Source organism: Schistocerca piceifrons, chromosome 9, assembly GCF_021461385.2.
Source record: "Schistocerca piceifrons isolate TAMUIC-IGC-003096 chromosome 9, iqSchPice1.1, whole genome shotgun sequence".
Taxonomy (NCBI): Eukaryota; Metazoa; Arthropoda; class Insecta; order Orthoptera; family Acrididae; genus Schistocerca; species Schistocerca piceifrons.
In genome coordinates, this window is record NC_060146.1 from 128815750 (window position 1) to 128887838 (window position 72089).

Below are 72089 nucleotides of genomic sequence, written 5' to 3' on the forward strand. Positions count from 1 at the left end.
AGTGTCGAGTTATCGAGAGTCCAGTTTTCGGGGTTCTAATGTTGATCATATGTCTCTAAAATGCTTAAAAATCTTTAAAGCTCACTATTTTTCGTCTAAAAATTAGAAAATTTCCCAGTGCCGCCGGATATTTTATACAAGTCAGCGCCCCGGCTAATGGCACCTCCAGTATAGAGGTTTGATAACTTTAGACCGTAAACGCCAGCAGAACTCAAGATCATATATAGGTAAGTGTGGCACACCTGCAAACAGTTGAACAAGTTTCGTTGTGACGTTAAACATCTTTGAGTATCACTTGCTTGTGTTGACGAGGATGTGTTTACATTTTTAATAATATAATTTTACGACAGTGATGTGCAGTAGTTGAACTGACTTAATGTTTGTTGTTAAGTGAGTTGTTAAACAAATTTTTCCTAAGAACATACCATATCGAAATTGCAGGTTACATTTCATATGTGTTCGTAGGGTTCTTTTGACAACTTAGCGTCTCTCTGTATATACATATAAAGTCTTTTTCGTCTCGGTTCTTTGTTTTTCTGCGGTACCATGTGTTTGAAACATTATCGTTTTCATCATTAAATTGCGGATATTGTATAAATTCATCGGCTCACTCTATCTCTTTTGTGCGTAAAAATGGATTATAGCTGCGTAACTGTAGTTTACAAAATGGTTCAAATGGCTCTGAGCACTATGGGACTTAAACATCTGTGGTCATCAGTCTCCTAGAACTTAGAACTACTTAAACCTAACTAACCTAAGGACATCACACACATCCATGCCTAAGACAGGATTCGAACATGCGACCGTAGCGGTCACGCGGTTCCAGACTGAAGCGCCTAGAACTGCACGGCCGGCTGTAGTTTGCATTTGGGAATTATATAGAGCACCCAGTAATTACGATGTCTAATTTTTCAGTAAAAAAATCTCCCATCGGTTGTTAGCAAATTCCCTTCTGTTCTCGTTTTTTGCTGCTCGGTGCATTCTACGGGTTTATAGCAGATAGTTAGGTTCCATGGTAAATATCAGTTCTTATATTGAGAATTTACAGTTCTTTTTACGGTTTGTTTGTGTGAATCGTTTCCTTTTTTTTATACCACAGATTCATATTTTTATTTCTTGTGTTTATACGTTTTGTTTACATTGCTAGGATAGGGATGCCGGTATCTGTTTCCTGTAGTGTCAAACACAGGACAAATCTTGGGACACAATGAGAAACAAATCTAAACTATAAACAATGGACAAGGATAATATTTTTTTATATGTCTTTAAACAAGAATCGTCTCTCAATAATGAAGGAACTATCTAGGTAACACAACACAGATCAACAGTTCAAAATTAAGCTACAACCCACAGGATACATAACATAGTTTATTATAATAGGGCAAGTGGTGTCTGAGGGTGGGACATGATTAAGGAACTATCCTGACATTTGTCTAAGTGATTTAAGTAAACCCAAATCAGGATGGCTGGAGAGCAAGTCCATTTTCCGAATAACAGGTCGTTCTCGTAACAGCTGTGCTTCATTCCACTGATCTCCGTTGCTCAGTGTTCTTTGATTTACACAATTTATTTCAGATAACTTCTAATATAAAACATAGTTTTGTTCATCACCACCACACACACGAAGGGTATCTGCTGGTGTCCCCTGGATTGTGAAGATGATGCTTTGCCACTTACGCCAGCTCCAGTCCGTTCACAAAGCTGACTTTTGCCCACATATATTGAGTTATGCTCCTCAGTCCACCTTAAAATCTGAGTCAATATGTCTCCATGATGATTGAGATAATGAGTTTGGAAAAATTACAAGAAATTACTGTCATGTAATTTGCATCTTGACACATGATTTCCTTGAGGAAGCAGTAAACCATGATCATGTGTTGAAATGTGACAGCATGTTGTAGTTATCCTGTTTCGTTACTACCCTCTAGTAATTTAGTTGTGTAGTACGAATTACTTATGAAGAAAGTTTTAGCTTCGTTTTTAAACAGATGTATTTTAGTAAATCTTTTCATTTCCTTTTTCAGTTTATTATACAAGGTATATACGAAAAGTTCAATGAATGGTCTCAGAAAATATTAAGAAAACAAGAGTTACAAACAAAATACCTTCCCTTGTCTTCAGAGTAATCACCATTAGCTACAACACACTTCTGACATTGGTTTAAACCTGTCAGAAACTGTCAGCAAACACTTCTTGTGGAATTGCTCCGAGCACCGTGCTCATGCTTTGTTGGATATCCGGATCATTGCAGATGAGACAAGATCTGATGCTACCGATATGACCTGGAGATAAGCGACAGTAAATGACACAGTGTCTGTTATCTTTCTCACCTCCCTCAGAAAGAAATTCGTAATGTATCCATCCCTTGCTGTCGAGAAATGTGATCCACATTGTCGTAATTTGGGGTTTTATCAGCTGACTTGTTTTTTGGGTACAGGTAAGACAGTGAACATCGTGCCTTTGACTGCTGCTTGGTCTGCAGATTGTGCTGGTAGTAGCAGGTCTCATTTCCTGTAATGATGTGGATGTGCAACAACGCATGGCCTCAGTGCTTCAAGCAATTCTACATGAAGCATTTGTTGACGGCTTACATCATCTTTGCAATCAATGTCACAAGTTTGTTGTAGCTAATGGTGATTACTCTGAAGGCCAGTAAAGGTATTTTGTTTGTAACTCTTGTTTCATTTGCCCCTCTGAGACCATTCACTGAACTTCTCAGAAGCACCTACAGTTTTATTTCTTGGTATCATGTTCTGTTTTGAGCTTTTGGTTTCTCTTTCATGGCTAAGCGTAAGTCCAATCGGCCCTTGTTCCGTGATTATGTATAGAGTTATTACTGAGATATGTAGTGATGTTTTTCCTGAAACGTACCATAGATTGGTAGATTTACTCACTTGGTGCAGTAAGCATGCCCAATTTTTTAAACAGCTCTTTACAGTTAGCCTGTCTATAACGTCTAGTTATTTACCGTAATGACCCTTTTCTGCAGTTTAAGAACTGCATCCATGTGCTATTCCTTCAGTCCCCAAAAAATAATTTCATAGGTAAGAAACGAGTGCATGTAGACACCACAAACCGTCAGCTGTTACGAACTGATGGTCAGATTTTAACATGCCACTGACATCCTTTTTTGCCAATACCTCTGTGTATTCATTCCATGTTAGCTGACAACCAGTGTTCATCCTTAAAAACTTTGTGTGTGTCTATGCGATAGAGTGGCTCCCCTTCTTTATGCTGAAGTGTTTACTGTTTGATTTCTTTTTGTTCAACATTAATATATTGCATACTGTCGAACTGTAAACATCCTTGAAGGTTTCACTTTCTTTCTGTAATAGGAGTTCTGATGTTTTATCAATGGCTATGATGTAAAATGGCAAGGGCTAATAGAAATCCTTGGGTGACAGAAGAGATATTGAATTGAATTGATGAAAGGAGAAAATACAAAAATGCAGTAAATGAAGCAGGCAAAAAGGAATACAAACGTCTCAAAAATGAGATCGACAGGAAGTGTAAAATTGCTAAGCAGGGATGGCTGGAGGACAAAGTAAGGATGTAGAGGTGTATATCACTAGGGGTAGGATAGATACTGCTTACAGGAAAATTAAAGAGACCTTTGGAGAAAAGAGAACCACTTGCATGAATATCAAGAGCTCAGATGGAAACCCAGTTCTAAGCAAATAAGGGAAAGCAGAAAGGTGGAAGGAGTATATAGAGGGTCTATACAAGGGCGATGTACTTGAGGACAATATTATGGAAATGGAAGAGGATGTAGATGAAGATGAAATGGGAGATATGATACTGCGTGAAGAATTTGACAGAGCACTGAAAGACCTGAGTTGAAACAAGGGCCCGGAAGCAGACAACATTCCATTAGAACTACTGATGGCCTTGGGAGAGCCAGGCCTAACAAAATTCTACCATCTAGTGAGCACGATGTATGAGACAGGTGAAATACCTTCAGACTTCAATAAGAATGTAATAATTACAATCCCAAAGAAAGCAGGTGTTGACAGATGTGAAAATTACCGAACTATCAGTTTAAGCCATGACTGCAAAATACTAACATGAATTCTTTACAGATGAATGGAAAAAGTGGTAGAAGCCAACCTTGGGGAAGATCAGTTTGGATTCTCTAGAAGTGTTGGAACACGTGAGGCAATACTGACCCTACGACTTATCTTAGAAGAAAGATTAAGGAAAGGCAAACCTACGTTTCTAGCATTTGTAGACTTAGAGAAAGCTTTTGACAATGTTGACTGGAATACTCTCTTTCAATTTCTGAAGGTGGCAGGAGTAAAATACAGGGAGCGAAAGGCAATTTACAATTTGTACAGAAACCAGAAGGCAGAGTTATAAGAGTCGAGGGGCATGAAAGGGAAGCAGTGGTTGGGAGGTGAGTGAGACAGGGTTGTAGCCTATCCCCGATGTTATTCAATCTGTATATTGAGCAAGCAGTAAAGGAAACAAAAGAAAAATTCGGAGTAGGTATTAAAATCCATGGAGAAGAAATAAAAACTTTGAGGTTCGCCGATGACATTGTAATTCTGTCTGAGACAGCAAAGGACTTGGACGAGCAGTTGAACGGAATGGACAGTGTCTTGAAAGGAAGGTATAAGATGAACATCGACAAAAGCAAAACGAGGATAATCGAATGTAGTCGAATTAAGTCAGGTGATGCTGAGGGAATTAGATTAGGAAATGAAACGCTTAAAGTAGTAAATGAGTTTTGCTATTTGGGGAGTAAAATAACTGATGATGGTGGAAGTAGAGAGGATATAACATGTAGACTGGCAATGGCAAGGAAAGGGTTTCTGAAGAACAGTAATTTGTTAACATTGAGTGTAGATGTAAGGGTCAGGAAGTCGTTTCTGAAAGTATTTGTATGGAAGTGAAATGTGGACGATAAATAGTTTAGACAAGAAGAGAGTAGAAGCTTTCAAAATGTGGTGCTACAGAAGAATGCTGAAGATTAGATGGGTAGATCACAGAATTGATGAGGAGGTATTGAATAGAATTGGAGAGAAGAGAAATTTGTGGCACAACTTGACTAGAAGAAGGGATCAGTTGGTAGGGCATATTCTGAGGCATCAGGGGATCACCAATTTGGTATTGGAGGGTAAAAATCGTAGAGGGAGACCAAGAGATGAATACACTAAACAGATTCAGAATGATGTAGGTTGCAGTAGGTACTGGGAGATGAAGAAGCTTGCACAGGTAGAGTAGCATGGAGAGCTACATCAAACCAGTGTCTGGACTGAAGAGCACAACAACAACAACATGATGTTTCTGTCTTCAGCAAATACTTTTTTTCCGTGGTGTTGAAAGTCAGTGATAAATATTAAAAACAGAATTGGACCCAATACTCTATGGTTCTTACAGTAGTGACATTCATTCAGGTCACTTTATAGACATTAACTGAATACTGCATTCAGGAGTTTATTTTAGTTGAAATATACAATATAATTTTCAGAAAACATGCCCTTATATCCACTAATAGAGAATTAAAGTTCAAATATAAAAATTTAACCAAAAATTTTAAAAATAAAAAAAAATAATGCAGTCCAACAGTTTCAGAAAGTTACAGATTACATGACACAAAAGTTATTGCAATATTTCTTAGCTTTTTGTGGTATATTTTTCTGTTTTAATCACTGCCTTGACTCTGTGTGGCATTGAGTCCACCTGATGTTGAAGGTCTTCTGGTTTGATCATTCTGAACCACGAACTGATGATGGCCTCTAGGGTCTGCAGCTCGTCATCTAATGGCTAGCATTGCTTCTTTTGTATTATGGGGTCCTGGGTTTGATTCCTGGCCGGGTTGGGGATTTTCTCTGCCTGGGGACTGGGCGTTTGTGTTGTCCTCATCATTCCATCCTCATTCATGATGGTGGCTAGAATAGATTGTGTACATTTTGGGAATGTGTAAGGGCACTAATGGATGCACAGTTTAACCCCCCACAAACTAAAACATCATTGTCATCATGGGCTCTAGGAGCTCCCTCATGTTACTGGGCTTCTGTTGGGAAACAATGATTTAGTGAAACTGTAAGTTCTCAATTGGATTGAGGTTGGGACTGTTGCCAGGCCAAGGCAGCACATTAATTTGATAGTCACTGAACTATTACGTATTGATTTTCGTGGTATGACATGATGCATTGCCTTGCTGAAAGATGCACTGGTGGTTTTTACCTTCAAACAATTTGCATATAGAGGGAAGCAATTTCAATGCAAAGACTTCGCCATGCTACTTTTTTGTGGTAATGTTGCCCAGTAACACTGCCAGATGTTTCATGCCATGAGTTGCCACGCAGCCCCACTCCATGACACTGATGGTATGCTTCATTATGGCAGTGTTGCACTGAGATAGTAAGTCTTCGCCTGGCCTACAATGTACAAAATGAACTTTCTCTCTTCCAAAGATGCTGATCTTAGTGCCTTCACTCCAAATAAATCTAGTGCAGTCTGCTTGCACCCATTCCCTGTGTGCTAATACCCATTGCACACGTTTCTGCCTCTGCATTTCATTCAGATAAGGCTTCTTCCTTCGAGTCCTTGCTTGCAAACCATTTTCACAAAGTTTCTGTCAGGTAATTGCATCAGAAACTTCAGCCCCTGATGTCTTCAAAAATCCCTTTATGTCTTTTGCGGTTGTCAATGACCTTCCAGAGTAGTAAGACAGCAGATTCTACAAGAGTCTTGATTAGTCAATATTGGTTTTCATGGGGAGCAGTTTTGATTGAACCATTTTCTTGATACCAGTTGCAAATTTTTCTCACACCCAATTTTTTAGCACCTCCACCCAACTTTTTGCCATTTCTGCATATGTATAATCTTCTTCACAGAGTGTTACTGCCTTACTCTGTTTAGTTTGTGACAAATCAAAACATATCAGCAGAGGAGACATCATTTTCAATCTGTAATCCATCTCAACTTAGCTCACATTAAAGAAACCTGGCACTTCAACAACAATCTATTGCTACTACTGGAGTTACAACAATCATCACAATAAAGCAATAACATGCTTCCATTGATTGATATGTTGGAACAAAACACATTGGAAACATCTGCACAAGCAAATGAGACAGTGAAGTTTTTTAACTGTTATCATCCAACTCTATTTATTCACTTTTAATAAAAAGTATAACATGGAAAAATATATCTAAAAATAAAGATGATGTGACTTACCAAATGAAAGTGCTGGCAGGTCAACAGACACACAAACAAACACAAACATACACACAAAATTCAAGCTTTCGCAACAAACTGTTGCCTTATCAGGATATGCGTGTGTGTGCGCGAGTGTATACCCGTCCTTTTTCCCCTAAGGTAAGTCTTTCCGCTCCCGGGATTGGAATGACTCCTTACCCTCTCCCTTAAAACCCACATCCTTTCGTCTTTCGCCCTCCTTCCCTCTTTCCTGATGAGGCAACAGTTTGTTGCGAAAGCTTGAATTTTGTGTGTATGTTTGTGTTTGTTTGTGTGTCTGTCGACCTGCCAGCACTTTCATTTGGTAAGTCACATCATCTTTGTTTTTAGATATATTTTTCCTACGTGGAATGTTTCCCTCTATTATAACCAAAGTATAACATGGCATTCTCTAAAAATGATAAATACTGTGGAGGACATGCCACAAACAAAAAGAAAAGAAAAAGTGTTAATTTCGTACGCCAAAATTTACTTACATCTTGTGATGTTAAAATGCATGAACATTTCAACAAAATGTCCAGAATTAATACCTCTGCTGTATGTTTGTGTGTTTCTTGTCTGACAGTTGTTTTACTGAAATTTTACTATCAGCAGATGTGTGAACTATCTTCACCTTTTTCACCCTGTTTTCCAGCTAACACTGGGCCACTTATTCACTGTTTCTCTTATACCGAGCACTTCTAACTTGTTTAGTAGTATTTTATGATCTAAAGCTTTGGTTGAGTCTAAGAATAAGTGTGTAACACAATTATCCATGTCAGGAGCTTCAGGAATCACTTTTGTAACTCTGTAATGGTAGGTATTGTATTTCTCCCACTTTGGAAACTAAACTTCATTAAAAAGATTGTAATTATTCATGTAACTTAGTCTCTCTTCCATGACTGATTAGTTATTTTTGAGAATCAAGATGGCAGTGAAACTGGTATGTAGATTTCAACATTACCTTTCATTAACAAGGGTGCTTCTGGTTGACTGGGATAATACCTGAACTAAAGGACTCATTTGTTATGTTTGTTAATGGAGCTTGTGTCCTACCTATGCATGCCTGCAAAATAGAGACAGAAAGTTTAACTATGCCTGATGACTTCTTACTTTTTAATTGTTTTTATTGTCTTCTTGACTTCAAGCTCTGTTGTGGGAACATAGTAAGTCACTGTGGGTGCTACACGTGTTTTAGGAAGATTTTGCTGTAGCTTTTCCACAGTACCAGAGAAATAATAATTTACAAAATTTGGTTATTCTTGAATGCTTTCTAATATTCTACCTTCATCTTTGATTTAATTGGATAGACACACATATAAAAATAAGGTTTTTTCGTGTGCAAGCTTTCAGAGCCAGTGGCTCCTTCTCATGACAGAAAGGTTGAACAGGAAGGAAGAGGGATGAAGGAAAAGGACTGGGAGGTTTAGGAAAAGTGGTAGAATTGAGAAAGTCACCCAGAATCTCATGTCAGAGGAGATTTACCAGACAGGATGAGAAGGAAAGGGAATTAGTGGTTGGAAAGTGAGTGAGACAGGTTTGTAGCCTGTATCTGATGTCATTCAATCTGTACCTTGAGCAAGAAGTAAGGAAGCCAAAGAGAAATTTGTAGATGAAATTAAAGTTCAGTGAGGAGAAATAAATACTTTGAGGTTTTCTGACGACGTTGTGTCAGAGACAGCAAAGGAGTTGGGAGACCAGGTAAAGAAATGTTTTGGAAAAAGAAACCTCTAACATAAACATCAACAAAACTAAAACAATGTTAATGGAATGTAATCAAAGTAAATCAGCTGATACAGAAGGAACTAAATTAGGAAATGAGACAATAAAAGCAGTTACGGAGATTTGCTCTTCCAGAGGTTGCCCTCAGTATGCAAGATCCAGGCGGTCGCAGAGGGTGGGCTTACTGGTAGTTGGGAGCTCCAACGTCAGGCGCGTAATGGGCCCCCTTAGGAATATGGCAGCAAGAGAGGTGAAGAAAACCAATGTGCACTCCGTGTGCATACCAGGGGGAGTCATTCCAGATGTGGAAAGGGTCCTTCCGGATGCCATGAAGGGTACAGGGTGCACCCATCTGCAGGTGGTCGCTCATGTCGGCACCAATGATGTGTGTCGCTATGAATCGGAGGAAATCCTCTTCTGGCTTCTGGCGGCTATCTGATTTGGTGAAGACTGCCAGTCTCGTTAGCGGGATGAAAGCAGAGCTCACCATCTGCAGCATCGTCGACAGTACTGACTGCGGACCTTTCGTACAGAGCCGAGTGGAGGGTCTGAATCAGAGGCTCAGATGGTTGTGAGACCGTGTGGGCTGCAGATCCCTTGACTTGCACCATAGGGTGGTGGGGTTTCGGGTTCCGCTGGATAGGTCAGGAGTCCACTACACACAGCAGGTGACTGCACGGGTAGCAGGGGTTGTGTGGCGTGGACTGGGCGTTTTTTTTAGGTTAGATGGCCTGGGGCAAGTACAGAAAGGGCAACAGCTTCAAAGGGTGCGGGGCAAAGTCAGGACATGCAGGGACCAAGCAGCAATCGGTATTGTAATTGTAAACTGTCGAAGCTGTGTTGGTAAAGTACTGGAACTTAAAATGCTGATAGAAAGCACTGAAGCTGAAATCGTTATAGGTACGGAAAGCTGGCTGAAGCCAAAGATAAATTCTGCCGAAATTTTTACAAAGGCACAGACGGTGTTTAGAAAGGATAGATTGCATGCAACTGGTGGTGGCGTGTTTGTCACTGTTAGTAGTAGTTTATCCTGTAGTGAAGTAGAAGTGGATAGTTCCTGTGAATTATTATGGGTTTAGGTTACACTCAACAACCGAGCTAGGTTAATAATTGGCTGCTTTTATCGACCTCCCATCTCAGCAGCATTAGTGGCAGAACAACTTGAGAGAAAATCTGGAATACATTTCACATAAATTTCCTCAGCATGTTATAGTCTTAGGTGGAGATTTCAATTTACCAGATATAGACTGGGACACTCAGATGTTTAGGACGGGTGGTAGGGACAGAGCATCGAGTGACATTATACTGAGTGCACTATCCGAAAATTACCTCAAGCAATTAAACAGAGAACCGACTCGTGGAGATAACATCTTGGACCTACTGATAACAAACAGACCCAAACTTTTCGACTCTGTAAGCGCAGAACAGGGAATCAGTGATCATAAGGCCGTTGCAGCATCCCTGAATATGGAATTAAATAGGAATATAAAAAAAGGGAGGAAGGTTTATCTGTTTAGCAAGAGTAATAGAAGGCAGATTTCAGACTACCTAACAAATCAAAACGAAAATTTCTGTTCCGACACTGACAATGTTGAGTGTTTATGGAAAAAGTTCAAGGCAATCATAAAATGTGTTTTATACAGGTACGTGCCGAGTAAAACTGTTAGGGACGGGAAAAACCCACTGTGGTTCAACAACAAAGTTAGAAAACTACTGCGAAAGGAAAGAGAGCTTCACTGCAAGTTTAAGTGCAGCCAAAAGCTCTCAGACAAACAGAAGTTAAACGATGTCAAAGTTAGCGTAAGGAGGGATATGCGTGAAGCGTTCAGTGAATTTGAAAGTAAAATTCTATGTACCAACTTGATGGAAAATCCTAGGAATTTCTGGTCTTATGTTAAATCAGTAAGTGGCTCAAAACAGCATATCCAGACACTCTGGGATGATGGCATTGAAACAGAGGATGACACACGTAAAGCTGAAATACTAAACATCTTTTTCCAAAGCTGTTACACAGAGGAAGACTGCACTGCATTTCCTTCTCTAAATCCTCACACAAACGGAAAAATGGCTGACATCAAAATAAGTGTCCAAGGAATAGAAAAGCAACTGAAATTACTCAACAGACGAAAGTCCACTGGACCTGATGGGATACCAATTCAATTCTACACAAAGTTCGCAAAAGAACTTGCCCCCCTTCTAACAGCCATGTACCACAAGTCTCTAGAGGAATGGAAGGTTCCAAAGAATTGGAAAAGAGCACAGGTAGTCCCAGTCTTCAAGAAGGGTCGTCGTGCAGATGCGCAAAACTGTAGACCTATATCTGTGACATCGATCTGTTGTAGAATTTTAGAACATGTTTTTTGCTCGCATATCATGTCATTTCTGGAAACCCAGAATCTACTCTGTAGGAATCAACATGGATTCCGGAAACAGCGATCGAGTGAGGCCCAAGTAGCTTTATTTTTTCATGAGACCCAGAAAATATTAGATACAGGCTCTCAGGTAGATGCCATTTTCCTTGACTTCTGGAAGGCATTCGATACAGTTCTGCACTATCGCCTGATAAACAAAGTAAGAGCCTACGGAATATCAGACCAGCTGTGTGGCTGGATTGAAGAGTTTTTAGCAAACAGAACACAGCATGTTGTTCTCAATGGAGAGACGTCTACAGATGTTAAAGTAACCTCTGGCATGCCACAGGGGAGTGTTATGGGACCATTGCTTTTCACAATATACATAAATGACGTAGTAGATAGTGTCGGAAGTTCCATGCGGTTTTGCGCGGATGATGCTGTGGTATACAGAGAAGTTGGAGCATTAGAAAATTGCAGCGAAATTCAGGAAGATCTGCAGCGGATAGGCACTTGGTGCAGGGAGTGACAACTGACCCTTAACACAGGCAAATGTAATGTATTGCGAATGCATAGAAAGAAGGCTCCTTTATTGTATGATTATATGATAGTGGAACAAACACTGGTAGCAGTTACTTCTGTAAAATATCTGGGAGTATGCGTGCATAACGATTTGAAGTGGAATGATCATATAAAATTAATTGTTGGTAAGGCGGGTGCCAGGTTGACATTCATTGGGAGAGTCCTTAGAAAATGTAGTCCATCAACAAAGGAGCTGGCTTACAAAACACTTGTTCGGCCTATACTTGAGTATTGCTCATCAGTGTCGGATCCGTGCCAAGTCGGGTTGACAGAGGAGATAGAGAAGATCCAAAGAAGAGTGGCGCATTTTGTCACAGGGTTATTTGGTAAGCGTGATAGCATTACACAGATGTTTAGCAAACTCAAGTGACAGACTCTGCTAGAGAGGCGCTCTGCATCGCAGTGTAGCTTGCTGTCCAGGTTTCGAGAGGGTGCGTTTCTGGATGGGGTATCGAATATATTGCTTCCCCCTACTTATACCTCCCGAGGAGATCACGAATGTAAAATTAGAGAGATTCGAGCGTGCCCAGAGGCTTTCCGGCAGTCGTTCTTCCTGCGAACCACACACGACTGGAAGAGGAAAGGGAGGTAATTAGACAGTGGCATGTAAAGTGTCCTCTGCCCCACACCGTTGGGTGGCTTGCAGAGTATAAATGCAGATGAAGATGTAGATGTAAGCAGCAAAATAACTGATGATGACTGGAGGTGAGTGGATATAAAATGCCAACTGGCTGTAGTCTGGAAAACATCTTTGAAAAAGAGGAATTTCTTAACATCTAATATAAATTAAAGTTTAGAAAGTATTTTCTGAAGGTATTTCTGTGGGGTGTAGCATTTTATGGAAATGAAACAAGAATTTTAGAAATGTGACACTTCAGAAGATTGCTGAAGACCAGATGGGTAGATGGAGTAAGCAATGAGGAGGTACTGAATGATATTGGAGAAAATAGAAATTTACAGCACAACTTTACTGGAAGAGGGATCAGTTGAAAGGATACATCTGGAAGTATCAAGGAATTATCAGTTTGGTAATGGAGGGACTGTGGGGACTAAAAACTGTTGAGGGAGACCAGTGGATGAACACAGTAAGCAGATTCAAGTGGATGTAGCTTGCAGTAGTTATTTGTGAATGGAGATATTTGTACGGGATGGAGTAGTCTGGAGAGCTGCATCAAACCACTCTTTGGACCGAAGACCACATAATCATCATGTTGTATCTGTAATGTCCTTCGTTTCAGACATGTCCAAATCAGCACACACCATTTTGGTCCTGCAGCAACTATGAATCAAGACACAAAGGACTGCAGTGCGCTTTGGTTTATACCAGTGGGTTAGGTTGAAAATTTGTGCCAGACCGGGATTCGTACTCAGGTCTCCTGCATACCAGGTAGTTGTGCTGACCACTATGCCATCAGGACGTAGTGGTCACCACAACTGCACTGACTACCCTAGCACATCTCACATCGAACCCAAATTCTCAACTTTTGATCCTGCAGCCACTAAAGAATTAAAGACATTAACAAATTTGTGCTTGGTCTGGCACAAATTTTCAACTTGCTCCATTGATATAAATCAATGCCCACTGGCAGCCATGGCTTTAATTCCTTTGTGTCTGAAATGACATTCTGATGTTCTTATTGGCGTCATCCGTCTTTTGTTTGATGAGGCTCGTATATCCTCTGTGCTAATGATGTCATCAGCCTGTTATTGATGTACAGCATTGTTTACTGACTCTCGTTACATATAAGGTAGCTTATAATTGGTATTAGCAGTCCACGATATAATCCTTGTTGGCAGGGCACGTTAATGCCTTTTACTTTTACATGGTAGTTGTGTGATTTTCTGAAACGTCACTCCACGCAGCCGTCAGATGTCCAGCATGGACAGCCACCACCACGGCCCGATGCAGGCGGTGCAGCAGCCACAGGGTGGGGCGGGCAGCCTGGCGACACAGGCGCAGCTCCAGCAGCAGCAACAGGCGCAGCAGCAGCAGGCGCAGCTGCCGTGGGAAGCGCGCCGCCGTGCCCTGCACGCCGCCGTCTGCTGCCTGCTGGCGGAGCTCGGCACTGAGGCCGCCGACCGTGCCGCCCTCGAGTCCCTTGTCGAGGCCGTTCAGTCATTCGTCTGGGAGGTCGGCAACAGCAGCCGGGCATATTGCGAGCTGGCTGGCCGCACACAACCACTGCTGGGTGACGTAGTGGTGGCGCTCGTCAACATAGGCTTCCCGCTCGAGGGCCTCGAGGCGCATGCCCGCCGTCCTGGTCGGTCCGTTCTGTCACCGCCCACACATGCCTCGCAGCATAAGGTAGCTGTCTTGATGTGTAAATCTACATTTACCTCCACATCCATATCCACATACATACTCTGGATATCACGTTAAAATATATGACAGAAAATATTTTCATCATACCACTTATACGTTGTGATCAAAAACTAATGGGAATTTTTGTTTTTCATAAAGAATCTTTACTTATTCATAAGTATCAACTTTGTCCCCTTCAAAGTAATCCCCTACAGATATAACAACACTTGTGCTAGCGCTTTTTCCAACCGTAGAAGCACTTCTGTAACTCACTTTTTGTTATGGAGTTCAACTCCTTCAGTGATTCTGTTTTTTCTCTGTAATGGTGGCAAAACGACATCCTTTCATTGTTCTCTTCAGTTTCAGGAATAGAAAGAAGTTGCAGGGGGCTATGTCCAGCAAATACGGTGGCTGAGGCATTACAACAATTTTGTTTTCTGCCAAAAAACCGTGAACAAGCATTGAGGTGTGATGTAATTTCCACAAGTGGTTTTGCCACAGTTCTGATCATTTTGTTCAGATTGCTTCATGCAAATGCTGCATAACTTCCTGGTAGTATTCCTTATTGACTGTACAACCATTAGGTAGGAACCTATGATGCACTATCCCATTGTAATAAAAGAAAACAGTGAGAAGAACCGCCACATGTGATCAAACTTGTCAAATCTTTTTTTTATTTTGGCTCTTTGGGCAGTTTCCATTGGGATGATTGGGCCTCGGTTTCGACATCATATCCATATACTCATGCTTTGTCACTGATTATAACCTTCTGTACAAGTTCTGGATCATTGATGATTTCATTCAGCAGTACCTGAGCGATGTTTGCATGATGTCGATTTTGGTCAAAATTCAACAGTTTTGCAACAAACTTCGCTGCTACGTGTTTCATGCCCAAAACATCTGAAAAAAATTGCTTGGAATGAGCCAACGGATATTCCAACATCATCAGCAACCTCTCTGATGATCTGGCGATTTTACAGAACCATTTTCATCACTTTTTCCACATTGTCATCAGCAATTGATGTGCTAGGATGTCCAGGGCTGACGTTGCCTTCAACATTTTCTCGACCCTCTGTGCAGTGTTTATACTGCTTGTAAACTCATGTCTTACTCATGGTAGATTTGCCAAAAGCCGCAGTCAAGATTTCAAATGTGGTGCTGCACTTTATTCCATTTTTCAAGTAAAATTTAATGTGAATTCTTTGATGCATCTTTTTCGGAAGCAAGAACTCTCCAAACACTCGAAAACATGTATAATCTTTTCAACTGTCAGCAATACACAAAATAGTCAAAACAGCTGAAAATGCAGACATACATTGGGAACATACACACCAAAAAAATAAAAGTTTTTGAAATCAGATGTAAAAGCCCACAAAATTGAAAAATTGTCATTAGTTCTTGATCTCACCTCTTAAGTGGTTATGGTATATTCCTAGATTAATCACTTAGAGTTGGTTCTTGAAACTTTGTTTAGTAACAAGGCTGCGGTGCGAATGGATGGAGAACTCAGTAAATGGTTTAGCATTAGTATAGCAGTCAGGGCCCCCTCTCTACAATGCTTTTTAATCTGACTCTTGAAGCAGCCATTCAGAAGCTTCAAATAGCTGGTGACATAGACACAAAGTCAACCCAGATATGTGTATATGCTACTGATGTAGCATTATTAACAGAAGAAGAGTTTCACGAGAGAGAACAGTAGGTGAGCTGAAAGAAGCCACCCTACCTAGAGGCCTTGCCTTGGTAAACTATCAGCAGCTGGTTTCAGTTGTGAACTTGCACAGAACTTTGACTATCTGGGACCTGATATTAATAGGACAAATTCCATGCCAACAGAAATAAAACAGTGCCTCCTAAATGGTAATAGATGCTTCCACACATTTAAGGAATTGTTGACCTTAGGTTATTAAATAGGCAACTGAAACTTCAAATTTATAAGGTCATGATCAGGCCAGTTGCAAATTACAGACGTGAAACATTTACACTAACAAGTGCTGATGAGCAGCAGCTCAGGATATGTAGACACAGCATTCTGCACAAGATCTATGGGGCATTTCAGAAAAACAATGATTTCTGGAGTTCTAGAACAAACACAGAGCTGGATCACCTCATACAAGGAGCTCACATTGTAAGAACAATAAGAAGTATGGGAATAGCTTGGCTTGGACATGTCCTTGGGATGGATACTTCACAAACAATTAAAAAGGTTTTTGAATGTAGGCCAGCTGGAAAAAGACAGACACCAAGGCCACAAAAGTGTGGATGGACAATGTGGAAGAAGATGTAAAATCTCTCAGAGGACAGTGGAAAACTGTGCTGGAGAGGGTAAAATGGAAGAAACTTGTTGAAAAGACTAAGACCTGTGCAGGGTTGTAATGCCATGAGAAGAAATAGTTTTGAACTCTGTTACACATCATTCTGAGATCCAATAAAAAAAGAAGAGCAGGGGGTTAATGGTATGAAGGCGATTGTAATGTGATATGAAGTAAACTGTCATTATTTGACACATTGGAGTGTACTTTGTTCTATTGTACCACTTGTAACACTACACTCTGGCACACGATACTCTTTAAAGTCTGTACTATGGTAAGTTGACGGGCTTCACCTTAAGAGAAAGGATTTTTGTATATATTTTGACTGCGTGTACCTGAATGGAGGCAAATCAGACTTGCACCCACTCAGTAATAACAATGATACGTCAAGCAAGTACGAAATGAAACTACACGTCAGGATGGACAAGAAACAACACAGAAGATGCTACCAAATTGTTAATAAAACGGTCGCCAGCCTAATTAGGCATTAACTAAGTTTCTTTCCTGTACAAGTTGATGTACGTTTATGCCAAACAACACGCAATAATACTGCATAATATGGTAAATGTTAGAACTGATAATTTCACTTTCAGTACCAATATGGATAAACCATAAATACATAACATTACACTATAATGTTTACTACAAAACTTCGTACTGTCCATTGATCTGATTAAAATCGGGCATAGGTTACCCTAGAAATAGCACTTTCGAAACACACACACACACACCATGTCAATTTTGATAAATGTAAAACACTGATAAATTTAGGTTTTTTTTGTATTGGCTTTAACTTTACTGGTCAAATCACTTCAGTACACCTCAGAATTCAAATGAATAAAAAAAAGGGGGGGGGGGACCCTGAAACTGTTATGATCACTGTATTGAAATTTTGATTATTGAAATCATGAAGCACTCAAGATTTCCAATATATGAGTTACTACTCTTTTTGTCTTATTTCCTGCTCATTTAACTACCATTATATCTGCCTCAAAATAATTAAACTTCATTACTAAACCAATTTCAACATTATCTTCCAACTTTGTCAGACCTTTGTTATTTACCTATATATTCATTAACAACAAAGTTCTTTAAACATCATTCTAACATAGATAGGTCTGCAGGTAATTATTATTAACATAAACTTTAAATCTTCATTTCGGGACACTCGGATAGCACAACATGTGGAAAGGACCCTGTCTGGGTTAGTAGTGAGGATAATTAACTGATAGGACAGTTCTGGTAAAATTTAAGTTGTTATTGAACAGTATGGAACAAAAGTAACAATGGTCCACACGAATACAGTACTAAAAGTTTCAACCTGTTCATATCGATGCGGCGGTCGGCAGGCGGCGAGATGGCGAGGCACAGAGCACACATACAATCACAGCAATGGCTCTTGATGTATCAGCACTTTGCTTCTTCTTAGCGTCGCAATACTTTTCCATTTAGTGCCTATGGAATTTTGCCATGCTGTATAGGCATCGGAAACGGCAAATCCGAGGCTTAATGAAACCACGTCTTCCAGGAGAGCCTCCTCGATCCAGAACGTGTTGCTCAGATCAATGCCCAACTCCGACTACTACTGCTGAGCCCGTTATGCCGTGCAGCGCCCGTGTGTATTTTCCCGCGCTCGCCTGCCATCCACCTTTTATCGCTCCCCTACAGACAGGGTATTCACCAAAGGTTTTGCATTCTACATATCCTAATACATTGCCTACGTATGGACCAGACACACAATTACAACTTTAACATCTTACAACCGTCTTGACATTTGTTACACTTCAAATATATTACAATATTGCGTGAAATTTGACATAAACATTAATATTCACATCGAAAATTGTTTACATTTCCTTTGACATAATGGCATGAAACAAAAAAGAAATGAAATCAGAACATCGATTACACTAATTTATCGAAATTCAGAAGAAAAAATTATTATATGTACAAAAGTATAGCGTTGGTGTTGTTACACACTTTCTGCTTTGTTATTAGATGTTGGATCTGAGGTTGATCTGTAACGAAGATCGTTGTAATAAATATACAAAGTAGTGCAGACATAATCTCTCTTCACAAGAAATGCTGGTATGGTTCCTGTGGAAATGACGGAGCTGATTTTCTTCCCTATCATTGCCCATATTGACCTTGTGCCTCATCCATGATGATTGGTCATTAATTGGACATTACACCCCCAGCTACTTTCCTTACTTCCATCCTTAAAGCAGTAGTACCTTTTTGATCTCAGTAGCCAGTAAAGTTTTTTTTTCTCTGCTCATTGGGGAAAAAAGTGAAGAAAAAAGGTTTGAGGGCATCAGGGGACACCTCTAGTATCTTAGCTGTGATGGTGAAATGATCTGTAGTTCAGTTTAGCTTTGCTATTTGCATGTTCTGTGGATCATAACTGAGACATCTCTCTGGGATGTGAATGAAACCAGTTACAGTTATACTGCACTTTCTCAGTTAAAATTGTGGCAATGTCAGGTAATTTACTATATGATGGCCTTAAGCTACCCTCATACCTCCCTTCATATATTAATTTATTCTCAACTGTGTGTGTTCTCTCTCTCTCTCTCTCTCTCTCTCTCTCTCTCTCTCTCTCTCTCTCTCTCTCTCACACACACACACACACACACACACACACACACCAAATTATTACACATTCACAATTTATTCAGTGGAGTAGAAGAAACTGTCAAGCAGATACGATTCCAGTTTGTGTTTGTAATTAATTATACTACTACTACTACGACCACCACCACCACCACCACCACCACCACCACCACCACTACTACTAATATTCCTTGGCACTTCAGCCCTTGTAGGGCCTTGGCATCCTGGACAATCACTGCCCACTCTTCTCTGCTGGCTGCCTTGGATCTCCATGTTCTAACTCTCAAGTCCTGCTCCACGTTGTCTAGCCATTTGGTCCTTGGTCTGCCCCTTATATGATGTCCACTGGGTTTTCCTTTGAAAACTTTCTTGACTGTGCTGTTCTCCACCATTCTTTCTACATGTCCCAACCAATGTTACTCTTTCCCCCCTGCGGGCCCAGGAGTTAGAATAGGCCTGAGGTATTCCTGTCTATCGTAAGAGGTGACTAAAAGAAGCCTCACACATTTTGGCTTTTATGTGATGGTCCCCTGTAGGGTTTGACCTCCATTTTTCAAAATTTTTGTGAAGAGCGAGCCAGTTGGGTAAGGGCACTTTACATGGTGCATCGTGTCCATCATGCACTGAGACCTATCACAGCCTTCGTTGACGTAGATCTGCTCATCTGATCATTCTCCAACTGTTGGGTGAGGTCACCCTCCTGGGTGCGTATTTTTCCATCAACTGTGCAGTATCATTTTCTACGCTGACGATGATAATAGACTTGAAACTTCCTGGCAGATTAAAACTGCGCGCCCGACCGAGACTCAAACTCGGGACCTTTGCCTTTCGCGGGCAAGTGCTCTACCAACTGAGCTACCGAAGCACGACTCACGCCCGGTACTCACAGCTTTACTTCTGCCAGTACCTCGTCTCCTACCTTCCAAACTTTACAGAAGCTCTCCTGCGAACCTTGCAGAACTAGCACTCCTGAAAGAAAGGACATTGCGGAGACATGGCTTAGCCACAGCCACAGCCACGTCTCCGCAATGTCCTTTCTTTCAGGAGTGCTAGTTCTGCAAGGTTCGCAGGAGAGCTTCTGTAAAGTTTGGAAGGTAGGAGACGAGGTACTGGCAGAAGTAAAGCTGTGAGTACCGGGCGTGAGTCGTGCTTTGGTAGCTCAGTTGGTAGAGCACTTGCCCGCGAAAGGCAAAGGTCCCGAGTTCGAGTCTTGGCCGGGCACGCAGTTTTAATCTGCCAGGAAGTTTCATATCAGTGCACACTCCGCTGCAGAGTGAAAATCTCATTCGGATGATAATAGACTTGTTTGCACCTGATATCCAGCATGGTAGCCACTTCGTTGTGGTGGAGCCGCCATGTACCCTGTTGGTTGTAGCCCCCTGACCATACATGCATCGCTCTGCTAATGCCTACACTGTTAACTCCCCATGTATGTCCCTGGGGCATTGGGACTCCTGGCAGTGACCATCTTGCCAGGTGGGCTTTGCTGCAGCTGGGTGGCGCCCATGGAGAGGGTTCCTGGTCGGAGTGGGTGGCATCAGGGTGGGTGACACATGATGAAGCTTAGTACATCATTTCTTGGTGGTGGTCAAACACCAGCAGTCTGTAAGCGTTTACAGGCTCAATTCAATGCACAGAAGTACTACCCCAAATCGTTCCCCTCCCTGGCCACACCATGGGAGGAACGTCAGGCTAAGGATGGCAGTGGCTCTTATTTGCCCCGGTACCTGGTATGTTCAAGAGATGATGGGGAATCTTTCATGACGATGAAGTCTCAGTTTTGTGTTGAGCATTAAGTGGACACGTTTGGGGAGGTGGAGGGCTAGTCCAAAATGAGATCTGGGTCAGTCTTGATCAAAACAGCATCCTCTGCCCAGTCACGGGCGCTACACGTTTGTGACAAGCTGGGGAATGTTTCTGTAACCATCACGCCCCATAAGAGTTTAAATATGGTCCAGAGTATCATATTTCACAGTGACCTTCTTTTGCAATCTGACGATGAGCTGCATGCCAATTTAGAGCAGCGAGGTATACATTTTGTTTGGCGTGTCTATCGGGATCCGAGGGATAATCAGGTTGCCACCAGTGCCTTCATCTTGGCATCCGAGGGTGACACATTACCCGAGAAGGTCAAGGTGATGGTCTACCGGTGTGATGTAAAGCCATATATCCCTCCCCCGATGCAGTGCTTTAAGTGCCATAAGTCTTCTTGCTGTACTTCCAGCGTCACATGTCGAAATTGCGGACGCCGATCACATCCCAATACTCCATGTGTCCCACCTCCCAACTGTGTCAACTCCATAGAGCACCATTTGCCTTGCTCACCTGATTGCAGGATTCTCCAGAAAGAAAGGAAAACCATGGAGTACAATACCCTGGACTGACTGACCTACACTGAGGCTAAGAGGAAATTTGAATGCCTACATCCTGTACGTATGACATCATCTTATGCCGCCACTACAGCAGTTCTAGCCTTATCAGCTCTGCCAACCCCAGTCACCTCTCAGAGCCTACCTCAGACTACACCTACCCCCTTGATGGTGGGGGGCACTTCTTTCCCTGTTGCTGCTGCACAACCTACTTTGGGAGCAACGCTCCCCCCCCCCCCCTTTCCCAACAATTGGGGATATCAGTCCCCACTTCTGAGTCAGAGAAGTAAGTTTTCTTCGGCTCCTCTTGCTATGAAGGGGTCCCTTGAGTCACTCCCTTCTCAGGTTTCTGCTAGTGGGAAAGATGACGCCCGCCAATGGCTGAAGAGCCCAAAAGCAGCTGGTCGTAGGGCTTCACGCTCATCCTCAGTCCCGGACACTGGATCAGTGAAGTGCTCCCAGCCATGGAAACCCAAGGAGCAGCAAGAGAAATCCAAAAAGAAAGTCCCCAAGACCAAGGGAATTGTGGTGGCACTCACGTCTGCGGATTGGGTGGAGATTCTGGCGTCCACTGAGGACCTAGATCTCGCCGGACCCTCACACACAATGGATATAGACTGCTCAGGCAAAAAGTCCGTGGAGCAGGTGACCCTGAGGCGTTAACTACCTCATTGAATGTTCCATATCTTTCCCTGTCTCACGACGATGTCATCCTCCAGTGGAACTGTGGCAGTTTTTTCCACTGCCTGTCAGAGCTACAGCGACTGTTAAGCTTTTCACCTGCTTTCTGCATTGCACTCCAGGAAACCTGGTTCCCAGCAATGCGGACCTGCCCTCTGCGGCTATAAGGGATACTACAGGAAACATAGTGACTATAATCGAGTGTCAGGTGAAGTTTGCGTTATGTCCTAAACTCAGTCTGTAGTGAACCTGTGCCCCTTCAAACTCCTCTTAAAGCTGTGGCTGCCAGAATAAGGATGACACAGGAAATAACTGTCTACAATGTATATCTTCCTCCAGATGGTGCAGTATCCCTGAATGTATTAACTGCACTGATTGATCAACTCCCTAAACCTTTCCTACTTTTGGGAGATTTTAATGCCCACAACCCCTTGTGGGGTGGCACCGTGCTTACTGGCCGAGGCACAGATGTTGAAACTTTACTGTCACAGTTCGACCTCTGCGTCTTAAATACTGGGGCCGCCACACATTTCTGTGTGCCTCATGGTAGTTACTCAGTCATTGATTTATCAATATGCAGCCCAGAAGTTCTCCCATCTATCCACTGGAGAGCACATGACGACGTGTGTGGTAGTGGCCCCTTCTACATCGTCCTGTCACTGCCCCGGCATCAGGCCCACGGACGGCTGCACAGATGGACTTTAAACAAGGCGGACTGGGAAACTTTCACGTCTACTGTCACCGTTGAATCTCCTCCACACAGGAACATCGATGTGATGGTTGTACAGGTGGCTACAACAATCGTTTCTGTGGCAGAAAACACAATCCCAGGGTCTTTAAGGTGCCCCTGGCGAAAGGCAGTCCCTTGGTGGTCGCCGGAACTTGATGAGGTAATTAAAGTGTGTTGGCGAGCTCTACAGCGACATAAGCGGCACACTTCCCTAGAGCACCTTATAGCCTTTAAACGGCTCTGAGCCTGCGTTCGCCATTTTATCAAACGACGGAAGCAGGAGCGTTGGGAGAGATACGTTGGGTGCCATACGTCACCTTCCCAAGTCTGGACAAAGATCAAATGTGTCTTTGGGTACCAGACCCCAACAGGTGTTCCTAGTGTTAACATAAATGGCGTGTTATCTACTGATGCAAACGCGATTGCCGAGCACTTTTGCTGAGCGCTATGCTCAAGCCTGTGCATCAGAGCTCCTAAGTGCCCTTGCACATTTCCCCGAGATAGTTCCTTGGCCACATTGGATCCACGGTCATCTTCAACCAGATCTGGTGCAATGGTGTCTTTCCATTGCAGTGACGGGAGAGCACCATAATTCTGGTGCTCAAACCCAGTAAAAACCCGCTTGATATGGATAGCTATTGGCCCATCAGCCTGACCAACATTCTTTGTAAGCTGCTGGAACATACGTTGTGTCGGCGACACCTCAATGCCCACCGCTGCCTGGGCAACACCAATTGGGGTGCAGATCACTCTACGCTCCTGCAGCTCTACAGAGCCCTTGTTCAATCTCACCTTGACTATGGGAGTCTGGCTTACAGTTCTGCGGTGCCCTCAGCATTGCATTTACTCAACCCAGTGCACCACTGTGGTGTTTACCTAGCGACAGGAGCTTTCAGAACGAGTCCGGTGATCAGTGTCCTGGTGGAGTCCAGAGTCCTGCACGCACAACTACTCGCCTTTTACGTTGCACACTTTAGTAGTTTTCTTGCGTATCCGAATTGTTGTTGTTGTTGTTGTGGTCTTCAGTCCTGAGACTGTTTTGATGCAGCTCTCCATGCTACTCTATCCTGTGCAAGCTTCTTCATCTCCCAGTACTTACTGCAACCTACATCCTTCTGAATATGCTTGATGTATTCATCTCTTGGTCTCCCTCTACAATTTTTACCCTCCACACTGCTCTCCAATGCTAAATTTGTGATCTCTTGATGCCTCAGAACATGTCCTACTATCCGGTCCCTTCTTCTTGTCAAGTTGTGCCACAAACTCCTCTTCTCCCCAATTCTATTCAGTACCTCCACATTAGTTGTGTGATCTATCCATCTAATCTTCAGCATTCTTCTGTAGCACCACATTTCGAAAGCTTCTATTCTCTTCTTGTCCAAACTATTTATCGTCCATGTTTCACTTCCATACATGGCTACACTCCATACAAATACTTTCAGAAACGACTTCCTGACACTTAAATCTATACTCGATGTTAACAAATTTCTCTTGTTCAGAAACGCTTTCCTTGCCATTGCCGGTCTACATTTTATATCCTCTGTACTTCGACCATCATCAATTATTTTGCTCCCCAAATAGCAAAACTCCTTTACTATTTTAAGTGTCTCATTTCCTAATCTAATTCCCTCAGCATCACTCGACTTGATTCGACTACATTCCATTATCCTCGTTTTGCTTTTGTTGATGTTCATCTTATATCCTCCTTTCAAAACACTGTCCATTCCATTCAACTGCTCTTCCAAGTCCTTTGCTGTCTCTGACAGAATTACAATGTCATCGGTGAACCTCAAAGTTTTTATTTCTTCTCCATGGATTTTTATACCTACTCCGAATTTTTCTTTTGTCTCCTTTACTGCTTGCTCAATATACAGATTGAATAACATCGGGGAGAGGCTACAACCCTGTCTCACTCCCTTCCCAACTGCTGCTTCCCTTTCATGTCCCTCGACTCTTATAACTGCTATCTGGTTTCTGTACATATTGTAAATTGCCTTTTGCACCCTGTATTTTACCCCTGCCACCTTTAGAATTTGAAAGAGAGTATTCCAGTCAACATTGTCAAAGCTTTCTCTAAGTCTACAAATGCTAGAAACATAGGTTTGCCTTTCCTTAATCTTTCTTCTAAGATAAGTCGTAAGGTGAGTATTGCCTCACGTCTTCCAATATTTCTACGGAATCCAAACTGATCTTCCCCAATGTTGGCTTCTACTAGTTTTTCCATTCGTCTGTAAAGAATTCGCATTAGTATTTTGCAGCTGTGGCTTATTAAACAGATTGTTCGGTAATTTTCACATCTGTCAACACCTGCTTTCTTTGGGATTGGAATTATTATAATCTTCTTGAAGTCTGAGGGTATTTTGCCTGTCTCATACATCTTGCTCACCAGATGGTAGAGTTTTGTCAGGACTGGCTCTCCCGAGGCCGTCAGTAGTTCTAATGAAATGTTCTCTACTCCCGGGGCCTTGTTTCGACTAAGGTCTTTCAGTGCTCTGTCAAACTCTTCACGCAGTATTGTATCTCCCATTTCGTCTTCATCTACATTCTCTCCCATTTCCAGAATATTGTCCTCAAGTACGTCGCCCTTGTATTGTCCCTCTATATTCTCTTTCCACCTTTCTGCTTTCCCTTCTTTGCTTAGAACTGGGTTTCCATCTGAGTTCTTGGTAATCATGCAAGTGGTTCTCTTATCTCCAAAGGTCTCTTTAATTTTCCTGTAGGCAGTATCTATCTTACCACTAGTGAGATAAGCCTCTACATCCTTACATTTGTCCTCTTAGCCATCCCTGCTTAGCCATTTTGCACTTCCTCTCGATCTCATTTTTGAGACGTTTGTATTCCTTTTTGCCTGCTTCAATTACTGCATTTTTATATTTTCTCCTTTCATCAGTTAAATTCAATATTTCTTCTGTTACCCAAGGATTTCTACTAGCCCTCGTCTTTTTACCTACTTGATCCTCTGCTGCCTTCACTACTTCATCCCTCAGAGCTACCCATTCTTCTTCAACCGTATTTCTTTCCCCCATTTCTGTCAATTGTTTCCTTATGCTCTCCCTGAAACTCTGTAAAACCTCTGGTTCTTTCAGTTTATCCAGGTCCCATCTCCTTAAATTCCCACCTTTTTGCAGTTTCTTCAGTTTTAATCTACAGCTCATAACCAATAGATTGTGGTCAGAGTCCACATCTGCCCCTGGAAATGTCTTACAATTTAATACCTGGTTCCTAAATCTCTGTCTTACCATTATATAATCTATCAGATACCTTCTAGTATTTCCAGGATTCTTCCATGTATGCAACCTTCTTTCATGATTCTTGAACCAAGTGTTAGCTAAGATTAAGTTATGCTCTGTGCAAAATTCTACCAGGCGTCTTCCTCTTTCATTTCTTTCCCCCAATCCATACTCACCTACTATGTTTCCTTCTCTCCCTTTTCCTACTCTCGAATTCCAGTCGCCCATGACTATTAAATTTTCACCTCCCTTCACTACCTGAATAATTTCTTTTATCTCATCATAGATTTCATCAATTCTTCATCATCTGCAGAGCTAGTTGGCATATAAACCTGTACTATTGTAGTAGGTGTGGGCTTCGTGTCTATCTTCTCCACAATAATACGTTCACTATGCTGTTTGTAGTAGCTTACCCGCACTCCTATTTTTTATTCATTATTAAACCTACTCCTGCATTACCCCTATTTGATTTTGTATTTATAATCCTGTATTCACCTGACTAAAAGTCTTGTTCCTCCTGCCACCGAACTTCACTAATTCCCACTATATCTAACTTTAACCTATCCATTTCCCCTTTTAAATTTTCTAATCTACCTGCCCGATTAAGAGATCTAACATTCCACGCTCCGATCTGTAGAATGCCACTTTTCTTTCTCCAAATTACTGTCTCCTTTTCCCAACCATGACGGTTTGTCTTCTGCATCGGCAACCCAGGTCATGGCTTACGATTGCGGTTCGCGTCCAGTCCCTTCTGTCCGAACTGGAGTTCTTCCCGTTACCATCTCTCCTCGAGGTCCATTCACGCACACCTTCCATGGAGTACACTTCGGCCGCAGATTCTTTTGGACCTTTTGCATGCCCGTAAGGACTCCGTTAACCCTGCGGTTCTCTGCTATCACTTCCTCTTGATTTTCGACCTGTACCGGGGCCATGAAGTGGTTTACACAGAAGGCTCTATAGCTGATGGTCTCGTAGGCTTTGCCTATGTTCATGGAGGACATATTGAACAGCACTCCTTGCCAGATGGCTACAATGTTTCCACTGCAGAGCTGGCAGCCATATCTCGTGCTCTTGAGCACATCCGCTCATGCCCTGGCGAGCCATTTCTCCTGTGTACTGACTCCTTGAGTAGCCAACAAGCTGTCGACCAGCGCTACCCTCGTCATTCTTTGGTAGCATCCATTCAGGGGTCCACCTATGCCCTGGAACGATCCCATCGTTGAGTGGTTGTTATTTTTATTTATTTTTTTATTTACATATCACGTTTTGTAGGGTGTTTGTGTAGACCCCAGGATACTTAGGAATCCCAGACAATGAACTTGCCGACAGGCTGGCAAAACAGGCTACCACTTTTGGAGAAGGGTATTTCCGAAACTGACCTGCGTTCTGTCTTATGCCGCAGGGTTTTTCGGCTTTAGGAGGCGGAATGACATAACAGTATGCACAACAAAGTGTGTGTCATTAGGGAGACGACAAATGTGTGGAAGTCTTCCATACAGTCCTCTCACAGGGAATCAGTTGTCCTCTGCTAGCTCATTGGCCATACGTGGCTAACGCATGGTTACCTCCTCTGTCACGAGGACCCACCTCGGTGTCGCTGTGGCTCACTAATGGTGGTCGCCACCTCTTGCTGGACTGCCCACTTTTAACTTTCTCAGCTCCCTACCTTCGGTGTTGGGCGACAGTGCCTGAACAGCAGCTTTAGTTTTATGTTTTATTCATGAGGGTGGGTTTTATCAATTGATCTAAGTTTTAGCGCATGTCCTTTATCCCTCTGTGTCCTCCACCCTAGTGCTTTTAGGGTGGAGGTTTTAATGCAGAGTGGCTGGCTTCTCTTTTTTATTCTCATGGGCAGCCAGCCATGGTAATCTGTTCTCTTGTTTTGATCTCTTTTACATGTTTCTTGAATCTCTCTGTGATTTTCTTGTCCGATTTTGTCCATTTTAGTGTTTGTTGCCCTTCTGTCATCTGTGGTTTCTTTCTTTCTTCCAGCTTTGTTTTGTGTGTCTCGTTTGTTTTACTCCCACCCTTGTGGAATTATTTTAATTGGAATGAGGGATTGATGACCTAGCAGTTTGTCCCCCCCCCCCCCCCCCTTCAAACCAACCAACCAACCACTGTCTTCATACTGAAGAGTGATTTGAAGCAGCTCTTCAACTAATCTGTCCTCTGGCAGCCTCTTCACACTCCAGAGACCTCCAGGAAAGACTTCTTAACATTTAAATTTATGTTAGATGTTAACAGATTCCTTTTTTCCTCTTCACGATGGGTGACTGGAAGGTGTCAGTTGTGTTGTTAGTTGGCAAAGCTAACAAATGAGAATGTGAAATGAAGGTGGTAACAGATTGATCTGTAGCATAGCACGAGGTGTACATTCGCCATTGGCAAAATTTTGTCCACATTTAATTTTCACTTGTCGTAATAATAACCTGTCGACCCTGCTTTGTGCTTGTTTGTTATTTCTAATTTCATAAAAAATCTGTTGGAGCCGTAATTTTGATGTAAATGTAATGCAGTTTTATTCATGGATAACCAAAACAGAGAAATATAGGAGATGAGTATTTTGGTTCATATGATGCACATCTACCATACATAATGCATTTCTTCCAGTGAAAAAATATAAATAAGATGCATGCTTAATCTGTTTTTTAACATTGGGGAAAAACTATGTGAGATGACACCTGACGGGATAAGGAACATTCAGCATATTTCAGTAGAAAAGACACTCTCATTCTGTGCTGGAGGACAGAAGTAGTGAAACATTTGTTTTGTCTGTTCTTTGAAGCTTCTGGAGCATCACATCAAATTGATAATGTGGTCACAGCCAGAAGTCTCGCACTCTTAGCAGTATGCAGTGCACAATACAAACTGCACAACAACAAATTGCACAACATACTGCTCCACAGATTTCATTGGAAACGTCTATTGACTTACCCGGATTACTTCTCTGCAATGCCACACTGTCCAGTCTATTTAAATAGTGGTCACCAGTCTTGCTTAGACATGCGAGACAGGTTTAAACGTTGTACTACACCCAAGTCAGTACCGGCAATTGAAAACTGTAGCAGTCCAAAGACATTTAGTCAGAGACCTGAACACTGAATTGGAATTTACTAAGCTGCTGACCCTTTGTACACAGCCCCTGAGTAGATCTGAGCAACTTCTGCTGGTAATCTCCATAATGACAAGACAGGTAATAGGGATGGAGTGACACAAAAACATTCAAATTTCCATGAGGAAGAAGTGTAATTTATTGGCTTCAGTGAAAAACTTGCCAACTCCTCCTCGTTCATCAAAACACCAACTATTGAACTACCTTCTTGACATCACAACTGAGTTTGAGGACTCTGCATACTGAGTTTTTTGAGTACGCTGTACCTACACATGGGAGACACCCTTGCCATTTCTCTCAGCTATCCATATCCGAAGAAATAATTTGTTGATTGTTAAGTCTCCAGACACAGGAATGAGTAACACTGTGATAGGCACCTCTACTCCAGAGGGTTCACTGCTCCCAACATCTGGGTGAACTATTCATTGACACCTTGATTTCACGAGCTCCAGACTGGTCCGTGAAACTGTTTTACATTCAGACCTTTCAGCCAGTCAGAGACGGAACCAGAATGTAGGCATTTTCATTTGCCATAGCCTGTTCCCACTTACAGTACTTCTGTAAAGTCTTGCTTTCTGGCAGGACTTTTAGAAGATTCTCTGCTGTAGGCTTTGCAAAGCATCAGCCAGTGTGGGGAAATTACTCCCTTAAAATCCACTAGTCAGCTCTAATTACCACCCATTTAGCAGGATTAGGTAACGACTGGCCCATTATCTTCAGGCTGAACAGAAACTACTGCCCCCTAGTGGCAGGAAAGTAGTTGAGGTGGGTGAGAGAGAGAGAGAGAGAGAGAGAGAGAGAGAGAGAGAGAGAGAGAGAGAGAGTGAGTGAGTGAGTGTACACACAAGTGGACAGAAAATAATATGCTACAGTGGGGTGGAATACTATTATGTGGGAGCCACAGATCCCTTTTTACTACTGTAGGCACCACGTCCAGAACTGCAGATTGTGTGTACTGCAGAAATTACGCTTCCACATGAGGCATCATACAAGGACAACAACAGATAATGATCACATAATGTTGAATATGCAATAATGCTGCCTTCATAAGGAACACATGCAACATAGTGCTGTCTTCGTGAGAAACAGTTCTGTATTTTGACAGTGGAAATCAGTGTCTCAACTGCTGAGATGCATTGTAGGCCAACAGAGTATTAACAAACTGGTTCTAGCTTAGAAACCATTCACTTCAAGACTGCTATAACTTGTAAGTTCATTACCCACTCAGTAAAAATAGGTAGTATTCTGTTGGGTATTGAGCATGTCAGAATCCAGGGAATTGAGGAAACTGACATAGCAGGTGTGGAAACGTGTCAGGGACACACTGCATCAATGTACTGTCTCTGCCGCTGTCTCCCGTATTGAGTCCAGTCACAACTTGTTGTCAGGAGAGTGGCAGGAAATGCTGGAAAATAAGGATTATTCAATGAAACTAACTGTCTGGCTGTGGCGATCCTTATCCTGTTTGCATTTGGGGTGAAGTGACATCTATCTCCCTCTGTATGGCTCGATGTCCTGTGACCCATAGCTTTCTATCCAGCTGTAAATTAGAGATATGCATTTCAGTACATCACTTTTTAACTAAGTGCGTGTTATGTTCTCACAAGATGGCAGCAATAAATTCGAGTGGGTTTGTGTCTTCTATTTTACCTGACAATTGGGCAAATGTGGTTCACATTTTAAAATTTGGTGAATTTTTTGCACTTCAGCGCAATCTAATAGCTGGAGGTTTCAGTGTGTTGCAGAATGGCTGACATTTCCATTTATAGTTCAGTGGTCAGCCAGTCACATGTGTGTGCTCTACTTTTTAACATCTGCTTCATTATACACTCTGTAAGCCATTTTTAAAGTTTTGTTCATTTAATCACAGACGTATTACAGTACAAAAATATGGGCACTAAAGATTTCAATGTCCTGTTCCGAAACAATTCTGTAATCATCCAGAAATGTATAACACATTTTGCCCCATAGTTCAAAATCATCATACATAAGCTTCAGTAAATGGTACTTTTAAACAAACAAAACAGAATATCCATAAAGTAGCCATCATTCGTCTTCCAGTAACCTCCATTGGCCATAGTACACTTTTTGCAACATTTATAAAGCTGCCAAGAAGTGTTGGCAAAGATTTTTTTGTCAGTTGTACCCAAGGTGGTTAGAGTAAAGAGAGATGGCGTTGTCTGTGCTGAGCATCGGCATCAGTTGAAGCCTGTCCACCATCTCTGTTAAGGCCCTGTGTTAAATTATCCTCATAGCATTAATGCTTTGAATTGACAGCCAGAGTACGTACTTTGAAACAATATACTTTTGTGGATGAATACTCACGATCAGACAGTTGAAAACATAATTTTTTAATGCCAAATCTCACTTGTCGAGTATGGTGTACAGCGTGACAAAAAGCCAAACGTTTTATTCCTGTTTGAAGTGGAGTTGGAGACTCACCAGGATGGTGGAGGCTGGCTTCACTTTTTCTGTGTAAAGGCACCTCGCTATATTCTAACCTCTTTTGTTGGAGCATTTGGATGTCTGGTGGATCTGCCTTTCGCAGAAGCAAGGGAACAACATGGAGTGTACAGAGTAGGACAGGTGTGTCTCACTGATGTTTGAGAAAAGTTATGGGGTGCTGAGGCAAGAAGTACAGTTTGGTGATCAAATTTGCTTTACACAGTCCTGTACAATTCTGGTCGGAAATGTTCTCTTTGTACCAACAACTGTGTGAGAATTTTCTTGATGCCGACAGTTTGACATCCAGGTCAGAATGAAGATGGGTAAAGTTTTCTTGATCACGAATATACTGAGGCTATGCTTCTCTGGATGTGGGAAAGCTGATGAACATAAGCATGTCATTTGTCACTTGGGCTCCCTGCACTATGTCTAACACTTTATGGCGATGGTCTCTAGAGAAGGTGGGTCTATACTGCACGTTTCAATGAAAGCTACACGAGTTTCAAACTGCGCTGCCTTCTTCTTGTCAGTTGATCTGAGTAGCACAAATTGGGGACAGATTGTGGAATATTTCCAAAACAAAAAATTTCTTAGTAGCCTTGTTAGCCAGAGGACAATTTTTCTTTTTACTGTGCTTGTATTGTCTATATTTTTGTCAAGTGAAAATATAAGTGGAACACTATTGATGTATTTTAAAAAAATTACATTCTTTAATATTAAATGTCCTGTGACAACTGCTGATTCTAATAGTTCAATTTAAAGTAGTTGGCATTTGACAGTGAACAGAAAAGGCTGGATTTCTTGCCAGCAACACAGCCTGGGGAGCTGTGCTAGAATTACTGGCTCTCACTGTGTTACCAGTTTCGTTGCACAATGTGTTGCACATGCCAGTTTTCAAGTAGAACCTTTTGTGGGATCAAAAATTTCAGCTGTTTCAAGAAAAGACTTAATTATGAAGCTAGTTAAAATTAATAACAGGTCTGACATCCTTAGAGACCTATAGAGACTTATACTGTGAATTCCAGATTTTTATGTGTTTTTTGTAGGAGGTAGAGATTTTAAAGTGATGGTCTATTACTGCAGAGAGTGGAGCACTGTGGTGGATGCCTACAGACAGTACTTTGGACTTTAAATGTCAGAGGTGAACTAATGTACTATAATTGTTTAATGTAAGTAGTACAGAAACTTGTAGAATAATGTAAATAATGTTTGGATTAAAGGTATCATCGAGAGGCAGAAAAATGAGACTTGCACGAGCGCGCGCGCTCGCGCGCGCAGCGCGCGCGCACGCACGCGCGCGCGCGCGGCGCGCGCGCGCGCACGCACACACACACACACACACACACACACACACACACACACACACACACACACACACACACACACTACATCTACAGAATGATCAGTATCTGTACATGTGAAATTATTTCATTGTAACTTTAATAACACTTACAGTTATTTGTTAAAAATGTTTGTAGCCATTCTAAGTCCCTTTTTATGCGGAATTGATTGTGCTCCTTTTATTTCAAAATCCTGCAGCACATTTTCTGGTTGACTTGCAGGGTGACTGCATCTCTGACACACTAATTAGAACACGTTTTCCTTTCAGATTATTCGACAACCAGAGAGGAAAGTGGAGCAAAACACTTCCCAGGTGAAAATCAAAGCCTGATGACTTGGTGACTTCTTATGGAACTGTTCACCAAACCTATACATTGGCTTTGTCATGTTTTTGTTATTGCGCTTCCATTCATGGACCCCACACACTTGTCACTGAGTGCTCCTTCAAAGTGAAGTCACACGTATCTGTCATTGTTCTTCATCAAGCATGGAAAGGCAAACAACAAACTGTTTAGCACACAGACTTTGTTATCCTCCATCAGGCAGTCATGTGGCAATCACATTACAATTCTTGGAGAAGAACTGTTGCCGTAACAGTGAGCAGAATGGGCTAGGAGGAGACTGAAATCTTAAATGTCGTATCATCTTACACTGTTACATGCATTTGGTTCAGGTTTAAAGGGAGTTTCTGGTCACACTGCACAGTGTACCGAATAAGTGCATGTAGGTGTACAGCAGTGGAGAGGGGAAAAGTGGGAAGGACGTGCATGCTCACTCCCTGTAGCTTAAAAAAAAAAAAAAGATTCATCTGAAAGCTAGCAAAGTTGTCAGTCTTGTTTGCATTCTAGTCGATGACACATTGCCTCTACTATTTGGAGAATTGTTACCTTTACTCCTAAATTGTTTACGTTGTTTAATATGTATAATTTCAGGAGAAGTGTTTAATTTGATGATACCTTCTGTTGTCCTGTAGTACATTACTTTGTTTTTCAGAGCTTGAGCATTCTACAAGCGGGTGTGAAGCTGCCACATCCGGCACACGTCCCTACACACCTGCCGGCATTCCCCGATCCACATGCGTACATAAGGACCCCGACTCACAAGCAGCCCGTGACAGAATATGAGGCTATTCGTGAGAAGGCGGCCACTCAAAAACGGGATGTGGAGAGGGCTCTAACCCGTTTTGTTGCCAAGACGAGTGAGACGCATAGTCTCTTTGTCGGTGTGGAGGATGGGCACGTTTTCCCTCTTATCGCGTGCAAACCTCATCATCCACCATACCTCAAGGCGCTGCTGCCGAGTGACCAGGTGAGTACACAGCCTACCGAAGGCAACGTTATTGGTTCCCCTCATTCTCCGTTCAGTATACAGATACATTTGATTTATTGTGCAGTGATTACAGCACATTAATTAATGAAAAAAATAATTTGGATCACTTTTATTATTATTTTTTTTTTTTTATTAGTGCTGACTGGATTTTAATCAGCCAAGCAGGTCATCTTCAGATCTGTGTTGAGAAAAGTAAAAAAATAAGTGCAACTATATAAAAACTATGTAAATGTAACATTATACATAATAGTGACAATGGTGTAACAAATAAGTTAAACATAGTGAACTTGCAAGTACCTGGTACTGCGAGGTGCAGTTTGTCAGCAGTGATAAAAATTACAGAAATACAGAGGATGCCATGGGGAAGTTTACATAGTCAATCAGGTGATGTGTACATATATCTGTGGCCAGTTCACTGATACAGTGTAAAGGAGGTACTTTGATCATAAAATAAAAGGAATTGTTCACTATGTATAAAACTGCAACTTGAACAATAAACAGTATGGACAAGAAGAGAATTGAAGCTTTTGAAATGTGCTGCTACAGAATAATGCCGGAAATTAGATAGGTAGGTTGAATAACAAAGAAGAGACAGTGAATCGAACTGGAGAGAAAAGAAATTTATGGCACAACATGACTAAACTAAGGTATGAGTCGATAGAATCACCCTCAGGCATCCAGAAACAATCAGTTTGGTAATGGAGGAAATGGGTTGGTAAGGGGGTGGGGGAGGCGGGGGAGTTTGGAGGATGGACGAAAATTGTAAAGGGAGACCAATGCTTGACTGCAATAAGCAGTGTCAAGTGGATTAAGTATGATTAGTGATGCAGAGCTGAAGGGATTATACAAGACACACTAATGTGGCAGCTGAAGCCAGGCTACCCTGACTAGTCTGGCTTCACCTGCCAGGGACTGTGATCGTGTGTGTGTGTGTGTGTGTGTGTGTGTGTGTGTGTGTGTGTGTGTTTGTGTTTGTGTGTTTGACAAAGGCGTTGTTGGCCAAAAGCTTATTCTGTGACTGCAACTCAGCATGTTCATTATTTCTTAATCAGCGTCTTATTTATTTCAGTGTGACTGGAAGAGTGAGCAATCACAAGGGAAAAATTCTTGACACATTCAGATTTAGACTGTCTTGCTTGTAAAGTAAAGCATATACAGTTTATAAAACTAGTGGTGTCTGTGGGAGGGCAATTGTGGCCGAATATTGGTAACTTTAACTACTATTGAAGTTGGTCAGTTGGCACCTGCACCTTGAATCTGTAACAACTCTGTGATTGTATGTATGAACTATCAACTTTTTTTTCAAAACATATGCAGAGTGTGTTCAAGTGGAAATACAGACCACAATAAATTTCAGTAGGCCCTAATACATTTCTGTTTTATTCCAAATAAACTTTCCAAATCTATGCTGGGTAAGCTACTAAGTGAGAACTACTAGGTAACATGTTATCCACTGCAGGAATATTCAATAATTGGTTGAACCATTCAAGACAAGGGCATCCTTGTGGGGTTTTAACGCAAAGTAACTGCCTTTGCATAACTGCTGTGCAGTAGATGTAGTGTGAGTGACGGGCATGCTCTTATAAGTCTCTCTTTGAATATATACAGTTCCAACTATTTATATAAATAGTTTTGATAAGAGGTTGCAGAATGCTGCCTAATATTTTACATTACAGGAAGGTTCTTATTATGTCATTTTCACTGAAACCATGTCCTTTTGGATAAGTGTCAAGCATACGTCAAATCTGTGTTTTGCAAGTAATACCATCTCACTAAGTCATTAATATATAACATGAATATGGCCATGTCATATTTCCTTGAGACACACTTGAAACATAACACTCCATCAGAGGCTATAAAGACTCAGATAGCAGTTTCAAATTTAAACAAACTCATCAAACTGACATGTTTGTAGGTATCCATACTGTGGTCAGGTTGTGATGTCATCAGACTGCTGCCTAAGATTGCGGAGGTGCACCAACATGTATTATGGGAACTAATGGTGGGGAAGATTTTATTTATTTATTTTTATTCATCCAAGGATCGTCTCACAATGGTGCAGGAATTGTAGTGGTAATACAATGAGAATCAATAGCTCAAATTATACAAACACACAGAATACATAAATATGCTTTATAAGGATAGGACAGGTGGTCAGTCATGGCTTCGATGAAGGGAGCAGCCCGGCATTTGCCTGAAGTGATTTAGGAAAATCGTGGAAAATGTAAATCAGGGCAGCTGGACAGAGCACACTCCATCCTCGAGAACATGAGGTCAGTGTCTCAATAGCTGTACTGCCTCACATGGTTGGTTCCTATCGTACTATGTTCTTTGATGTACACAAAACATGCTTAAAAACCTACTAATATAAAACATAGCTTTCTTCTTCATCACTGCACACAGTAATGACACTCACTTTGGTGACTCCTGCTGCTATGCCCAGTGCACAAACTCCTGTCTGTTCAGAAAACTGACTCCAGGCCAGAAAACGTTCAACTGTGCTCCTTGTGTGTCTTCGTGTCCTTCCTTGAATCCACCTGAAAAACTGAGCCAGCATCTCCCTGTGATGAGTGAGATGTGTAACTAAGGAGACAAGATATTACTAACTACACTTTACATCTTAACACATGATTTTCTTGTCAAAGTGATATACTGTGATCATGTGTTGAAATGCGACAGATTGTTTTAGTTAACCCCTTTAATTATTAACCGCTACTGTGAGTCCTCGAAGCAATCTTAATTGTGTAGTGTATTTTTCTACGAAGAACGTTTTAGCTGCCTTTTTAAACAGATGTATTTCAGTAAAGATTTTCATTTTTTTGGCAGATGTACTCCAAACTGCTCATGTTGCTTGGTTATGTAGAGAACTATTAGTGAAACGCTTGATAATATTTTCCCTGACATGCGGCACAGATTGGTAGATATGCTCAACTGGTGCAGTAGGGATGCCCAAGCCCACAACTTTTCTTATTTAAATCCTTATTTTCATCTGTTGAAGTTGTTTTTGTGCTTTTGGATTTATATTGCGTCTCTATACATCCCAGCACAGTAATGATTGGACCTTGATAAAATCATAGTATCGGAGAAACAAATTTGGTGGTCTCTGGTCCGAGTACATGATCTGCTACTGCCAAATTATCTGTGTTTACCATGCAGCAATTGCTCTTGTAGTACTTAAGTGAGGAGTTAACGGTAATTTTTGTATTTCTTATGTAAACTTGGCTGCATGTGTGGTGGATTTTAATTCCTCTCACTATGCGGATGTAGGTCCTTTGGAGTGATCAAATATTCATGCAACTTTCTTGTCGTCTTAAACTCTGTGTCAGTACCATCTCTTCTTAGTATTATGATATATGACTGTTGCATGAATGATAGGAAAATTTTCCTTTTAGCTGGTACTTTTTCACTTGAAACTTCAGATCTTTTAGGATGTAGTGCCCTGATCATGTCTCTGACAGAATGTTTGTGTTTTTTGAAAATAGTTCTTAAATGGTCAAACTTGTCATCCAAATACTGTGATTCACAGTTGCTTTTAGCGTTGTCAATTTGCCCTATACTTAACATATTGAGCAGTCAGCAGGAACAAGAGTTTGAAAATACTGCTAAACATGCAGTGTCCTCAAGGTGAGCTCAATATTGATACATTCTTATTCCATTCCCTTGCTTTCTCTCATTACTAGCCCTCATCCTCCCTCCCTTCGTTTCCCCCCTCACTCACTCCAACCGATATGAGCCCCCATCCCAATCTAGCTCTAGTGCCTGGAAGCTTAGCATTATTTTCTGTCTTGTGTATGCACCTATTGACCACTTTATTGTGTAGTGAGTGGTTATCTTGGCTACTTCTTGTGCCTGTATTCCACCCAGTATTTTCCGTTATCAAATTGGTATTGTAAGTAAACATTTTGTTTAGTAAGAACTGGTGAGATCTGTAGTGAATGCTTTTTAAAAAATCAAGCTATACAGGGCTATTACAAATGATTGAAGCGATTTCATAAATTCACTGTAGCTCCATTCATTGACATATGGTCACGACACACTACAGATACGTAGAAAACTCATAAAGTTTTGTTTGGCTGAAGCCGCACTTCAGGTTTCTGCCGCCAGAGCGCTCGAGAGCGTAGTGAGACAAAATGGCGACAGGAGCCGAGAAAGCGTATGTCGTGCTTGAAATGCACTCACATCAGTCAGTCATAACAGTGCAACGACACTTCAGGACGAAGTTCGACAAAGATTCACCAACTGCTAACTCCATTCGGCGATGGTATGCACAGTTTAAAGCTTCTGGATGCCTCTGTAAAGGGAAATCAACGGGTCGGCCTGCAGTGAGCGAAGAAACGGTTGAACGCGTGCGGGCAAGTTTCACGCGTAGCCTGCGGAAGTCGACGAATAAAGCAAGCAGGGAGCTAAACGTACCACAGCCGACGGTTTGGAAAATCTTACGGAAAAGGCTAAAGCAGAAGCCTTACCGTTTACAATTGCTACAAGCCCTGACACCCCATGACAAAGTCAAACGCTTTGAATTTTCGGCGCGGTTGCAACAGCTCATGGAAGAGGATGCGTTCAGTACGAAACTTGTTTTCAGTGATGAAGCAACATTTTTTCTTAATGGTGAAGTGAACAGACACAATGTGTGAATCTGCAGCAAATTCGCAATTCACCAAAAGTTAACGCGTTTTGTGCAGTCTCACGGTTTAAAATTTACGGCCCCTTTTTCTTCTGCAAAAAAAAACGTTACAGGACACGTGTATCTGGACATGCTGGAAAATTGGCTCATGCCACAACTGGAGACCGACAGCGCCGACTTCATCTTTCAACAGGATGGTGCTCCACCGCACTTCCATCATGATGTTCGGCATTTCTTAAACAGGAGATTGGAAAACCGATGGATCGGTCGTGGTGGAGATCATGATCAGCAATTCATGTCATGGCCCCCACGCTCTCCCGACTTAACCCCATGCGATTTCTTTCTGTGGGGTTATGTGAAAGATTCAGTGTTTAAACCTCCTCTACCAAGAAACGTGCCAGAACTGCGAGCTCGCATCAACGATGCTTTCGAACTCATTGATGGGGACATGCTGCGCCGAGTGTGGGAGGAACTTGATTATCGGCTTGATGTCTGCCGAATCACTAAAGGGGCACATATCGAACATTTGTGAATGCCTAAAAAAACTTTTTGAGTTTTTGTATGTGTGTGCAAAGCATTGTGAAAATCTCTCAAATAATAAAGTTATTGTAGAGCTGTGAAATCGCTTCAATCATTTGTAATAACCCTGTACTTTATCTGTAACATTTATGAAGTCATCATTATTTTCAAAATCTATATAAATTAGCATTGAGTGGATCAGTAAATTTGAACTCAAAATATGTTTTCAGTTGTGTTACAAACAGATGAATGATGTTCGTGAGTCAGCTATGTTGTCCTTTCTTGTTGGGTGTGCAGTATGACCTCTTCCAGTTGCTCAGAACAGCTTGATGTGCAAGGGATCAGTAGGAAATTATAACTGAATGTATGAAGCCTGTTTTACATGAATGACTTTCTGATCACTGTAGTTGTGAATATGTGCCCTGTGCCAGTGTGTAAATCAGCCACCAACCATATGTTGCATGGATGGGTCAGTCGGAATGTCAATGATCAGTTGGCTATGTCAGGTTTAGAATTCTAAAATCCTGAATATGCTGCAGACTGCACATACAGAGAAACAGGCGACTGTAGCATTGTCTGCTAACATTGGAATTTAAACTATTTACAATGTGCTCACTCCTGTTGTAATATTGATTTTGTGCTTTTCTGTCTTGTTAATCTTATTCTCATGAAGCAATTAGTGGTATTGACAAGGGGACATCAAATTGATTCTGTATTTTTAGATTTCCCTAAGGCTTTTGACACTGTTCCTTGCAAGTGACTTCTAATTAAATTGTGTTCTTATGAAGTATCATCTCAGTTGTGTTACTAGATTCGTGATTCCTGTCAGGAAGATCACAGTTCGTAATAATTGACGCAGAGTTGTCGAGTAAAACAGGAATAATATTTGGCATTCCCCAAGGAAGTCTTATAGGCCCTCTGTTCCTGATCTACATAAACAATATAGGAGACAATCTGAGCTGCCTCTTAGATTGTTTACAGATAGACACCATCCTTTACCACTGTGTTAAGTCATCAAATGATTAAAAAACTGCAAAATGGTGGAGACGAGATACCTGTATGGAGCAAAAAGTATCAATTGACTCTAAATCATGAAAAGTGTGAAGTCATCCACATGAGCACTAAAAGGAATGTGCTAAATTTCAGCTGCACAATAAATCACACAAATCTAAAGACTGTAAACTCAACTAAAAAAAAAGGATATTCAAAAAGAAAGAACAGATTTCAAACATTTGTTGTTGTTGTTGTGGTCTTTAGTCCAAACACTGGTTTGATGCAGCTCTCCATGATCTCTGTCGTGTGCAGCCTCTTCCTCTCTGAGTAACTGCACGATTTACTCGAATCTTAGCCGCACTCGAATCTAAGCTGCACCTGAAAAATGAGACTCGAAATCAAGGAAAAAAAATTTTCCCGAATCTAAGCCACACCTGAAATTTGAGACTGAAAATTCAAGGGAGAGAAAAGTTCTAGGTCGCACGTCCCAATCGAAACAAAGTTCATCCATTGTAATACGAGACACAATTTAGGTCGAATGAATGACGATACAGCTACAGTAGTTTGGTTCGAGTCGTAAGCTTAGCGGTTAAGCTTTACCGGGTAGCCATTGCTATGCGTCAGGCACTCCGTCCGTATTTATACGGGTACTCTTCCTTTTTCGCGTGTTTCGTCTGGTTTGAATCGATTGCTTATTTTTCTTTGATCTGATAAGTGCTGTTCTCTTTGTTATAGGTGTTTACGTCACTCTAAGCTGAAAATGCGTTATTGTACTGTGTCATGCATTGTTTGTCGCATTCTGATAATGTGTGTTTACGACCTGTCGCCGCTCGCGGCATTGCTTGCTTTTGTGCGCGCTACTGCTGCTTACGATAAAAAAGAGAGGAATTGTCTCATTAGAAAACAATGGCAAGAGACTGCTATTTGTTGTTACTTATACTGCTGCTTTCTTTGATAATGATTAACAAGAACCAAATAATAGACTGCGTATGATAGATGATGTTCTGAACGAGAGTTTAGCTAAAATTTTTCGCCGTTTGAAAGTCTTTGCAGACGCCTCTTTTGTACAGTACAATCTGCACAGAAATTAGAGTCATCTTAGATTTAAAAATCTAGTCAATTGCCGTGCTTAATTTCTGACTGTATCACTATTAGGCATAAGAATAATACGAACATAAACATGACATGATATGTATATTCTTCCGCGTTTGCTGTTGTCTCACACTAGTTTCGTAGTTTATTAGGCAGACAGGATTTAGATGAGATAGCAACAAACACGAAAGAATACATGGCAAAATGTTTGTATTCGTGTTATTCTTATGGTGAAGAGAATACTGCATGTGATTCACAATTCATAAAAGTTCCTATTAGCAACCATCTCTTCTCACAGGTAGGAAAAAATTCAGAATGTAGAGTTGGTCATATTGACAAACATCCCAAACAGTCTTGCCAGTCGGATTTTCATAGTACATTGAAATGCTGCTACAGTCGAAGATGAACAATACGGGATTTGTAATTACTTCGTTGGATAATGTATGAAAATGCAGTGGTCGAAACTCGAGGCGGAGAAAAAAGCTCGCCTTCCACCTTTTTTTTTTAATTTATTTACTTACTCAGAGATTTTGGCGCCAGTATTTATCTTTGTGCCTGCAAAGCATGCCTGTGTAGTGCTACATATATTCGATGGCAGAAGTTAGTTGTGGCAGCACCTACCAACATTTTTCAGAACTTCCGCTTACTTTGCACTCGATTCTAAGCCGCAGGTGGTTTTTTGAATTACAAAAACCGGAAGAAAAGTGCGGCTTAGATTCGAGTAAATACGATACTACAACCTACATCCATTTGAATCTGCTTACTGTATTCATCTCTTGGTCCCCCTCTATCATTTTTACCCTCCACGCTTCCTTCCAGTACTAAATTGGTGATCTCTTGATGCCTCAGGATGTGTCCTACCAACCGATCCCTTCTTCTAGCCAAGTTGTGCCACAAATTCCTCTTCTCCCCAATTCTGTTCAGTACCTCCTCATTGCATCTAATCTGCAGCATTCTTCTGTAGCACCACATTTCGAAAGCTTCTATTCTCTTCTTGTCTAAACTAGTTATCACCCATGTTTCACTTCCATACATGGCTACACTCCATACAAATACTTTCAGAAAAGACTTCCTGACACTTAAATCTATACTCAATTATAGCAAATTTATCTTCTTCAGAAGTGGTTTTCTTACTATTGCCGGTCTACATTTTATATCCTCCCTACTTCGACCATCATCAGTTATTTTGCTCCCCTAATAGCAAAAGAAATATTGAATTTAATTGATGAAAGGAGAAAATATAAAAATGCAGTAAATGAAGCAGGCAAAAGGGAATACAAACGTCTCAAAAATGAGATCGACAGAAAGTGCAAAATGGCTAAGCAGGGATGGCTAGAGGACAAATGTAAGGATGTAGAGGCTTGTCTCACTAGGGGTAAGATAGATACTGCCTACAGGAAAATTAAAGAGACCTTTGGAGAGAAGAGAACCACTTGTATGATTACCAAGAACTCAGATGGAAACCCAGTTCTAAGCAAAGAAGGGAAGGCAGAAAGGTGGAAGGAGTATATAGAGGGTCTATACAGGGGCGATGTACTTGAGGACAATATTATGGAAATGGAAGAGGATGTAGATGAAATGGGAGATAAGATACTGCGTGAAGAGTTTGACAGAGCACTGAAAGACCTGAGTCGAAACAAGGCCCCGGGAGTAGACAACATTCCATTAGAACTACTGATGGCCTTGGGAGAGCCAGTCATGACAAAACTCTACCATCTGGTGAGCAAGATGTATGAGATAGGCGAAATACCCACAGACTTCAAGAAGAATATAATAATTCCAATACCAAAGAAAGCAGGTGTTGACAGATGTGAAAATTACCGAACTATCAGTTTAATAAGTCACAGCTGCAAAATACTAACGCGAATTCTTTATAGACGAATGGAAAAACTGGTAGAAGCGGACCTCGGGGAAGATCAGTTTGGATTCCGTAGAAATGTTGGAACACGTGAGGCAATACTAACCTTACGACTTATCTTAGAAGAAAGATTAAGAAAAGGCAAACCTACATTTCTAGCATTTGTAGACTTAGAGAAAGCTTTTGACAACGTTAACTGGAATACTCTCTTTCAAATTCTGAAGGTGGCAGGGGTAAAATACAGGGAGCGAAAGGCTATTTACAATTTGTACAGAAACCAGATGGCAGTTATAAGTGTCGAGGGACATGAAAGGGAAGCAGTGGTTGGGAAGGGAGTGAGACAGGGTTGTAGCCTCTCCCCGATGTTATTCAATCTGTATATTGAGCAAGCAGTAAAGGAAACAAAAGAAAAATTCGGAGTAGGTATTAAAATTCATGGAGAAGAAGTAAAAACTTTGAGGTTCGCCGATGACATTGTAATTCTGTCAGAGACAGCAAAGGACTTGGAAGAGCAGTTGATCGGAATGGACAGTGTCTTGAAAGGAGGATATAAGATGGACATCAACAAAAGCAAAACGAGGATAATGGAATGTAGTCAAATTAAATCGGGTGATGCTGAGGGGATTAGATTAGGAAATGAGACACTTAAAGTAGTAAAGGAGTTTTGCTATTTAGGGAGTAAAATAACTGACGATGGTCGAAGTAGAGAGGATATAAAATGTAGACTGGCAATGGCAAGGAAATCGTTTCTGAAGAATAGAAATTTGTTAACATCGAGTATAGATTTAAGTGTCAGGAAGTCGTTTCTGAAAGTATTTGTATGGAGTGTAGCCATGTATGGAAGTGAAACATGGACAATAAATAGTTTGGACAAGAAGAGAATAGAAGCTTTCGAAATGTGGTGCTACAGAAGAATGCTGAAGATAAGGTGGGTAGAACACGTAACTAATGAGGAGGTATTGAATAGGATTGGGGAGAAGAGAAGTTTGTGGCACAACTTGACTAGAAGAAGGGATCGGTTGGTAGGACATGTTTTGAGGCATCAAGGGATCACAAATTTAGCATTGGAGGGCAGCGTGGAGGGTAAAAATCGTAGAGGGAGACCAAGAGATCAATACACTAAGCAGATTCAGAAGGATGTAGGTTGCAGTAGGTACTGGGAGATGAAGAAGCTTGCACAGGATAGAGTAGCATGGAGAGCTGCATCAAACCAGTCTCTGGACTGAAGACCACAACAACAACAACAACAACAATAGCAAAACTCCTTTACTACTTTAAGTGTTTCATTTCCGAATCTAATTCCCTCAGCATCTCCTGCTTTAATTTTCCTACATTCCATTACCCTTGTTTTGCTATTGTTGATGTTCAGTTTATCTCCTGTTTTTAAGACACCGTCCATCCTGTTCATCTTCTCTTCAAAGACCTTTGCTGTCTGTGACAGAAATACAGCAAACCTCAAAGCTTTATTTCTCCTCCCTGGATTTTAATTTCTATTCCAAATTTTTCTTTTGTTTCCTGTACTTCTTACTCAGTATACAGATTGAATAGTATCACGGATAAGCTACAAACCTGTCTCACTCGTTTTCAACCATTGTTTTCCTTACCTGCTACTCGACTCCTATAACTGCCATCTGGTTTCCGTACAAATTGTAAATAGTCTTTCGCTCCCTGTATTTTACCCCTGCCACCTTTAGAATTTGAAAGAGATTATTCTGGTCAACATTGTCAAAAGCTTTCTCTAAGTCTAAAAATGCAATAAACATTGGTTTGCCTTTCCTTAACCCATCCTTTATGAAGAGTCGTAGGGTTAGTATTGCCTCTGGAATCCAAACCGACCTGCCCCGAGGTTGGCTTCTACCAGTTTTCCCATTCGCCTGTAAAGAATTTGTGTCAGTATTTTGCAACCATGACTTGTTAAACTGATAGTCCCATAATTGTCACACCTTTGAACACTTGATTTCTTTGGAATTGGTATTATCATGTTCTTTTTGAAGTCTGAGGGTGTTTCACCTGTTTCATACATCTCGCTCACCAGATGGAAGAGTTTTGCTGTGGCTGGCTCTCCTAAGACTATCAGTGGTGCTATTGGAATGTTGTCTACTCCTGTGGCCTTGTTTCTACTTAGGTCTTTCAATGCACTGTCAAATTCTTCACACAGTATCATATCTGCCTTTCATCTTCATCTACATCTTTTTCCATTTCCATAATACTGCCCTCAAGTACATCTCCCTCATATAGACCCCATATATACTCCTTCCATCTTTCTGCTTTCCCTTCTTTACTTAGGACTGATTTTCTGTCTGAGCTCTTGATATTCAGACAGGTGGTTTTCTTATCTTCAAAGATCTCTTTAATTTTCCTGCAGGCAGCATCGATCTTACCCCTAGTGGTATATGCTTCTACATCTTTACATTTGTCTGCTACCCATTCCTGCTTAGCCATTTTGCACTTCCTATCGATCTCATTTTTGAGACATTTGTACTCCCTTTTGCCTGCTTAATTTACTGTATTTCTCATTTTATCAATCAAATTCATTATCTCTTGTGTTACCCAAGGATTTCTACTCGCACTCGTCTTTTAACCTACTTGATCCTCTGCTGCTTTCAGTATTTCATCTCTGAGAGCTACCCATTCATCTTCTACTGTGTCCCTTTTCCCTGTACTTGTCAATCATTTCCTAATGCTGCCCCTGAAAGTCTCTACAACCTCTGGTTCTTTCAGTTTTTCCGGGTCCCATCTCCTTAAGTTTCTACCATTTGCAGTTTCTTCAGTTTTAATCTACAGTTCTTAACCAATAAATTGTGCTCAGAGCCCACATCTGCCCCTGGAAATGTCTTACAATTTAGAACCTAGTTCCTAAATCTCTGTCTAACCATTGTATAATCAATCTGAAACCTTCCAGTGTCTCCAGGTCTCTTCCATGTATACAAACTTCTTTCATGATTCTTAAACCAAGTGTTAGCTATAATTAAATTATGTTTTGTGCAAAATTTTGTCAGATAGCTTCCTCTCTCATTCCCTTCCTCCAGTCCCTATTCATTTACGACTTTTCCTTCTCTTCCTTTTCCTACTATTGAATTCCAGTCCCCCATGGCTATTAAATTTTCATCTCCCTCAACTGTTTGAAATTTCTTTTATTTCGTCATACATTTCTTCAATCTCTTCTTCAGCTGCAGACCTAGTTGGCATATAAACTTGTACTGCTGTGGTAGGTGTGGGCTACTATAATGCATGCACTATGCTATTCGTAGTAGCTTATCTGTGTTCCTATTTTTTTATTCATTATTAAAGGTGCTCCTGCATTACCCTTCTTTGATTTTGTATTTATAACCTTGTATTCACCTGACCAGAAATCCTTTTCCTCCTGCCACCGAACTTCACTAATACCCACTTCATCCCACAGTTATTCACTTTCCTTTTTAAATTTTTTAACCTACCTGCCCTATTAAGGGATCTCACATTTCACGCTCCAATCCATAGAACACCAGTTTTGTTTCTCCCAATAACTATGTCCTCCTGAGTAGCCCCCGCCCAGAGATAATTTGGAATATCTTATGCAAGAGGACATCACTATCATGTAACCATACAGGAGAGCTGTGTGCCCTCGGGAAAAATTACAGCTGTAGTTTCCCCTTGCTTTCAACTGTTCACAGTACCAGCACAGCAAAGCCATTTTGGTTGATGTTACAAGGCCAGTTCAGTCAGTGAACCAAACTATTGCCCCTGCAACTACTGAATAGGCTGCTGCCCCTCTTCAGAAACCGCACGTTTGTATGCCCTTTCAACAGATATCCCTCCGTTGTGGTTGCACCTACAGCTAACTGTATCACTGAGGCACACAAACCTCTGCACCAACAGCAAGGTCCATGCTTCATGGGAAGGATTCAGACATTTATTACTTCCAAACTACAAAAGATATAAACACAATTCCAACGTTCCTGGAAAGAATTTTTATGCATTCAATTTGAAAACCATGTGCCACATGCAAATATGAAAACAGTGGCTCATTTCCTGCCACACGCGGAGAAACCGGTCTCTTGTTATCGAATTCACAGTTTCAACAATGCGATGTCGCGGACTTTCAAGTGTCAGACATAGGAGGAATAAAAACGTGGTCTTTTACTTAACCCCACAGATAAAAATCACAAGTTGCGAGGTCTGGAGAACTGGTAGACCACTGGTGATGAAGTTCATTTTCTGTTCCTCTTCGTCTAATCCAGCATCTTGGAATGGTGTCATTCAGGTAACATCGGTCTCCAGACCTCACACCTTGTGACTTTTATCTGTGGGATTACGTAAAAGATCGCGTTTTTATCCCCCGTATGCCTGACACTCTTCAAAGGCCATGAGATTGCATTGTTGAAACTCTGAATTCGGTAACGAGGGACCAGCTGCCTGGCAGGAAATGAGCTACCGTATTGATATTTGTCTTGTAACACATGGTGCTCCCATTGAATGCAAAAAAAATTGAGCTTTTCTCTTTCCAGGAACTTTGGAATTGTTTTTCTATCTTTTATAGTTTGGAAACAATTAATGTTTGAAATTTGTTCCTTCTTTGTGAATAGTCTTGTACTTAGAGGTTACAATTATGAATAACTTAAATTGGAGTGATCACATGGATAATTTGTGGAGAAAGCAAACCAAAGATTGCAATTCATTTGCAGAACACTTAGAAAATGTAACAGGTCTACTAAAGAGACTGCTTACACTACACTTGTCTGCCCCCTTCTGGAATACTGCAGCATAGTGTGGGATCCACATAAGATAGTATTGGCGGAGGACATCAAAAAAGTTCAAAGAAGGGCAGGTCCTTTTATATTATTGTGAAACAAGTAAGAGAGTGCCTCAGATATTATACCTGAAATGGGGTGGTGATCATTAAAACAGAGGCATTTTTCACTGTGGCAGGACCTTCTCACCAACTTTATCCTCAAAGTGTGAAAATATTTTGTTGGATCCCAGATTCATAGGGAGAAATTATCATAATAAAATAAATCAGAGCTCACACAGAAAGATTTAAGTGTTCTTTTTCTGACATGCTGTTAAAGACTGAAATGGTAGACAAGTAGCTTAAAGGTGGATTGATGAACCCTCTGTCAAGCACTTAATTGGGAATTGCAGAGTAATCATGTAGCTGTAGCTTTTTACGGTATTGTTTGCTTTGTTTTTCCGACATACTGAAAAAATTGCGTAAGGACTTGATATTTACAAAAACTTTACAGCTTTTACCTGGACGCCAAAAAAAGAAAAATTGTTCTTTCCAGGCATTTGGATTTGAAAGGTTCCACAATAGACAAATTATGATGTGTAAATGAGATGACATATTTAAAGAAACGCAAATGACACCAGAAAAACATGAAGCATGAGAATTAAAGCATCCAGTAGGTAATTTAGATGAAACATGGGTTTTTCACATTACACTGTGAAGAAATGTTGTCACATTGATAGTGTCTGCAGAGTCTCTCCACAACGGCGAGCTCCGCTTGTCTCGCCTTGTGGAGCGCGTAAGGTAGGCAGCATATTCATGTTGCTGTATAAGCTAGGGTCAGGGATTCACTGCTTATGGCTGCAGTTATGTTCGGAAATTGGACTCATCATTGTTACAGTTAAAAGAATGAAATTAATTAATTATATTAATTAAAGTTAAATACACTGTACTCACCAATATCACAGTAGGTGCTGGGAATGTTTTCCTCTTTCTTGAAGCCATATTTCAACACATTTGCATTTATTTGTGAATACTGTACCGATGTTTCATGTGTAATCAATTGCAGATAATCAGTTATCGTCGTCTTCAGTTCATCTACTGTCTTCAGGTTTCTGTGATACACAAATGTTTTATCCATATCCCAAAGGAAATAGTTGGGCAGAGACAGATACAGTGAGCATGGGGGCCAGAGACCTTTCATAATTACTCCGTTTCGAAACATTTCATTTAAAAATCATAGAGACTGGTGTGTCATATGAGCAGCAACATTGTTTTGTTGGAAACATGAATGACTGATCTCATTTTCATTCAGCAGGGTAATAAATGGATGGGAAGAATAGACATTGGAAGTGACGATAGTGTCAAAAAAGATCAGTCCTATAATTTGCTCACATTATGGTAACCTTATTCAACTTTTCTCTGCATGTCATAGCATTTCTCATAAGGTATGTGGATGTTCTGATGACCAAATTAGTTGATTTTGGGAATTAATGGAGCCAGATAGGTGAAACCAAGGTTGATCAGTGAAAAAGGTTTGATCTAAAACACCAGCTCTATGTTCATTAACAAATTACTGAACCCATTCACAATATGCTATTCGTTCTGCATAGTCCATACAACGTAGTTGTTGCACAGTGCTTTGGTTACGGCCTTATGTGTTGTCGTATGAGATTTTAGCCTCTTGCAATAAACTCCTTACCGATTTTGTTGGTCTCCGCAGCACAATATCTGAAATGTCATCAAGCTTTTGTTCTGTTAAAATTGTGCGCCTACAAGTTCATGGTGCATCATGAAATGAACCTTTTGGATGAAATCTGAGAATTAAATCACATACGTTGCCACAATGTGGACACCTCAAAGCTGGAAAACGCAATCTAAATTTCCGCCTCACATGCTCCTCAATGTTTCCTCCTGCACGAAAATCTCTTCCACTAAAAACATTCTGTCTGAAATAGTAAGCATTCTCTCTACACTCAGCTTATGCAAGAACTAGACAATAAGACAACTGACAGCCACAACACTTGTGCGCCACTACTGCCCCCACCCTGCCACTGCAGAACCACGGAACCCGTGTACGCGAGACTTGAATATGCTGCCAACTTTACACACACCGCAAAGCGAGATGTGTGAGGCTCACCCTTGTGGAGAGACTTTGCAGGCGCATGGTACTTGAAGCATTGTCAGACAAATGTGCCACTCACTGTTTTGTAGTGTTATGCACAGCGTTGGAATGTAGACATAAAGTCCGTGACGGTGCTTCATTTGTAATAATTATGGTGTGTATACTGTTACTATGTGCTCCCGCAAATTCTTGGTTGTAAACACAACAGTACTGACACCACGGTCAGGTTTTCTGTTTGCTTTGCTGTGTTATAGGTAATGTAGTTCGAAATGTTGTATAATACCTCTTGTTGACAATGTAGTAATGAGACGTGAATAAATTGTGACAGTAAAGTCATTGATGAAATACTGTTTGACAAACCCCGCACTATTTTGCAGGTGTTTGAATTCGACGAGGAACTGTCGAGCCCTCCTCAGCGACCGCCACGGCAACGCCGCGAAGCTGACGGGGAGGAGGAAGGTGACGAGGAAACTCGCGAGGGTGACGATGCGGCGCGTGCTGGCGATGCGGACACAATCGACAACCCTTACCTGAGACCCGTGAAGCTGCCCCGCCGCAAGAAGCCTGTGGCGTCGACACCGGCGCCTGCGAAAGCGTGACGAGCTGTCAGGAGAGGGAAAGGGAGAGGTGCTGAACCCACCCCGTAGGACAGAATGATACCAGGGGGCACCCTTTCGCTGTTGGTGTAACAGTGGACATTTGTCTGTCTGTACTCAGTGATGAACTATTCTTGTGGAGGTGTAATCCACTTTCAGTAAGCCACTGTATGAAGAGGTGAACTAAATGTGCTGTGTTGTAAATTCTAGACTGCATTGTGGACAGTGAAATAAAGGTAATTCGACTGATTATGGAGGACACAGAATATGGCAGTTTGAATGTCATTGTCTTAACAGGACATAACTTCTTGTCAGAAGTCAAAAGACTTTCCTTATCTTAGTATTAAGGACGATTTGCATTATGTTACTTTTTCTAAATAAATTAAGTTTTTGATATGTGAGGTAAAGTGTTTGGCATGCTGTTACTACTTCCATTCGTACTTCATAGATCTTACTGTAACAAAGAATTTTCGTTGTTTTGGAATAAGTGAAGGCTGTCAAATTAATTTTGTATGTTATATTAACAAGCCTTATTCTGAGCTTAGAAAAGCTACAAATGAAGACAAAGTGATTGTTAAAGCTGTTGCTTCTTTCTTTAGTTACAGTAACTAGCTATTGGTTACCTACTACTGCTTGCTTGACAAATAGCACGTGGCATTAACTTTCTTAAAAGAAGTAATTTTCCTGCGTAGGCTTTTTAACATTTTAAAATAAAAACTTTATTCCATTATTAATGATTTGCCAGTTTTGACCCCTTGGCTTTATCAAGCTAGAAAATGTGCAAGGGGAAGAAATTATCTAATAGACAATAATTAAATGAAGTGTTTATTAAAAAAAAGCCTAAACAAGAAACTGATTTTTTTAAAGAAATTTATAGCAACTGCATACCCATCATGAAAAAGACACTGATAACTGAAAAAACAGAACAGTTATCTAGATGTTGTACGAATAGATAGCCCTATTTGTTATGTATCATGTAGAAAATTTCAGTCCTATTGTCACATTTAAAAATTAGCTAATTATTATAATATTTTCTTTTCAGTTGTAAGGGATCCCCAATTTTTTCCCTTAATGTGTATAATGTAAATTTATTGAAGTAGGAAATTTAAATTAGGGTAAGCATATTTAACTAATGGCAACAGCCTTGCTGCAGTGGATACACTGGTTCCTGTTAGATCATCGAAGTTAAGCACTGTCGGCCGTGGTCGGCACTTGGATGGGTGACCATCCAGGCTGCCATGCGCTGTTGCCATTTTTTGGGGTGCACTCAGCCTCGTGATGCCAATTGAAGAGCTACTCGACCGAATAGTAGCAGCTTCGGTCAAGAATACCATCTTACGACCGGGAGAGCGGTGTGCTGACCCCACATCCCTCCTATCCGCATCCTCCACCGAGGATGACACAGCTGTCAGATGGTCCCGGTAGGCCGCTCGTGGCCAGAAGATGGAGTGAGTATTTCACTAATAATCAGAAGTCTAGGGTCCTGGGTTCAAATTCAGGTACTATTTAAAACACGAGTGAAAGTCATCACAAACATAAGGAGACACCCTAATAATGCAAATGGCCTTGGCAGAGGAGCGGACAATGGGCTGGACACCCTCTTGCTCCAGGGGTTGGAAATTGCCCCTAAAAGGCACAAGAATCGACAGTGATAAGTGGCATGAGGATGCAGAAGGCAATGAAAACATTTGCATTAAAGATACTCAGTGTGTACCGTTTGCACAGTTCAGCTAAAGAATTATTCTCATTGAAACTGACAACAAACCAATGCCAACAACAATAGTTCATGTTTACGTGCCTATGTGGCCATTGAACAGGTATCGCCATGTTAATGGGAAGAACAGAAGATGGTGTTACAGGAGACTATGGGCTCAGCAGTAGTAATGAGAGGAGGTAGACTAACCGATTCTTCATTAAACTTCAGTTGGTAATAGTAAGTACTCTACTCTAAAATTGGACCACGTACTTTGAATAGGCATGGAGACGTGAAGATTTCAGCTGGGTTAATCATGATCAGAGATCCCGAAATCTGGTGTTAGATTGTATCAGGAGCAGATATAGATTCGGTTCATAATTTAGTAATGATGAAGATAAGACTGAAGTTCAAGAGAATTGTCCAGAAGAATTACTCTGGAAAAAAGTGGAATACTGTAGTACTGAGAAATGATGAGGTGCATATGAAGTTCTCTAGGGCTATATGTACTGTGATGTATCACAATAGGCAAGTCAGTAGAAGATGAATGGTCATATCTGAAAATTGCTGTCACAGAAGCTGGTCAGACAAAAATAGATACAAGAAAAGTGGCTATGAAGAAACCTTGAGAAACAGAAAATATTTTAATTGACTGTGAGAAAGGGAAGTAAGAAAGGGAAGTACTTAACTGCTCAGGAAAAGAAAGGAATGCAGCAGTATAAGTCAAATAGGACTGAAATAAATAGGAAGTGCAAGGAAGCCAAGGTGAAATGACAGAAGGAAAAATGTTAATAAATAAAAAAAGAAATTGTCATCAGAAAAACTGAGTCAGTGTGTAGCAAAGTCAAAAAACTTGCGAAGCTAAAAGCACAGTCATCAACATTAAGAGTACAAGGGGAATTCCACTGTTAAAAAACAGGAGAGAGTAGATAGATGGAAAGGGTACATTGAAGACCTGTGTGGAAGGGAGGAACTGTCTGAGGACATGATAGAAGAAGAAACAGGAGTCTGTATTATGGAAGACACAGGGAATCCAGTACTAGAGTCGGAGTTTAAGAGATCTTTGGAAGACTTCCGACCAAATAACATGGAAGGCATAGATAACATTGCTACAGAGTTCCAAAAGTATACAGGGATACTGACAATTAAAGTTGCTTTGTAGAATCTATTAGCCTGGAAATGTACCAACAGACTTTAGGAAGAATATCATCCACAACATCCGGGAGATACTGAGGGCAGATAAGTGTGGGAACTACGGCACAATCAGCGTAACAGATTGTGCATCAAAGATGCTGATAAGAAAAATATGCTGAAGAATGAAATAGAAAATTTAAGATCTGTTACAGATGAGAATAAGGGTGTGAGTTTTGACCTTGCGCATGACAGCAGAAGCAATCCATAAGATTTGTCAACCTAGAAAAAGTGTTCAGCAATGCAAAATGGTTGAAGTTCCCTGAAAAATAAGTGTAAGCTCCAGGGGTAGACAGGTAATACACAGTATGTATAAGAACCAAAAAGGAACAATATGAGGTGGAATCCAAAATTTTTGGGACTGGTGCTGCCATCTGGAAAGTAGGAGTAGGAGATTGTTGTGCAACTAGGTGTCGAGAGTTCCATATCTGATAAGTCAGTGTGCGGAATGGCGTTCAGCTGGGAGGACGTGTTGCGTGTCCACAGTGATTTCCATAATACTCTCTGTTTGGTGTGTGACGATTTTACGATGGATCTGCAAACAGAACAGTGCATGTGTATCAAATTCTGTGCGAATCTCGGGAAAAGTGCTACAGAGGCCCTTGCAATGATTCAACAAGTGTTTGAGGGACAGAGCATGAGCTGTACGCATGTGTTTGAGTGGAATGCTCAGTTCAGGGCCAGCTGTACAGATGTCGAAGATGATGCTCACACTGGAAGGCCCGTTAGCCGCACAATGCCAGACATTGTTGCCAAACTTCAACAATTGGTTCGTGTGGATCGACATCGAACGATTCGAGACCTTGCGGATGAAGTGGATATTGTTTATGGGACATGTCAACGAATGTTGACTGATGAATTGGGCATGCATGTGTCGCCGCAAAATTTTTGCTAGGGATCTTGACTGCCGATCAGAAGGCACAGCGTCTTGAAGTGTGCACGGACCTTCGTCAGACCCCGTCTGATGATCCAACCTTCTTGTCACGGGATATCACGGGCAACAAGAGCCGGATTGATGGTTACGACCCAGAGACAAAGCAACAATCGACCCAGTGGAAGAGCCCGAGCTCTTCAAGACCCAAAAAAGCGAGACAGGTGAAGAGCAACGTGAAGAGATGATCATTGTTTTCTTTGATACCAAGGGAATTGTGAATAAAGAATTCGTCCCACCCAACCAAACATTGAATTCTGCGTACTACTGTGACGTTTCGCGACAGCTCCGTGAAAATTTGCAGCGACGACAGCCCGAACTTTAGCATCAACGGAACTGGCTGCTGCATCACGACAGTGTGCCCTGTTACACGTCCTTGCTCGCCAGGGCCTTTTCGGCAAAAACCAACATGGCGGTTGTACCCCATCCACCGTACCGGCCAGATTTGCCACCTTGTGAATTCGCGCTATTCCCAAAACTGAAACTCAAGTTGAAAGGAAGGCCATCAGTTTGACACTCTAGAGAGGCTTCAAGAAGCGTTATTGGTGGTGATGAACACCTCCAAAGAACAGGACTTCCAGAAAACGTTTGACCAGTGGCAGAAGTGCTGGGACCAGTGTGTTTGTGTGGATGGGAACTACATCGAGGGTGATGGTGACCATAAGTCCAAAGGTAAGGTTTTCAGCAGATGGCAGCATCAGTCCCAAAACTTTTGGATAGCATGTTGTAAGTACAGAAGACCAAGAATAATTTTAGGAAGAGGTTTTTGACAATGTATGTTTGGAGTACAGCATTGTATGGTAGTGAAACACGGACTGTGAAAAACCTGAGAAGAGAATCAAAATGTTTGAGATGTGTTGTTGTAGTACGATGTTGAAAACTGGCGGAGTGATGAGGTGAGAAAGGAGCAAGTACTCCATGGAACATATGGAAAACACTGACAAGAAGAAGGAACAGGATGAAAGCACATATGTTAAGATATCAGTGAGCAACTTTCATGGTATTAGATGGAGTAGTAAAGGGCAAAAGCTGAATGGGAAGACAGAGACTAGAATACATCCAACATCCAGCAGATAATTGAGAATGTTAGGTGCGAGCATACTCTGAAATGGAGAGATTGGCCCAGGAGGGCCACCCCCTTCTTCTTTTCACACTTTGGTTGTAGTGAGAAAAAGAAAGTGAGAGGTGGGTGACTTTTAGGTGTGCACAAAATATCCACTGACTTTCCCATTTCATTGAGTTGTTGAAAAGATGACTGGTAAGTAATTTATTGAATATCTACATATTTCAAAATGCAAACAAATTGAATGAAACTACATGCTATTAGGGGTAGCCATTTACTACATTAACAAGCCTGAACTTTGACCGACCTTACATTTTAAAGTTTCATTAGTTTTCTTGAGGAACACAGAGCAAGCAGTTTCTTCATATGTAACACTTTAATATGCCACTTTTTTCTGTTAAGCACAATTTCTAGACAGCCTTATGAGTGATAGATGTGAGGAGGTCCACTGAACTTTTTGTAAAATAGCAGTACTTTTGAGTACAGTTGTACTGTCAGCAGACCAGTTGTACCAATTTTGTTCATAATGTGTTAAGAGAAGATATTAATCTAATAAATGGAACATTTACATCCTTTTTTGTGTTCCAACTTTTAGGTCCTTTTGCCAATTTTTTAAACCACCAGTCCTAATTTTCTGCAAATTGGCTCTGGCAACACTGCTTTCCTCCATCTCATCACTCAGTCATAATGTAATTATTGTAGCTCTTCCTTTAACACACAGCTTCCTCCAGCATCAGGGAGAACCACCAATATGTTAACACCTTTCATTAGTGGATGTTCATCCTCGGTTCTCAATGAAACTCTTCAAATTTATGAATGATACAGTTCTACGAACGTGTTGAGATCTACCAATAAGATGTTTTGTTGAATGATACTGCCTCCTTAAGAAACTTCCTTTGTTGGCAGAGGTGTACTTCAATACAGTCAAAAATTTTATCAACCGACTGCTGCTTCAAAATATTTAAATTCTTTTCAGATAGTATTTTGATGCACCATTACTGCTGCCAACATCAGAACACTTTGGACTTGAGTAGAATGGAGATGAAAACAAATTGTTGGGTGACAGTGTACATGAATGTGGCTCTGTAAACTTTCCTGGTGTAATAATTGGTTGTATTCGTATCGAGTCTCCAGCCGGAAGATCTCATCATCTGGACACAATATTTCAGTGGTCTACCTGGCCACCATCTTCAGGTGAGTAGGCCGTTGCACTAACTCGCTGGAACTGAAATCAAAAATGCCGTGGCAGCTCCTTTATACATCAACTGTGGGTCCACTGCACTTGCGCGAATATAACTGCACCTTAGCGACAGGCACAATGATGCACCAGTCGGCTGGCAATATTATAAACAGAGATAATGGATATCCTTTAAGTAAGAGTTGGGACCCTGTTCTGTTTGAGATTAAAAAACAATGATCCTTGTCTCAGTCTTCAAAAATTGTAAATAGTGTTTGATATCGATTTATCATTTCCATGAGCTTTCACCACTGGTGCGCTGTTGTGCCTGTCGCTAGAGGGCAGTTACGCAGTGGACCCACGGTTGGTGTATAAAGGAGCAGCCACGACGTGTTTGATTTAAGTTCTGGTGTGAGAGAGCAGATGGCCTACTAACCTGAAGATGGTGGCCAGGTGGCTGCCAAAATATTGTGTCCAGATGATGAGATGTTCCGGCTGGAGACCCAATATAAATACAGCCAGTGTACATGAATGGTTCAGTGTTGGATTTTCTAGGGCATGCTCAAAAGTAATGCCTCCCAATTTTTTATTCTGTTTTCAATATTGGTTCAGGTATTACTGGTCATGCACATTACTTGATCAATTTTATCACTTTGCTGATGGAAATTGTAACCCTCTGCTACTAGAGGTCTCCTAATTGCAGTGCATTGCATGGCGATGTGTAACATAACTGTATTGGTGTGTGAGAAACACTCAGAAAACTGAAAGCAGAAGTTCGAGGAGTTCGTCTACACGTGGAGCATCTTCTCCTTCAGCATGATAATGGCAGACCACACACGAGTGCTGCGGCATCTGCAACAATCTGGCGCCTTGGGTTCACTGTCACGATCATCCTCCATACAGTCCCGATCTGGCCAAATCTGATTTTCGTCTGTTTCCAATACTTCAAAGACACCTTCGAGAACTACACCTTGATACTGATGAAGCCTTGCAAGCCGAGGTGAAGCTGTGACACTGTCAACAAAGACTTACATTCTACAGTGACGGTATCAACAAACAGGTCTCTTGTTGGGAGAATTGTGTTCGTAGCCAGGGTGCTGGGAGAATTGTGTTCGTAGCCAGGGTGACTATGTTGAGAAATAAGTATGTAGATGTGAAGAATAAAGGTACAGAATATTAACAAAATTTGTTATCTCTAAAAAGCTTTCAGAGTTTTCACATAAATTCAGAGGCATTACTTTTCAACACACCCTCACATTTACTTGTATACGCATGGCTAGAAGGCCGACAAAGTCACCGGATGCACATTCTTCGATGAAAGACCTTAATTATGTGGAATGATTAAATTCACTGTTGAGGCACTGATAAAGACAGCTGAGCTCACTGATATCTTCAAAAGACTGATACATGAGAAAAAAAGTGTTAAAAAAAAAAAAAAAAACCACTTCTCATATTCACACACTGCATAATTACTGTTGTGGCTGTGCTCTCTCTCGTAATGTTTTGTGGTTCCTGGTAGGATGTGGATGGCCGGCTTCCTCTCACTACAACACAAAATGCACACGTGGTTAAAATACACTTTATTACAGGAACCAGTTGAGTATTTAACTTCAGTGATGTCCAGTCTGAAGTTCTGTGGTTAACAGCAATCAAATAACATGTACTACTTCTTGAATCTTGTCTGTTTTCATATTACAACTGTATACAATGACTAATGTTCCCTGACAACTAGCTAAGGTGAGAGGTGATGACTATCACTGTGGAAAACTAGAGCACAACACGATGGAGAACTGAGTCGTGATGCAATGTACTAAGATTGAGACAGCTCAGTTGGTGGTGGTGGCCTATACGGATGCTGCCCAGGGTTTGTTATCAAAGTGTAGCCTGGGGGTGTGTCTTGGTCTTCTCTTGCCATAGGTGCACCTAGTTCAGTTCCTAGTGCCGACCGGTGTGATGGCGAAGGCGTACACCATCACAATTACGTATAAAAACTTTTTCAGTGTCATAGCTAATGACCATCTGGCTTAAGGGTTACTGGCAATGATAAATGAACTTGAAAATGAAAAAGATCATCATCTATTACCCAATATCTATACATCTTAAGGTGTGTGGCAGAGGGTACTCGCACACCACTGTCACTTCCTCCCTTCCCTGTTCCAATCGCAAATGGTATGCAGGAAGAACAGAACTTGGTGATTATCTGTGTAACCTTTAATTTCTTCCTCCATGTTATTTTTGTGAGAGATATGTAGGAAGAAAGAAAGTATTTGTTCACTCTTCTAAGAATGTGTGTTCTCAAAATTTTAGCAGTAGGCCACACACAACCATCTCTTCTGGTGTCTTCTGCCTCTGTAGTTCAATGTGGATCTCCATGAGGCATTCATACTTGCTAAACAACCCTGCTTTTATTTGGATTGACCTAATTCCTGTGTCAGTCCTGTATGGCATGAACCTCAGATTGATGAGTGTTATGTGATTGTGCCACTTAAATTGTTTTGTACATGTATTCTCAGATGTTAATGGATGCAGCTGCTTCCAGTGATTGTTCAGCAATGTGTAACCATACAGTAATAGGGATTTCTGCCTACTTGCATGCAACATGTTCCATTTGTACATGCTGGAGATGAAAGTATACTGCAGAATAACTGGCTACATAGAGATGGATATGGCAGCTGAGGAGCTGTCAGCATTATGGAGTGAAAACTTGAAACATTATTATCAGCCGACTTACTTTACAGCTTCGAGGCACTTTCGAGGACAAAGTGGAATCACCTGTTAAAACTGTCATCCCGTATTGAAGGTAGGCTGAAGACAAGAAACGTAGTCCACGTTCCATAGTGGCAAGTGACCAGATAAGATTTAATTATGGAAACTTCATCTGTATCTTCACTGTCTTCATAGGAACTATACCCGCAGCTTATGATTGTGACATTGACTGGAGATCTTAATTACCTTTTCCTTGGGTGCTCAATGTGCCAACAAAATAGTGTCACTAATCAGTTGGAGCTGTGAAACTAACTTGTGCACTTCCCATAATTTTCAAGACTTTGCTCAAAACTAACAACATTGTTGCATATTGACTTTCATTCAAGTGTTCGACAGAAAGGTGTGTAGTGGAGTCTTTTATGCCCGAAGAATGGATTTCAGTGCTACACTGCCTGACAAAAAGAAAAGTGAAGCACTCTGACGGGGACGAAGAAACAAAATAAGAGGTTGGGAGGGTATGTATGTTATTTCAGTGATTAAAAAATTGAGTCAAATTTACAAAGAACTTGGCAATATGAGGCAACATATCAGTATGTTGTTGCTCCCCCTCTGGTCTGGATGTGTGCACTGATTCAGTTGGGATGGGTGTCATAAAGCTGCTGCAAGCTCTCGTGAAGGAAGCTGGCCTAAGATTGTTCTAACCGATCTGAACCGTGAAAGTTTACTTTCAAAATCTTTTCTTAAAGAATTTACTTTACTTACTGGCGATTCATCAAGAACATTGACACATTTAATCACACTAGGTGAGCGTGGAAGAGATGCCGAGGACTAACTGATGGAAAATTACCTTTAACAAATGTAAATTTATTCCTAAAAGCTTTTTCAAAACAGATTTAAAACTATAAGCAGAAAAGCATCCTCCAAATATCAAGTTACAATTATTCAGAGGCAGAATAAAAATTTTTTTGTTACAGTAGGAGCCCTCGGGCTGAGAAGCTTCCGCTCCCTTTCAACACGTCCGTAGTCACGACCGCTCACAACGACCTCTGAAAAACTACCCTGGTGCAAATCTGCAACACACCAGCGTACTTTAAACTAAAAATTTTAACAACTCGCACTAATACATTAACTATGCACCCATTAAGAGGGATGGAAATGGTACAAACACTCACACTAAGAAATTATTTTCCACCAAAAGTGCAATTTGTTTTTAAAAGGGCTCTTATGGTGGAAGGGTGCAAACTTTATAAAAATGACTATTTAAATAAAACCCATGAAATCAGACTTACATAAAGTGTACAACATGCTCTACATTACACATATACTGCCTCGCAAGGTGATAAGCAAGATAAAAACATATTTCAGGAATTCGGCCTTTACCTTAATTCTATAAATTCGTTAACACCGAATCTGACAAACATGACAGAGGCAGCTATTAACGTATGGCAGAGTGACAGACAGACAGACAGAAACTGCTGAACAAATGCGGATGAGAGACTGACCAAGAAAACAAGTAGAATTTAACAAGTAACTGAAACAACATATCATGAAGCACTTAACTTCCGCGATTTCTGGCGAAGACCTGGCACAGCACCCCCCAAAATGCTCTCCCGAACCGTCTGCTGCCAGCCGCTTCAATGGACGCAGGAAGGTGTGCCGATCTCTCGTCTCATGGCGTCACAGCTCGCCCCGGCCAGACCGACGTCGTGAGTCGATGCCTGTTGCTCTCGTGTCGGCCGCGAAGCCACTACGCCTCGCTATACAGTATGGCCACTGGACTCATGTGGCGACCTCACATGTGCCAATGCTCCAGGTGGACAAGTCATCGTGTCCCAGTGCGCGACCGACCGACCAACCGATCGATCCAACCGCCAATGCCCATTGCCTGAGCCAACTCGAGCAGACTGGCGGCCTAACACGTACTAGCACTCTGGATGACAGACAGACACTAACTGCCTCACCAATGCGGACGAGAGACAGATGCAGACTAACTTGGCTGACCAACTAACCAGACTCGGCGACACAGACTGACCAACTACTGAGCTCATAGCGCCCCTTAAATGCATGTGAACAGGCAACTTTTCCCCTTTTGCACCAGAGGGAGACACCAAAGCTGCAGTTGCCACAGCGGCGCCACTGCCAGAAACGGAAGGCGACTGCTTTACACTATGCGCTGCGGCGCACTCTTCAAAACAACAAATTTTACTACGGCTCACGGTCCTCAATATGCTGGCACTGGGACGGAGTTCACATTCAACCTGGTCCCACACTTGTTTTATTGAGGACAGATACAGTGATCTGAATGGCCGTGGCAGTACCTCAACATCATGCAAGAATATTCGTAGAGACATGGGCCACGTGTAGACAAGTATTGTCCTGTCTAGAAATGGCCCCACGATACTGTCACATGAGATGTAACGCATGAGGATAAGGGATTTTTGTGACATACCTTTGTGTTGTCAGAGTTCCCTCAGTCACTACTACCCATGAAATGAAGTCATATGCGATGGCTCCCCAGACTGTGACACCGCTCTGCCTCTCCAAAACATTGGAACAATGAGACCACTTCCCAGACCACCACCGTACTCGCCAACAGTGGTCATTTGGGGTAGTGCAAAACCACAATTCATTGCTGAACACACTGTTATCCCGTTCATCGGTAATCTGTGCTTCCACTCCAAATGCAGCCGTTTGTGTTATGGTGCTAACAGCAATCTACGTGTGAGACCACTACTGATAGTCTCAGAACAATGGCAGGTGTTAGTGCGAAATATTGCAGAGTGTGCACTACTTATTCTCAGATGCCAGGTGCAGGAGAAGGGCTTACAATGTGCTCAGTGCAAACACGGTGATCCTCTCTTGAGGCGGTCAGCCAGAACCTCGATGACGAGTGTACCTGGCCACACATTGGCAAGTAGTCCAACATTGGAGCTCTGTCGTATCCAAGTGCCCAACAAATCTGGATCGAGCATGATTCAACCAAATGGAGACCCATAGTGAGGCCACTCTCAAAATTTGGCGGGTGCTAATAACACAGTCTCACATGAACATGCACCATCTATGTCACTATTCAACATCTGACCCTGTTCACACCCCTTGTATACTGTATGAGACCTGGTAACAAGACAAAACCTGAACAACACTAATGCTCTCTTGAGGATGTTCTACCTGTCACAGAGAATTGCGACATTAGTCATCTACAATACTGCCGATGGTACGTACATATATGAAGTGACACTGACATCTGATCGTGTCTTCTGGATAGTTTTTTGTTTTTTGTCAGGCTTTGTAAATCATTTTTTCATTGTCAATTGAACATATTGTAGTTTTGCAGTGATACGTGTTTTTGTCTGTAAGAGTGTGAGGTGGCCGAATAGATTACATTTCCAAAGGCCAAAATAAAATAAATATGTGTAGGTATTCCTACCCACTTCCACTGGAACATACTTGAGCATCTGACAGTCACTCTACAGATTCTGTACTGAACAAGCTGGGAATGCTGCTATGGCATCCACATTCACCTGATTTCACAATCTCTGCTGTGAAATGGGAGGCATTGCTCAGAGCATAAATGTTTTTAGTTTACTTTTAAATTTATACACACTAGCTGCCAGACATTTATGTTTGTAGGTAAGTAATCCAAAAGTTTTGGTATGAACATCAATGCATCTTTTTCCAAAGTGTGCTGATCGGCAATGAAGTTAATCAAGCTAAGAACTCTTTATTTGCTTTATTTGCTACAGTGATTGTAGAATGGCTCCAAAGTATCCCAACAACTTGCAACCTAATGCCCTGCATTACTGAGGTAGTTCCTGGGTTTGATCAGCTCCGCAAGGTCTGGTCAACTCTGAACTGGGCACGGACGATGTGCTGACTCAAACGGGGACTGCTGTCTTCGTCAGCATGTGACTGTGGTGCACCTAAGCAAACAATCCAACACATCAGAGACCAATGCAGTGGCAGAGTGTTCAGTGGAGACTTTGAAGAATTTGTCATGGCATCCCAAAAATCCATTGTATATATACAAGGACTAGATGTTTGTCTGTGAATATATGCACTGTAGAATAATGTGATCCAGTACTAAAATGTACTTAAATGCCATACACTAAATAAATGATTGTAGGTCATATTTTTTAAGAAGAAAGAAAAGCTTATAACATCCAAAAATGTAAACCTTTTGTCTAAAGAAAGCTATATGGAGAGTTATGCTTGGAGCATATCTCTGTACAGGTAGGAAACATGGGGTGAGGGAGACAGAAGAGAATCAATTAGAAGCCTGTGAAATGTGGTGCAATAGTAGGCAGCTGCAGATCAGTTGAGTTGAACTATAAAGAACAGTTGTAGTAATATTCATCTGGAGATCACTTTTACAAGAGTACTGGGTATGTCCTGGTACTACATTCTAAGAACAACAAAATCAAACAGTGGAAACTCCATGTTACAATATTGCTGTTGTTAAGAATAATAAAAGGAACAAAATTCATATACTTACGAGTAGGCACTTGCGCCTTTCTGGAATGTGTAATACAGATGTTTCGCTCACTACAGAATTCCCATTTACCATGGATAACCATCAACTCTTTGTGATACAATAAGCTTTTTTGTGTGACCTATAAAACACAGTTCTTGTGACGTGATGTGTGGAAACTGACCAGCTCATTTACATAAAAACAGCAGTCAAGTCTTGCCCCCCACCCCTTTCTGGATAAATTTCTGCTGACATCCATGTTCATATATACAAGCATTTATATACTTAAAGAACTTCACTGTTCATTCATTTCTCACTCCCAGTGCATGCACTATTTCTTAAGACAACACTACACACAATGTCGAAACCAAAGTGGCATTATTTGATTTCCATTTTATTTAGCTCAACTTCCCATTTTCTAACATGAAAAGCAGAGTCAGTATTCTCTGTAATGAGTAAGAGCTTTGATAGTAAGCTTTTCCAGGAGAAGAAAGAAGGAAAAAAAAAGAACAGGTAGGCCTAATGTGAAAGTATTGTATGAAATAATAGCTGTATTATTATTATTATTATTATTATTATTATTACTACTACTACTACTACTACTACTGCTACTGCTACTGCTACTACTACTATTAACTTTATAGTATAATATAATATGCCCACATCTCGTGGTCGTGCGGTAGCGTTCTCACTTCCCACCCCCGGGTTCGATTCCCGGCGGGGTCAGGGATTTTCTCTGCCTCGTGATGGCTGGGTGTTGTGTGCTGTCCTTAGGTTAGTTAGGTTTAAGTAGTTCTAAGTTCTAGGGGACTGATGACCATAGATGTTAAGGGGATACGGAATCACCTATCCCCGCAATGTTAATATATGCCTACTATAGGGAACATTTTCTCACAAACTACTGGAGACAGAGAGGTAAAAATTTTACTGTATGTGCATTCATATGTTACAACAATACTGAAACAACAGTTTATTGTCAAAGTATTTTCTTACAGAGATATTGTACATTTATTTTTAAGTAAATTTTTTCCATCGCTTTTTACTAGACTATCACCCCTAAGTCTTTTGTAAATCAAGTAATTAAAAAATCGTTGTTTCAGTATGTAATAGGGACCTATGTCACTACGTCATAAAAATTTCAGACTTCTAGGTTGACCAGTACCTGAGATAATGTTCCTAGATGAAGTAAAAAGTAAACTTACGGGAAACGGAGAAAGAAGATTAAAACATTCCTGATCCGTAGCTAATACCCCCTTCACAGTCTTCATAATCATCTTCAAGTCTTCTTTTGGCACCCCTCTGCACCTGTCTTGCTTTTTTCACTAATGTCTTGATTATATTATCAGCATGCCTTAGTCTGTGCTGATCTAAAAAGAACATAGCACGTACCGTACGGGAACCAACACACATACCCAACTTTTGAAGGACCTGGCATTTAGTTATATTTCCAAGATTGAAGGTTGCCACAGCATCATACACACCAAAATGTAGTGTATTAATTCCGACAAACACTGTTTTTGGGAGACGATGCCATATCACACTATTCAAGCACTCGTTGGGGTTCTGCGTTTTTCCGTGAAGACATTTCATCAGAAGACTTCTGTCAGCCAGATCTCTGAAAATGGGCTTTATTTCTGCCATGATGGCTGATGGTAGACTGTGGTGGTGAATGTATTTCTCTCCTGTTGTTAGTCCCCTATTGTATTTACACCAGCTGTTTTCACCTTTGGGGCACAAACCATGTTGTGGATGCTCATCCGTGGATGCGGTGTGGAAATATAAAGCCCATATAGCTCTCCTCATTTCTTCAAGATTGCCTGTATTTTGCCTGATTGCAAGGCCATAGCAGTTCTGAATGTGGTCTATTATGGAATCAGTCAATCTTCCTCTGCCATCCAAGGTTTTCCCATCATCTAGTTTTTTCCCTTTCATAACTGATTTTAACCTTCTCAGCCTGGCACCCATTCTCTTCTGCACATGTCCTATACATTCAAGTTTGCTTATATTTACACTGTTCCCATATAGTTTGCTTTCCAAAACTTCTTTGAATGCTTTAGAGTCACCATCTCCCAGATATTTGACATAGCGAACATTATACCACTGTGAAGAGCGATGAAAAATTTTCTTCACCCCAGCAACCTCCATGCCACCACTACTACCACAATAATTAGCAATACAGTCATCACTGTGTTCATTTTTCAGCCTGCCTGTGCACCTACAGTATTTAGACATTATTGCAACATCAATAACCTTGCCAGTATCAACACTAGTTGCTGTTAAAACACCATTGTTGGAGGTGTGGCCCCTTTTCTGCCACGTGCCATCAAACGCCACTGTGAGGTCACGACTGCCGTCATTTTCTTCCACTGCTTCTTCCACAGCAACCTGCATTGACTTCTGTGCTACATCTTCAACTGCAGATCCTAGTACATAATTGTAAGCTTCAAACTTTGAAGGTGCACTTGGAAGATTTAGAACACCACACAGCATATCACCAGCTGCTTTGCCCTTACCAATTGCTCGCAATCCATAAACTAACCTAATATTTACACTATAAAGTTCAGTTTTCTTGTATCCATTATTTACAGTTACTGAAACCGAACTTGGAAACTTACAGCTGTATTTACAAACACTGCATATTAAATTAAACTGGGCAGCCAGGCCAACATGGGATTCTACTTTCAGAGAAACGTTTCCATGACATTTTTTGCAGCACAAACTGTTTTCAAGAGCTTCACACAATATATTCGTATCAATGAGTTCAAAAACTTCATTCCCTCTATCAAGTAAATTATATTTCTCTTCCAAATCTCTTAGTTTTTTATGAGAAGCACTGTTTTCATTTGGTGTAAGTTCGTTCGGCAAATCAGTAATAAGTGGATTCACATTTTCCAACAGTGATGATGATGAACTGCTTTGCTTTGCTAATGAATCATTATTTCTTTTCTTTTGCCAGTTCACACGCTTTTTAAATACTTTTGCTTTAGCTCTAGGCATTTTCACTGCGAAAAATGAAGCACTAAATACGAAATAACTCAACAACAACTACTTTCTTATATCACACTGTTTACAAAACAGTCCCGCCACAAAGTCAAAGAGTAACTTGAGGAAACCAGAGAGAAACATTTTCGGGCAACTAGTGTATAAATAGTCGCTGGAAACCGGGATATTTGAATTCATGGCCTTTTAAAGGTACTGCCAAAAAGTTCATGGTCAGCCACGAGAGACGTGTATAACTAAAGCGCAATACCCGATCTCACAAATATATAAAAATAAAATAGTTATAATTGTAGTAGAGCTATGTATGATACGTCATTTTAAAGAGGAAACATGGCAGAATATAATACGCCAATAAAAAAAAAATCGACTTTTTAACCCAAAATCCGATTCCGTATCCCCTTAAGTCCCATAGTGCTCAGAGCCATTTGAACCATATAATATAATGATTTCTGATTGTAGTATATTTGTCTATCTTTTATGTATTTACGCATATTCAAAATATGAAAAAGACTATTGATTACAAATTTAGATTGAAATACTAGTGACTTGCTAATTTTTAAATGTTAATTGAGATTTGGTTATACACTTCGGGTTCTTTAAGCTCAATAAAGGAGCATTTAATTTCTGGAAAAAAAAAAAGAACAACAGCGTGATGTAATTTAATGTGGTGGCAGTATACATACATTAATTGGTGTCCATATCAGCACAATTACAAGACAAGAGTTGCATCAATAGTGGTAGATAAAACTTTTTATAATTCAAGCTCAAGCCACAAGAAAGAAGATGGTGGATAGCAATTTTACAAGTCGCACACATTACTCTTTGGAAATTATTGTAATCAGCGATTCTCAAGAAATAGGTTCCCAATTTATTATTTACTTGATATTGCAGTTTGTGTTACATTTTTTTTTTTTTTTTTTTTACGAAACCCATACACTGTGTCATCAAGTAGTCCTTCATTGCATAGAATGTATTACTGGACAGGTACTTTCAACTGTCTTTTTAAGTAAGTTTGTTTAGTAATCTATTTAATCTCCTGAGCAATTTATTGCACAGTTTTATTCTTTGGTAGAAAATATTGTTTTGAGTTATATCTTTATTCTTTCTTGATAGATATAAGTTCAGTCTAGATCTTACTTCATAGTCATAGACACACTTGTTCATGCAGTTATTGTCAAGGCGACTCGTCTACATCTTCATCTATATGACTACTCTGCAATTCACAATTAAGTTCCTGAAACATGGTTCACTGAACCACCTTCAAACATTGTGCAATAGGGATGAACACTTACATTCTTCTGTGAGCTCTGATATCTCTTATTTTATGATGATGATCATTTCTCCCTATGTAAGTGGATGACAAAATATTTTTACATTCAGAGGAGAAAGTTGTTGATTGAAGTTTCATGGGAGGACCCTGCCACAGAAAAAAATGCCTTTGTTTTAATGATTGTCACCCCAGTTTGTGTACCATATACATGCCATGCTCTCACCTAGTTTGCAATAGTACAAAACGAGCTGTTGTTCTTCGGACTTTTACTATGTTATCCATCAATCCTATCTTAAACAGATGCCACACAGCGCAGAAATACTCCAGAGGAGAAAGGACAAGCATAATGTACGCAGATTCTTTAGTGCATTTTCTAAGTGTTCGTCCAATACATTGCTGTTTCTGGTTCATTTTCCCCACTACGTTATCTATGTGATCATTCCAATTTACATTATTCATGATTATAATCCATAAGCATTTAGTTGAATATGTTTGGTGAGCACAACTGAGGGGTAAATGTACTCACATGATGTGGTTAAAATCCCCAGTGTTTTGAGTAGATCTTTTGGTTATTAGTTTTATGGACATTTTCAGTAGTTTGAAATTTTTTATATTTTATGCATTTCTTACACAGAGAAGAATTCCGAAGAATCGATTATCCATCTGAGCAGAATGTAGCTGTAAGACACTGTTGCACACTAAATGAAGATGCCCTGCAGCAATTCAACAAGAAAAAAAGCCTAGTCAAGAAAGTAATTAATAAAAGATATATAAAGTTTCAGCATACAATAGAACACAAGTCATTACTGAAGCTGTAGTTGAATGCATGTTAGAAATGCTGTAGAACAAAGCCTGGCTATGGATGGACCTACATGCAGTAGATCATGAAAGTAGGATTCAGCAGTTACGATACACCTAAATGAAAAGGACAACTGATGTATTGTAGGAATGTAGAACCTAAGATATAATGGTCCAAAAAACAACTTTTAACCAATGCATACCAACTGTGAGGTCTCCACCGATGTCCTGGGACAGTTGTTTGTCATTAAAATAGGTTCTTTCCTCTATCCCTCACCAACAGTGGCATTCCTCTTTTTCTTTTAAAGATAAAAAAGAAGGTTGGACAGCCCAGATAGCTGAGAGTGCTAATGTGCCCACTTCCCGGACAAGTGGAGGCAAGTCAGCCCCAGAATGACTCTGCCTCGTGGATTAATGATAAGGGCTGGTAAGCCCGCCAGCATGGACATAGTTTTTAGGCAGTTTTCCACATCGCACTAGACTTGACCATGATATCTATGCTAGATGCAGACAGATGGGTATGCTGATTTCTTCCTCGAGGGGATAGTGGCATCAGGGAAGACTTCCAGCCATCAAAGGCCACCAACACTGCCAAAACCGATATATGAGCATCGCCCAGAAAGCCATGCACCACATATTTGTTCTTCAACAAATATTTATTGAACACAATGAAACATACATACAAGAAAGAGTGATAAACACCACTCTTCTACATGACCTACTTTTTCCACGCATTCTCCTTCCCATTCAATGGCCTTCTTCCAATGAGACACAAGGACTTATATGCCCTGTGGGTATCACTCCTTGAATGAACCCACCGTGCACACACTTATAAGCGATCAAGAGCATGGATGACTGCATCCACACTTCCTTTGATGACAGTTTCAGCACCAACTGCCGAGTCGTTATGCGTCGGTCCTCTCGAATGAGTACATCAGCAAGTTCCATCTTGTCAGATGTGACAGCCGTGGATGGCCCCCCGAACACTGCAAATCTTGGAGCTCTGCCAAATCACCTTCTCGTAATGACCTCACCCTCTTTGCTCTGTGGACTAACAGTGCTACTGTTGAATGCGGATGCCCCATAAACTACACAGAAACATCAATATTTTAAACATAGCTGCACAACAGCAACGGTTTCACGTAATAAAATTATAAACAGCCGACCACTTGCAATGGATAAAGAAATTCTTTACCTAGTTTTCGACAAATATAAATTTGTCCTCTTCAGAAGGTGAGCTTTGCAAGATCCATGAGCTATTTTATATTAACGTGACAAACCCTAATTCTAGGGCTATATTTTATTTTTGACACATGGATCTATGCCGATAATTGTAAAAACGGCGATGGTACATTAGTCCTTACTAATGTAAAATTGTTACCTTCTGAAAAAGACAAATTGATATTTGTCGAAACCTAGGTAAAGAATTTCTTTATCCATTGCAACTGGTCGGCTGTTTATAATTTTACTACACAGAAACGTTTGTGAATGTTCCCAACAGTTTCTTTGTCCGCAGTGAATAATTTGGCGACGACACCCTGCTTGTAATGTACAACACTTACGGACGCCATTTTGAAATACTGCTGTAAGTATTTACCCCGCGCGCTCCGTAAACTTCAAAGAACGCGTACTTAAAAAAAAATTCGAATTCGTACCATTGTTGTTGACCAAGAAAACAATGTGGTGCATTACTTTCTGGCAGACGCTCTTACAACAACGCCGATCTCGTGGAGAAACGGGAAAAGGCAAAAAAGAAAGGAAGAAGGAGAAGAAACACGCACGTTTCTATAATTTCCCTTAGATTTCATAATGAAGGTTTTGTATCCCTTAAGTAACGCATTCGAGTACATGCCTGACATTTGTTAAAATTCCAGAGACGATGATAACCGTAACGTGAGAAATGTTGACTACACTCATCCAGGAATAACCTCTACTCTTCCTGCTTCCCGATTCGGCACTCCTCACAGTTTTAATAACCTTTTCGTACTCCAGCTAACAGGATCGTGGCAATTAAAGCAACTCCTGGTGCCCACAGTAATTGGGCAAAGCAATTAGCATCCTGTTGCGCGTTTTAATAATGAATGATCCCGTATGCCGCGTCCGTTGAACTGCGCGGCAGTTCGGTGCCGGAAGTTAAATATTTCCCAGTGTGTCCCATAGTTTCTGACGAGAAATGATTCATTCAAGGTACATAGACTAGATTCATTTGGCTGTTCATCATTTTGTCTGAATCCCTACGAAGAGGCGCACTTTCGGAATGGGGAACGAATGAGGGTGTACAGCAACAAAATAAATCGAATCATAGAAATTAACTGCATACACTGTATTGCTAATAAATTCGTACTATAGGCTCCTACTACTTAAAGCTATTCACCGTTATACCAGCTAAACTTAATCAGTTAAATTAAAAGAAAGTTGCTACCGTAGTTTGCGAAAAATTGCTCACTACGTTTACAATCACCCCTTTTCCGAAAGACGAAAACCGAATTTCGGAGCCGGCCGCGGTGATCTCGCGGTTCTAGGCGCGCAGTCCGGAACCACTCGACTGCTACGGTCGCAGGTTCGAATCCTGCCTCGGGCATGGATGTGTGTGATGTCCTTGGGTTAGTTAGGTTTAAGTAGTTCTAAGTTCTAGGGGACTGATGACCACAGATGTTAAGTCCCATAGTGCTCAGAGCCATTTGAACCGAATTTCGGAAACCATTTTTCTCTGTCGTGTTTACGTGTTATCGTCTGAAGCGGATTTCTTAGCCCTGTTATCTATGCCGCCTGAAAAAACAACTGTCAATAGCTTCAGATTTAATCAGCACAACCGCTATTTCTCTTCAATTAGATGAGGTGTAAGCAGCTTCAGTCTATTATTTCAACTTCACTGTACAAAAAGCCGCTCCGTCCATATTAGCCGAAAATTTTTAAAAACAAGACGAAACCTGACGGTTCAAGCACTTTCAAAACCTGTTGCGTTTACATGGCAGCGGA

At 41.0% G+C, this 72089-nt stretch overlaps 1 protein-coding gene across 2 annotated transcripts; it reads left to right on the top strand.

The window, feature by feature from the left end:
* Positions 1–262: 262 nt before the first annotated feature.
* On the top strand, positions 263–51335 carry LOC124717167 (transcription initiation factor TFIID subunit 8-like). Of its 2 annotated transcripts, none has more exons than XM_047243937.1 (4): positions 263–390; positions 13704–14145; positions 33966–34280; positions 50595–51333. In XM_047243937.1, exons 1-4 carry the CDS (start codon positions 377–379, stop codon positions 50814–50816), a joined length of 993 nt encoding a protein of 330 aa, XP_047099893.1. In that variant the 5' UTR covers positions 263–376; the 3' UTR covers positions 50817–51333. The 2 variants fall into 2 exon arrangements, with proteins under 2 accessions (XP_047099893.1, XP_047099894.1); XM_047243938.1 differs by lacking the exon at positions 263–390 and adding an exon at positions 925–1015 and having other exon boundaries at positions 50595–51335.
* The last annotated feature ends 20754 nt before the right edge of the window (positions 51336–72089 follow it).

Excerpts from the sequence above, each read along its gene's own strand:
- LOC124717167 (XM_047243937.1), top strand. Across the intron at positions 14,146-33,965 it reads CACATGCCTCGCAGCATAAG|AGCTTGAGCATTCTACAAGC; the intron begins GTAGCTGTCTTG and ends TTTGTTTTTCAG. Across the intron at positions 34,281-50,594 it reads CGCTGCTGCCGAGTGACCAG|GTGTTTGAATTCGACGAGGA; the intron begins GTGAGTACACAG and ends ACTATTTTGCAG.